Source organism: Corylus avellana, chromosome 6, assembly GCF_965113065.1.
Source record: "Corylus avellana chromosome 6, dhCorAvel1.hap1.2, whole genome shotgun sequence".
Classification (NCBI taxonomy): domain Eukaryota; kingdom Viridiplantae; phylum Streptophyta; class Magnoliopsida; order Fagales; family Betulaceae; genus Corylus; species Corylus avellana.
Genome location: NC_142495.1, coordinates 9,330,739 through 9,393,559, shown reverse-complemented (window position 1 = coordinate 9,393,559; position 62,821 = coordinate 9,330,739). Strand labels below are relative to the sequence as shown.

The following is a 62,821-nucleotide window of genomic DNA, read 5'->3' as shown; positions in this document are numbered from 1 at the left end:
CTCTTCAATTTTTTTATTTTTTAGATTTAATTTTTTAATTAAATTAATATTTTAAAGTAAGGTAGAAAAAAAATTGATGTGACAAAACGGTAAGTTTTGAGATTAAATGATGGACGTTAAACATTTTGAAGAAAATATAATGGAATGGCTTATGATGTCTTTTTTTTTTTTGACTCACGAAGTAAAAATTCAAAAAAAAAAAAAAAAAAAAAAGTTGAGGGAGTTTTTTGTTTTTACGCGTTGGCTCAAGAATTTATTAGAAACTTTTCAAAAAATATATAATTCTTTTAGATACTGAATTCAAAAAATATTTATCCAACGCAATTTATATGAAATTTCTGTCTCACGTATATTGGCGTGTTCCTTTAAATTGCTACGTGATCGACATGCACGTTGCACAGAACATATCAGATGGACCTTTGTAACAAAGGAACCCAAGGGTCCCACTATCAGATGAATTTTTTTTTTTTTAAAAAAAGGAACCCAAGAGGTTCATGTTTAACACGAAAAAATAATATTTTTTTTTAATAAAAAAAGTGGGGGCCAATTAAAAAAAAAAAAAAAAAGGTAAATGAGGGGGTTTTTTGGTTGGTGAGTGATAAAGAAGGTTCCATCCGGTGTTTCTATCATGCTAATGTGTCAATCTCTTATTGGAGGACACAAAAAACCTAATTGATAGTAAGTTCTTATAGGAATTATTCTTATTGGACTATCCAAAATATAAAAAGACCCAGTGGGCCCAATGACTCAAAGGAAAACCTGATCTAGGCCTAAGAACCGGGCTCACCAAGTGGTGCGCATCCGAGAACCACTTCCCTTGCACACACCCAATCAATAATAAGTTTTAAGGTTAAGTACTTTTTTTGATCCATAGAGTTTTAACATTTTTTTTTTCTTTTCTTTAGAGTTTTATTTTTATCGGTACCTGTGATTTTTATAAAAACTAAAATAGTACTTCCGTTCAAATTTCGTCCAAAACTTAATGAAACGTCACGTCAGCACCAATCAAATGTTGCTACCTGTCATATAATTAATTTTAAAAAAATAAAAATTAAAAGATTAAAAGTTATATTTAAAAAAAAAAAAAAAAATTGGCCACCCCCATCTCTCAGCTCCTATCATTCTACACTCATTAGATTCCCTAACGCCATCATTTCTCCTCCAAAGCTTAAACTTCAAGCACTTGGAAAAACCAGAGCCACACTGCATTCTGCTAAAAAAGCTGCTGGGTAAGTTGTAAGAGATGTTCTGTTTGGTTGCCGTGAAAATAGAATTCAAGAAAATGAAAAAAGAAAACTGGGTTTTACTTGCTGAACTCTCTCTCAATCTTTTTCTTGGGCTCCTTGGTGGGTGGCTATCCACCGCTAAACGGGCCAGACGGCCCCAATTTTTTTCTTTTTTGAAAAAATATAATTTTTTATTTATATATATATTTTTAAAGTAATTATAGGACACGTGACGGCATTTTATTGGTGCTAACGTGGCGTCCGTTAAGTTTTTGACGAAATTTTAACGAATGTACTATTTTAAAGTCTGGTTGTGATTGCGTTTGAGAAATAAAGCTTTAAATAAAAAATAGCTTTTGGACAAAAACTTTATTTTTAAGCTTTGTCAAAAGTGCGTTTTGGCTATTTTTAAGTTTTTTTGGACCCTTAAAAGCGCTTTTAATTTTTTACCAAACGAGTACTTTTTTCTTTAAACGGATTTTTTAAGTGTTGAAAACATTTTTATGCTCCTCAAAGTCAAAAGCAAATATAGTATTTAAAACCCAGGGACAAAAGATTATTTATGTAGTTTTTATGAAAACTACAAATACCTCATGTGATAAAAATAAAACTTTAAGAGTTAAAAAATAAAGTATTTAAAACCTAGGGACAAAAGATTATTTAATCCTAAATTTTAAAAGAAACAGAATCCACGTAACTATTGGCTTGCCAATAAAAAATTTACATAAAAGGAAAAAGAGTCATTGATGATATTCTCTTCAAGGAAAGCATGATATGGGCTTTAAAATGGATGCTACAAACAAGTTCATTTTGTATCACTTCAAGAATAAAATTGTTATTAAAATCACTATTAAATTTGTAATTGATTATTATTAAATTTTAATCTAATAGTAATTTTTAAAATTATATTATTTTTGGAGGGACACAAAAGAAATTTCTAGAATTACTGGAAGAATCTCATTCCCTTCTTTAATTTTGAAAGGACAAAAATTTCTTTCAAATCAGTCGGAATGAGATCTTCTCAAACCCATTTAAAATAGTACAAAGTGTTTATAAACATTTAAAAGACACATTAAATTTAGTCTAAGTTAGCGATGAGGTTAAAAATTTAATGTGTTTTTTAAATGTTTATAGACACTATTTTAAATGGAACATGATCATTTCCATTTCATTTTAGACTGGAGAATATCCAGTTAATAGTTAAAATCTCTTTAAAAAGATCTTGAGGCCATAAATGAAATACTTGTTTATTAGAAATAATAATAAAAAATTGGGAACACTTCACTAAGAACCCTCAAATTTTCATCCGTTTTGAAATACTCCCTGAACTTCAAAATCCCTCAATTTAGTCTCATGAACTTTCAATTGCTTTCAATTTGAACCCTCCGTCATATTTTAAACGTCACATGACATTTATACCCCTGACTTTTGTATAAAATTCTAACTTTTAAAACGTTTTTTTATTTTTAAAAAACAAAAATCATGGATATTTTGGTCTTTTTTAAATTTTTAACGGCTAAAATTAACAGAAGTGTCCTAATTGAGAGCAATTGAAAGTTTAGGAGACTAACTTGAGAGATTTTGAAGTTAAGGGAAGTATTTCAAAACGGGTAGAAGTTTAAGAGTCCTTAATGAAATTTATCATAAAAAATTTAAAAAAACTAAGGGGTGGCCAGCCGATTTATTATTTTCCACCTAATTTTGTTTTTTTTTTATTAAAAAAAAAAGAAACACTGTTCAAAAGATTCTCGCCTTTATGGATCTTATGGTTCGGAGTCGGACGACAGTAATGGAAACAACGAGAATGCTTTCGGAAACCCGACTCAGTACAAGTCTCACCCGAAAACAAACAAACAAAAGAGCCCTAAAAGCCCAGGCCGAAACGAATCCCACTTTCGCTGCCTAATTATATAAATAATAATTAAAAAAAATCCCAAAAAATAGTAATGAAATAGAATTAAAATTAATAAAATAAAAGTCAGTCCGATCTGCGGCGGGGACCTAAACCTTGCATGTCCAATTTTTCCACCTAACCAAACAAAGGCGTGCCTTTGTATTTCACCCACCCCGTTCTTCTCATTGCTAGCCGATATTTTCGCACAACTTTTTTTTTTTTTTTTTTGAATAATTTGGTCCGAGATACGGAAAATGGCTTACGCATCTCATATTATCAATCACTCCAAAAAGGTTCACCATCTATTTTCTCTCTCTCTCTCTGCCTCTCAATTTTCCTTTTGTATGTATGTATATTTTGTTTTGTTTGATTATGATTGTATATGAGGGTGATTTTCAATTGTTTTTTTTTTTTTGTTTTTTTTTGTTTCTTAATTTTGATCTGAGTTTATTAGTTTCGAATCCTAAAACCAATTCATTTTCTGGGTGATTTAATATTGGTTGTAGTTTAGTGATATAGCTTTATAGTTTTGAGTTGTAGGCCTTAGTTTTTTGTATGTGATGATCTCATTCAAAAGTGTAATTGTGTAAATGGGGTTTCAGAGGATTCTCTATCATTAAGTGCTCCGATTTTTAAATCGTGGTGTCGGTTTTGTTTTCTGGGTAACTAAATGTTGATATTAATCGTGGTGGCATCGCCTTTGTTTTCATAGATTACTTCACTTATTGACTTAATTCATTTGTGGGTGATTAAGGGATACTGTGTTTGTGTTGTGCTCGGTGTGGATTGGACTCTAGTTTAGAGTCCGTTTGGCCCTGCGATTTCGCAAGCCACACGAGTGTTTTTAAATAAAATCATGGAAATTGTATTGTTTAAAATCAAATTACAGTTTAGAGTTCAATGTTCATTGAATCGACCCATATGACTTAAAAGCCTATTCAAGCATTAACTTTAGAGTTCTATGTTCGTTGGTGCTATGCTGTTTTCTTTTGCTTTATTTGACCCTATATCATTTTTTTTTTCAGTTAAGAAATGCTCCAAACTTTCTGTGGCATGAGCACACCATTTTCATTCGTTGGTTTTCAAATCATGCTCAGCCCTCCATTGGTAAAAGAGATGGTACGTTGCTTATCTTGATTCTATGGGGTCTACTTTCTTATTTATTACTGGGCAAGTGTCAACTAGCATCCTCTACCATTCCTCATTTTTTGGTATCTACAAACAAATCATGTCCATGAGTTTACTTAACGTTTTAAAATCCTTGTCTTGCATGTTGAGGCATTTGCATGTTCTTAGCTGATGAAGTAAAATTGAATTGGTGGTGGTGTTGTCACTAGATTTATGAAGTCGATCCTATATTGTTTAATTTTTATTTTTGGAAATTATGATACATCCCAGCCCCGTACAATTGCATTTGATGCATTGATTGTGTATATTGTAGAACTTGCATTCTTGGCGAATTCCATATGTCAATGCTTCTTTATGTATATGTCTGAATGCCAATGATCCGTACATGTACATGGATGTGTCTATACATCCAAGAAATTTTTCATTGAATGCAGTTCATGGAAAATATTTCTTCCCTACCACAACTGTCATGCTTTTTGGTTTGTTTATGAAATGGTGAGCATGGCAGATCAGATGACTATAGAGGTTTATAAGTGTGAGATTTTTGAACTCTTGAATGTAAACAAGAGGTTGCTTGAGATGAATAGTTGTTATGACTGTTTCTGTACATGTTCTGTCTTTTGTTCCTTCCCCCTTAAAGATTTTAATCTTGTGGAACGTTACTTCTTTCTAGTGGTTTCTTGTTATATTATTCTTATTTTCACAGCTTACTTATGTATTATGCAGAAAAAAGGCTACAAGGTGTTTTTTTAGGTAACCAAACATTCAAAAATCCTCACCGCTAATTGTTGATCAATGTCGCTTAAGTTCGAGCCAGATCTATAACAAAATTACCTTTTGCTGTACTGTCTTTGAACCTTCATCTATGCATGCCTGACCTTGACTGGGATTTTATCTTAAACATATCTTCTAAGTTGTCTTTAATGTTGAAAAGGACTCAAGAAAATATTTTTTGCTGATCTTATCTTGAACATATCTTCTAAGTCTTACAAGAAAATTTTATCTTTTGCTGAGAAATGGGATTTTTTAAGCTGTACTGTCTTTGAACCTTCCTCTATGCATGCCTGACCTTGACTGGGGTTTTATCTTAAAGTTATCTTCTAAGCTGTCTTTGATGTTGAAAGTACTCAAGAATTTTTTGTGTGCTGGTTTTTGTTGTCTACTATGGAGAGAAACTATCATTGCACATGATCTGAGTAACTTGGTGATAATGCAATATCAACTGGAAGTCCATGCCATGGTTTTGTGTATAAGATATAAGGCATCTCCTCTTATGGTGGTTCCAATAGAAGTCTTAGAAAACATTGTTCCTATTGTTCTAAGCAAATTAGATTTTTTTTCTCAGATACTTGGAAGATCCGTCGTCATTGTCATGTGCCTTCAGAAAGAGAGACAGTTTCCAGGTCTGCCACCAGTGGCACGGTGAGTACAGCCAGTTTCTGTTGCATTAATGAACAATAAATGATGACATCATTGCATTTGCTTGCAATCATTCTGTGTCCTTTTTTACACTTGATCTTTTGGTTTGCCTCTGCTATGGCTTTATAATTTCCTTTCATAACTCATTCATTTATTTCTTTTTCTCGACTAAACTTGGAGTCTAGTTTAAAATGTTAACTGTCACTCATCATGTTCTGTAGATGTCAATGTTCGGTATACAGAAGAGAAATATCTCAATGACGACAATGAAAGTGAGAGATCCAAGTGTGGGATTGGCACACAATCAAGGGTTTTCATGGTACCCCTTTTTTTTGGAATTTTTTTCTTTTTTTTGGGGGGGGGGGGGGGGGGGGGGTAGTGGGCTTTAGGTGATCAGATCTTTTCTTGATGGTTAGAGTTGCCTGATTTTATTTTTCTTTGGTTTTCCACTCTCAGTTCACAGGTATACACGAGGAGAGGTTTTTCATCTGATTCAGGTAAATTTCAAGGTTTTCTTGTTCTCCTAAATTTTGCAGAACCCTTTTCAATCTTATTTTTAGTAAATCTTTCCCATAGTTTTCCTGCTTTTTGATGACCGAAAAAATATATGCATTCTTTTCGAAATTAAGAGAATCTATTAAAAACATGCCAAGGGACACCACTTAAAGACAGAAGGGTATGAGAGAGTAGAACTATGGTATAAATCCAAAAAAAAAAAAAGAAGCTACTTCTATTGTATGGATCCTTTACTAAAATATATGTAGCATGTGATGTCTCTTCACCCCTCTGTTGAGTGCATCTCGAACAATGTCTTGCTGTTGTTTAGAGATATACAAGTCCAGTTTTTTTTTTTTTTTTTCTCCAGCAATACCTTACCACTGAGGCTATTTATGTTGGTTTATGCACTCATCTGTTAGTGTCCTTACAGTATTCATGCTAGAGTTATTTTGCATATATTGTATACTCCCAGTGTACTTTGGGTCGCCTTTCACTTTTAATAAGACTGGTTATTACTTATGAAAAAAACATATATTGATAGTTGTTAGCTCAAGATATCTGTGAGACCTGAAAACTAAATGCACTAAATATGCATGGCAGAGCTGTAACTGCAAAATGCGTCTGCTACTAGGGGTGGGCAGATTAACCGGTTACCGATTACCTGCCGTGTATCGGTTTCGACCTAACCGATTTAACCGTCACCGATATATCGATATCCTTATTGGTTAAATTTTTTTTATACCGGTATGCTTATCGGTTCGGTTCGGTTAGAAATTTCATATTGGTTAACCGTTTAACCGATATAAACCATTAAGTAGGGTTGCCAAAACGACGTAGTTTTTGGATTATATATATACCTATGTAACCTTATATTAATTTGGGTTTGAGTAGGTTTGATTTTTTTTTTAGTGATGGCATTGAATGGGATTTCTTTGCCTTTGGTGAAAGCATTTTTCATTAACTAGTTTTGTTAGTCTAATTAGTATTCATTATGTTAATTAGTTCATTTGCTTTGGAAAAATGTATTTTATAATATAAAAAAAAGTTGCAGTGGATCAATATAAAAAAGCTTCATTTTTTAGCTCCAAAAAAAATATTTGGGTCCAACAAAAAGTATTTGGGCCCTAAAACAACTCATTTTTAATAAGTTATTTTAGCCCAACAAAAAGTATTTGGGCTCTCAAAAGTAAAAAAAACTCATTTTTGGCCCAATAAAATAAATCAATATAAAGCCCACGGTTAACCGAACCGTTTAACCGTGTACCGTTATAACCAATAATTTCGGTTAAAATTCTTATTGGTTCGGTATCGGTTAGTAAATCGTTTAATCGAAAATTATCGGTAAATAACCAATAAGAGCCAAAATCGGACCGTTTTAACCGATACCCAGGCCTATCTACTACAATTTCTTCAGCCATGTACTGGCATGTCCAGAAGAATGAGAGAAGTGCATGTATAGTTTTTGTTGGAGTTTCTTTAAATTTTTCTTTTGTTGTTTTTATGTTTACATGGTTATTTTATATGAGTGACACCATCTTGTTATTCCTACACGTTGTTTTATATAGGACATGTTTTGATGTATAACCATGCCTTAAACTCTTTAGATTTGATTGTTGGCAATGACTATTTTGTTACATGTTCATGACATACCTTTATTTATTTTTTTGGAAAAACCAAAATGGAGCTTCATCTATTAAATAGCATGATCCATATGAAATTTATGATTAGATCTGGCTTATGGGTTACATCTGAAATTAAAAATGTATACAATCCTTTGATATAAAGCTCCATTGTCCTTTATCTGACCTTTGCTAATTTAACCATCTGAGGCCCTTGATTTTGAAAGTTTTAAACTTGCTTTTTTGTTGCCATAGTTCATCTGTGATGTCTAGGCTTGAAGATTACTTGGATATCGTTGTCCAGTGAGTGGGGTTTAAACTGGAATATATTATTTTTATTGTCTCTTATATAGCTTGCCCTTAAATTAGCTTTGAAAACATGGTTGTTGTCATTTTGGTTAATGTTTTTATTTAATTTTGCTATGTTTATGTCATCTTTCTGGTTCTTTTTTTTTTTTTCCTTTGATATCTTGCTTCATTATGGCAAAATTGTACAATATGATTAATAAAGCAACACATATATTGTTTGCTGTTGGGCATCATGTTTTCTGGACTTCATTCTAGAATGATAGTAATAGTGCTTTGCTTCTATGGAAATTTGATGATCAACCTGTCATCTATGGCTTCAGTTTGCTCGTCTTTGAAATTATGCGCATTTGTGTGCTCTTTTGACTTATAATGGATTCTGCACAATCTCTCAGGCCTTCCTCCACATCAAGAGATTGGGATGCCTTCTCTGTCACCTACAATGTCAGAGGTATGTGCCTATTTGATATGGAAACATCACAATAATCTAGATCTACTGTTTTCTGCTTAGTGATTCTTTAATGGTGTGCAGGGTAATATTGCAAGGTGGGTGAAGAAAGAGGGTGATAAAGTTTCTACTGGTGAAGTGCTCTGTGAAGTTGAAACAGTAGGGCCCTTGTACTGTCTGCTTGTTACGTCCCCTGGTTAATTGATATTTTGGTTATGTTCTTTACCGATAATGGAATATTGACATTTTTCTTTTTACATACATTTGATATGCAAAGGATAAAGCAACAGTTGAGCTGGAATGCATGGAGGAAGGGTATCTTGCCAAGATCGTACATGGAGATGGGTCAAAAGAAATTAAAGTTGGTGAGGTAAGGGGCTCTTGCAACTTTAGTGCATATCTCTGGTCATTTTTCTCTTTGCATGGGTGTGTGGTTCTCAGAAGGAAAGTGAAGTAGGACAAGAAGAGGAAATACTCATGGTCATCAGGCCATGGTATCCTACTAATATTCTTCATCGATTTGTTCACTTTGGAAGGCAATTCATGTGGAGTTTTCTATTGAATATTAGTTATTTGTATATGCTCTTGTCAGGTGATTGCTATAACTGTTGAAGATGAGGAGGATATTGCAAAATTTAAAGGTTATGAACCTTCAACATCAGGTGCTGGCGCTGTTAAAGAGTCACCTGCTCCACCAAAAAAAGAGGTAGTTGAACAACCTGTGAGTTCACCGGAGCCAAAGACATCCAAGCCTACTGCAGCACCTCCTGCTGAAGATCGCATTTTCTCTAGCCCTCTTGCCAGAAAATTGGCTGAAGAACAAGATGTTAGTTGTCATACATGCATTGACTGAAATTTGTCTGGTCATAGGATACATTTAATATTGAGCTGTTTCTATGATGCGTTGTTTGACCTTTTTTTCTCACTGATTTAGGTGCCTCTCTCAAGTATTAAAGGAACTGGTCTTGATGGACGCATTGTAAAGGCGGATATTGAAGATTACTTGGGTATATATCTTTTTTAATCTATGATGGGGGTCTAGTGCAATTTTTGTGTTGTTTTCTACTGTTTGAAAGTTTATGGTGCTCTATCGTTTATGATGTGAATATTGTTTTTCTCTTTCAGCAAATTTTCTTTTAGATAGTTCACTGAGTTGATGACTAAATAATATTTTTCTGTTTATTATACAGCCTCTCGTGGGAAGGAAGTTTCGGCAACGGCCTCTAAGGCTAAGGCTGCTACTCCTGCAGCATTAGATTACGCTGACATCCCTCATTCTCAGATAAGGAAGGTAATATATTGAATAAGCTATTATTTTCTTTGGCATCATCATGTTCCAAGCCTTGATAATATAACTTCCAGGCTTTTCAATGCACAAAGTTGATTCTAATCCACTCTATTTAAGCCCGTAATGTTCTCTTTACGTTTTCAAATTGCATGATAATATAACTTTTTGGGTTTTCAATGCACAAAGTTGATTCTATATCCACTCTATTTAAAATTATATTTAAAATTTTTACGTTTTCAAATTGTATGTTTGTAATGTTCTCAGCTCATCCCAACCTAACAAAACGTGGGAGTCCCAATATTGGGATCTGGTACTAGAATCAAATTTGGTCATATAACCCCAGTAGTTTGAACCCATATGGAAACTCCATCATCTTACAAATGCGAAATTGGTCTATGTGGTTGGCCTAAATTACAAATCACTTCTTGTGGTATAACAAATAATTTATAGGTCCCTGTAGTTGACCTAAATTACAAATCACTCTCTGTGGTTTAAAAAATAATTTATAAGTTTTCAGGGTAGGCAAAAATAACGGTTTACTCCCTAAAATCAATTTTCGTTAAGTAACTTAATAGAATCTGTTACTTTGTCACATTATACTGCTACATTAAATTAACCTAATCTGTTCTATTCCCAAAATTTTACTCCATGCCTAACCCTCCCTCATTTTCATCTTTCTCGTCACGATTTGAGAGCATTTTGTGAGAATTTTACGGTCACATTTTGTGAAGCGGCTGAGAAAAATGAAGATGGAGGGTTACACACATGGTAAAATTTTGATAATATAAAAGATTAGGTTAATTTACTGTAACAATATGATGTGTAATCTTAGTTGACGTTGTAAAATGATGTGAAAAATCCTAATTGTCATTTTTGAAAGTCATAGATTAATAACACGTGTTTTTATTGGGTATGACGTGGCAAAGTGACAGATTTTGTTAATTTACTTAACGAAAATTGATTTTAGAGAGTAAATTATTATTTTAGCATACATTGAGAACGCATAAATTATTTTTTATACCACAAGGAGTGATTTATAATTTAGGCCAACTATAGGGACCTATAAATTATTTTTTATATTACATGGAGTGATTTGTAATTTAGGCCAACCACAATGACCAATTTTGCATTTATCCTCCCTTTTTAAATTTTTTTTTTTTTTTTGTCTTATGGCATATCCTTTGTTATTATTATATTTGTTGCTCTGCAAGAACACCTTTTAAGATAATATTTGGTCATCATGTGCTTCATTGCATCACTTATAGTTATAAGTGATCTTATTCACATACAGCTTTTGGTACAATTTTTTCTTCCTAAAGCTTATTCCTGGTGCTCTTGACAGATCACAGCTTCGCGCTTATTATTCTCTAAGCAAACTATTCCCCATTATTATCTGACAGTAGATACATGTGTTGACAAACTCATGGAGTGAGTATTAGTTCCTGCCTTCTCCTAAAAAGTGAGCAATTGCTTAATATTTTTTGTTGATGTAACTGTTACTTTTTGGCAGTTTGCGGAGCCAGCTCAATTCATTACAAGAAGCATCTGGTGGAAAGCGGATATCTGTTAATGATCTTGTTATTAAGGTATTACATCCATCTTCCACAGACATAGTTTGAACATTGGAATGTGTAATTTTTATTGGTCTGCTGGTCTGCTTTAAAGACCACTAAATTACTTACTAGGTAAAATTTCGGGCCATTTTAGAAAAATCCCAAAGGCCAGGGACTCCATCCCAATACTTCAAAGTAGCCTTTTTTCAGATTATCTGGTACCCAATTGAGAATTGCTCGAGTCTCGTGTGTTTGAGAATTTTAAACCTGAGCATGATCTGCACATTTTCTTATCTGCAATTACAATCTAAATTAAAGTCATGTTTTAGTTGGGTTGCTCAGAAGCTAGTGCGGGTTCTTTCTTTCCCAATTAAACTGTATGTACTGTTGCACATAATTTGAGCATCTTGAGTTTTTAGATGTTTTGGTGATTGGTTTGGACATCAAACTACTCACTCTATAGACTCAAATGCAAACACTACGCAATGCAAACAAACACATTGGGTTTGGAACAAGGGGGGTAGGGGTTTAGATGTCAAATGGGTAGGAAGAACGTGAGATCCGTACACAAGCCTTTAGTATCTCGCTGATGAGGCTTTTACAATCTAGGCTAGGTGGCATCTTCCTTTTGCCTTTGATTGAATATAACCATTACTGCAGGCTGCTGCTTTGGCTCTTCGTAAAGTTCCTCAGTGCAATAGCTCATGGACAGATGAGTACATCCGGCAGTAAGTATATAATAATTGACATTGTAATTAAGTTTTTATATTCGATTCAATTTTCAACTCTATGGTACTGCTTTGGCCTCTGATGCAGGTATCACAATGTGAACATTAATGTTGCCGTGCAGACGGATAATGGACTCTTCGTCCCTGTCATCAGGGTGAGTGGTTGCTACTGTCTATGTGCGGTTGATATATATTCTCACTAGATTTCAAATTATAGGTCATCTCACGTGAATCCATGTGTAAAATTTGCAGGATGCAGACAAGAAAGGTCTATCCAGGATAGGTGAAGAGGTCAAGCAATTAGCCCAGAAAGCCAAAGAGAACAGTTTAAAACCAGAAGATTATGAGGTCAGAATAGTGGTTTTGTGTTCGTTACTGCTCATGGATGGATTATTGCCTCATGGTATTGGTTGTTGAATACTGCGTTTACTCTCTTTGCAGGGAGGTACATTTACAGTGTCAAATTTGGGAGGGCCTTTTGGAATCAAGCAATTTTGCGCCATCATTAATCCTCCTCAATCAGGCATTCTTGCAGTTGGGTCTGGTAAGACACTTCGGGTGATGTCTTTTTGAACAAGTTTGTCATCCTTTTCATCTTCATTATCACCATTGTGATCATTTGACCTTGTCTTGAGCAGCTGAGAAAAGGGTTGTACCAAGTTCAGGCCCCGAACAATTCGAGTTTGCTTCTTTCATGTCTGTAACATTGAGCTGTGATCATCGTGTTATTGATGGTTAGTAGCTCTGATACAAACCTTAGAATATGAGATCAATTTAAGCCAGCTTTATTTGAAACCCTAATGGTATGATTTCTTCTAAATGTTTAGGTGCCATTGGTGCCGAATGGCTGAAAGCATTCAAAGGCTACATCGAGAATCCCGAGTCAATGTTGCTCTAGAGTGATGACTTGCTTCTTTCTCTTCATGTAATTTTCCCCCTCGCTGTAATCAGCTAAGAAGCGGAACTTGACTGCAATTTCAGCTGTTCCGATTTGACTTTGATAATTGTACCATTGAGCAGGTTTCTTCCCTTGTAGTGTTAATTCACTGAAACAATGTTTGCATAAATATTTTTGGGAATAAAGGGGTGGATCAGGCATGAGTGATGCACTGAATTTTGGTAATGTAAACCGATTTTGTTTTGTCAGATTAGTGCGTATACTTTTGAAAGAATTTGTTAATGGCTTACAAATTATGTTTCAGTTCTGCCTTTATTTCTACTTGAAAGCTGGCAGAAGGTTACATCAAAAGCTTAGATAATTTGTTCAGGACTGGAATTCTGCTTTTCTCTCTTAATACCATGATTACCGATCTCATTAGTTGCCATCTTTTGAATGTTCATGTTCATGTTCCTTTTTGTTTATTTGGTTATGTAAATTTTGCGGGGACCAGGATCTTGGTTCTTGGGCCTGGAAGGGGTAGTCAAATTCTGATATCCGGTCGATTCAAACTCATATGACTTAAAAGCCAACATATGAGTTCTCAAGGGTAGCTTAATCAGTTGGAGGTCATTAGCTCGAATCTCTATATTTCATTTTCCTCCCTTTGTACGGATATGTTAGAAGAAAAGAAAAGAAAAGGGACACATGAACTGATGTTATGGCCTTTTTGGTGAATGAATTGTATAAACAAATTATAGGCGGTAGGAGCCTAAAACCTCCAAGCATTGCTCTCAATTTGGGCCAACTGTTGTGACCCATTATGTAATAACCCATTATTCACTTGACCCACGATCCGCACATCAACACTCGACCAACTAACTGACATACGTTAAAGGATCCGGCTTACTTGCTATTATTTTAATAACAGCATGTATGCTGTACTTGAATCAACGGTCAAGATTGAATTTTAAAGTTAATTTACTTTTAGAAGCATTTAATAGGAGAGAGAAAATGAAAAGAGATTTTGAAAAATTCAATCTTAACCGTTGATTAAACTACAACATACATGCTGTTATTTTAATAACAACATGTAAGTCAAATCCTACATGAATTAAACATTCAATGCTTCACGTGACTTATTTGACAAACACGATAAACAAAATGACACACGTTAATCGAAATAAAAACACGTTGCTCTTTTGTTGTTGCTTGCGTGGTTTTAGTTGTATTTTGCTCATAAAAGAAAGTAGTAACTGTCTTCAAGAGGTAGCTTAATTGGCCAGAGACCAAAAACGGAGCTAGAAACTATAAGAGGTAGCTTAATCGGCCAGAGACCAAAGACGGAGCTAGAAACTATTATGGGCTGGGGCCGAGGGTTAAAAAATTTTGTTGCTAGGGGCCAATATATATATATATATATATATATATATATATATTTTAACTTACCTTTAAAATTTTTTGCTCTTAAAATTTCATGGGGGGCCATGGCCTATGCCAGTCCCCCCTCCCTCCGTTCCTGCTAGAGGCAACGACTCATGAAACGGTAGTTACTAGTTTAAATCTCCCTCTTTCCTCTTAAAAAATAGGGAAGAGGTAGCGCTATAAACAAATCTTAAGAATATCTTACGGTTAGCAGTTAGCGGTTGGTTTACGAGTAGTTGCATATCTTACGAATTTATTTTTCACTCTCATTTAAAGCCATTTTCAAAGAACGCAATCAAAATGAATGCGCCAAATGATAGAAATGGGCTGACACAAATCATATGCCTAAACTTATTCTATGCTTTGTTTGCACAGTCAAAACTATGCACAGTCTGACAGTCATCCTGAATTTGCAGTCATCCTGCCTATTGAACAAGTGTTTAGTAAATTTAATTAATCTTATAAATTGTTCTTTGTATTTTATATTGAAGCCTATTGAAGGCTTGGCTTTTTTATTGAGAAAATATATGAAGGATAAATTGTTGTGTTTTATATTGACATTTTTTAGGTGTGTTTTATATATATACTTTGGGATTTTGTCAAGCATCAACGAGTTTCAGTAGATTATTGCCAATCTCAAGTATTTTATTTGTTTTGGATAAAGAATCGCTTAAGCGATGCCGAGTTGGAGGAGTTTTTGACAGAATTTGATGAGTTAGGTAAATGTTTATAAATTAGTTATTTGCAACTTCATTTAGTTTTCATTATTTATTACTTTATTCTAATTATTTATTCATAGATGTGACTCAACCTTCAAGTTCAAGTGTTGCTTCATCTTTTGCCTAGAGGTTTGTTAGTAACGAAGGTTATCATTTTTTGAATTGTCATAATATTTTAATTACAATACAATTATATTAAACACGTTTTGACATGTGTACACGCTTGTGCCTTAATATTATTATGTTTAAGTTTATAACTTTTCTTCTTTTGATGTCTACAGGATTTACTAGAGGACCAAATGAGAAAATTGATGAAGTTTTAATGTTTTATTTGTATCATTTAATGTTTTATTTAAACTTATTTTATATGCTTTGTGTTGAACTTTTTTTATATGTTATGACAGTTGTCTGAATTCTGAATTTTTTTTCTTTTATATGTTGTGTTGAATTTTTTTTTTTAAAAAAGTTAACCGGTTATGATTTAATATTTAAGGAAATTTTTTTAAAGTACAAGTAAATGTAAATTTTGGATAAAATATTTTTTATTTTTTAATATGAACTCTTTTTATAGCAATTGGGCTCAAGAAGACACTAAAAATACCAAAAAAAAAAAAAAAAAAAGGTTAAAAAAAGCCCAAAAAGCCCAAAAAAGGAAGCCCAAAAAGGCCTAAAGAAAGCCCAAAAAAGCCCAAGAAAAGCCTAATTTTGAAAAAGCGGTTAGCAGACGATTATCTATTTCATTAACCGTTAGGCGGTTAGCAGTTGTGGTTAGTGAAATTTACTAACCGCTAAGGCGGTTATAGTTAGCGGTTATTACCAATAACCGCCAACCGTAATTGGCTTGACACCCCTAAAAAATACCAATGTCTAACAAAGAATGATAGATGTCACTTTTATGTCTACTTAAAATTGATGTAACTTTTAAAAATTACAATTGAATCAAAATAAATAATGCTCCATTACAAATTTAATGATAATTTTAAGTCAATATTTGCTTATGATAATATGATATCCTAGCAAGGTTCTGCAATTATTACGGGTAAGCCAAAGTTGACAATCGCCCATTTAAAATTTAATAGAATATGCCACCAGGACACCATTCTTCCCAATACAAACATCTTAATTTGTATGGTGGCCAATGTTGGTCATAAGCACCTTAAAATAAAAGACTTCCTTGACATGCCAACCCATCATTTGTCGTCATTTCACAAGCCGTCTGTTCATCTCTTTAAAGCACCGCCACATCTTCCATTGCTTACTTTTTGCCCAAGTAATGCTGTAAAATACACACTTCGATGTCCTTCATAAATTCCATACTAGTCAATAAATTTATGCCCACCAGACTTCATAAGAAAAAGTAAGCACTCTTTGTATATATTAGATTAGCCTCCCACCCCATATGCAACCTTAATAGCAAATAAAAAGTTATCTTCCTTTTCACTGACAGAAATTACTCGTCAAAAATCTTCACATACAGAACCATCCCAACATGGCATGAGTCACCACCATCCATGGTAATCCTAACCAAATATTTGCAGGCCATCTATACAAGTATACTAACCAGCAATAGAAGATTGTGTTTTACAATAAAAACACCTCACTAGTTCACAGACTCTTCTTTAGCATCAGTCACCAAATGACTTTTGAGTAACAAAATCACCAAACAATACCATAAACTACTCGGATAATGCATTCCAAAAACTATAAATCCTAAGATCTTGACTGAAATGACACTGCCATCCTCTAAAATTCAAGATGAGCAAATACATTACCTACAATATTTGATCAAACATCCAAAAATGACAATTCCATTTGTGTGGAAGTGAAAAATTATTTAGCATCATGTTATATCCAAGTCCAAGTCAATTCCAATTACTCATGATCTAAAAAATCGAGTATAAGAAAATGAAGCATATTTCTCCTCATACCGAATTACTCTTTCTTTCAGTAGTTCTGACCATCGCATTCACAAAATCCAAATTCCTAACATACTATTATTTGTTTAAAAGCAAACAAGAAAAAAATCACAAAACAAAACCCACTCATATCATACATACACTTTAGCAATAGCCACTCAGCTTTCTTAAGAGCTAGATTATCTTCAATAAAAGCTCAAGCAGTGGCCAGTCAGCTTTATTATAACGAAAGGTTACCCTTGATAATGGTCGACTAATGGTTGATACCCATTCAAGAACAACACAAATCTGTATGTAATACACTGCAACAAGAAGAACTTCAACAATAACAGAAAACTCAACTCATACAACTCTGCTATTGATTTGAAAGTGAAAGCAGAAATCAACACCAAGTTATTCATAAAGCCATATAGATTCTATTAAATTGTCACCAGCCCATTGAACAAATTAAAGAGAAAATGAGGTGCATATATATACCCTTTCTTTAGAACGATTGCCCTGTAATTTTTTTTCCAGCCTTAGTGCATGTATATCTTATTCTCGGTCAGGTTATAAATCCAATAGCTATTATGGTCCATGTTTAAACGAATCAATAGATAATTAGCCTAATCGGTAAAGGAAGACGATAAAAAACTGAGTGAACTTCACGAAAAACTAAACTAAGATGCAGAATATAATTTTTACATCAAAGCCCCACCATTTCATTAACAGAAGCCACAATTTGAATGATCAAATAACAGATGACCTACACACATAAAACAAAGCTCTTTAAACATATACATTAATCAATAAGTAAATTAGCATCATCATCTTGTCCCACGCAACCAATACATGAATTTTAGATTCAAAATGAAGCAAAACCAACACAAGCAACAGCCAACCCAAAACCCAATATAAATTCACACACATAATTAACCAAACCAAACCATTCACATAAAACATAAAAAGTTATTCACTTTCACATGATATTCAAGTTCATCATTCATCCTGATTCTTATTCATTAGCCGAATATTTGACAAATTATATTAGAAGAAAAATAAAACATAACAAAACAAAAAACACTACCGTCGCATGTCTCTCCCATGCCTCAACTATTCATTAATCAAATGAAATTCCACATATCGTCACATATCAGCTATCAAAATTTCCAATATTTGAAGCAGAAAAAAGCATACCAACAAATTATAAGACTCAAACCGAAAGAGCAACCAGAACCAGAACTCTCATATCGGCACATATCGCTTCATAACCTGCTTCCCGGTGACGGCCAGACCGACTAGAACGCCCCCGACGGCGCCGGCCACGGCCGCCGACCTCACCCCACGCGCCGCCCGATACACCGCGCCGGTGCCGAGCCCTGCGGCCACGCTGTTCCAGACATCGTCGGTGTCCCTGAGGGCCACGATACCGCTCTCCATGCCGGCGTAGATGAGTCCGATGATGCCGATCCGGTTACCCCAGGCCCGTCCGGCGTGCCCCGACGCGTTGAGCACCCGGTTGAGCCGGAGCTTAGAGGTGTCGCCGGGCTCGAAGGACCTGACGCCGGAAACGAGTCCCGAGGCGCCGCCGCAGAGCGCCCCGGAGAGGTATCCACAGCCGGTAAAGAAGGTGATGTTGTCGCTCCAGCCGCGGCGTTGCCGGCGCGCCTCCTCGTCAAAGAGGTACTGCGGAGTCGTCGGCAGCTGGTAGACGTTCCGAGCCGGGATCGGGACCTGGAGTCCCTGGTACGGGTCGTAGAGACGGGCCTGCGTTGACCGGTCGGACCCTTGATCGCGATCCGACATGGTGTGAGCCATCACTTTTTTTTTTCCCCTCCCTTTCTTTTAGGGTTGTTAGGGTTTGGTTGTTTTTTTGTAAGTCAGAGAGAGAGAGAGAGGAGAGAGAGGGTTTTTCTTTTCTGGCGACTAGAGCCTAGAGGTGTTGTGGAGTCTTTTAACAGAAGTAGCAACGGTGTCGTTTTCAGGGGATTCTGGAAATTTGTGTCTATGTGGACTCCTCCTCATACGTGGCAGAGGATTACTCGCCCGGAACTGATTTTATATATATTTTTATGAAAGTTTACATGCCGTTAAAAATATAAAAAAAGCCTCATAAACTAATAGTTGTTTACGATATAGCTTTATAATGTTTAAAATATATTAAATTAGCCAATTAAATTATCAAAATGTATCAAAAATATCACTTTTTTTTAAAAAAATTTATATAATACCCCTATTCTTTTAACAAATAAAAATTATAAAATAATTATAAAAAAAATACAAAACAATTTTTTAAAATTAAAAAAAATTCAATGGGCGAATAAAAATAAATTGTTAATGGAATTTGACTCCAGTGACTAAATTATTTTTTTGGGAATATCTTAAGAATCTTAGATTTTACTTTCATACGACATGAAGCAATTTGTAATTTAGGCCAACTATAGTGACTAATTATTTATTTTTTTCAATTATTTATTTATTTTTTGTATTTATTCTCCCATTAGTTTTTTTTTTTTTTTTTTTTTTTTGTATTTAAAAATAAAATTGGTTTTTTTTTTTTTGTACAATTATTTTATTATTTTATTTGTTAAAAGAATATGGATATAATAGGAATATAAAAGAATAAGTGGCATTTTTCATACATTTTGCTAGTTTGAATAGTTTGATGGCTACTTTAGTACCTTTTGATTTTTGAACATTGTGGGGCTCTATAACAAACAACTGTTAGTTTGTGGGGTTTTTTTTTTTTTTTTTTTTTTTCCCTTAAATAAATTATAATTGTAAATTTTACTAAATTATGAAAAATTATTAATATATTTTAAACTTAAATTATAATATTTTAATTCTTAATTTATGTACTACTTTGTGTTATTCAACCAGAGAATAACTTCTATACGGTTTTGAAGTAAACCAAAACCTTTGTGCCATCCAATGAGGGCTTGACAAATCAGCATGGAACACCTTAAGCAAAATAAATAAAAACACTAGATTTTGATAATAACTTTTATGAGAAGTGCTAGAGAGCGAAAGAAAATTATCCATAATTTTTTTCAAACTGAAGTGGCAGAATTTTAAAATGAAAATTTAAGGGATGGCTGGAATTCTGCCACGTCAGTTTGAAAAAAATTTTGGACAATTTTTTTTGACTCTCTAGTACTTCTCAACTTCTATAAGGTCTTAGCGCAAACCCAAACTTTTGTGCCCTCCAATGAAAGCTTGACAAATTAGTGTGGTACACCTTGAGCAAAATAAACAAAAACACTAAATTTTTTATATTCATATTCCTCATATGGGTTAAAAGTATAAACCTAAAACACTTATTTCCCATTTTTCCTATTTATCTACCCAAGGTTGCCGCTAGCCACCGCTTGACATGATACCGATTAGCCAGACAATGCCGGCCACGACACTCCTCCACGATGTTAATCTCTCTCTCACCGAGAGTGGAGCATATTGCAAAAAAAAAAAAAAAAGACAAAATTTTCTTCTTTTTATTATTATTATTTTTTTTTAATGTTAATGATTTTATTACTTTCCTCTCCTCAACACAGAGGTGCCTGCGATTTTGTTTAAAATTTCAAGCTTGTGCTTAAAGGCACCATCTTTGTTGTGGCAAAAGATTTTTCTTGCTGGGCAGCCAAAAGATTTTATTTTATTTTATTTTTTTGTAATATGCTATGCTAGAGATTACCGGCATGGAGGAGCGTTGTATGCAGCGTTGCGACTGTCCAGTGTCTTAGGTTGACTAACGGAGGTGGCGGCAAGTTTGGGTAGATGAATAGGAAAAGTGAGAAATAGGTTTTTTACTTTTAATCCATATTGTTAGAGTATATTTGAATAACCCTAAAGTTAGGGATTTGATGAAAATTAGATTAGCCTAATTTAGGGATTTGATTATGATTTGATTACTCTAAATTAGGGACTTGATTAAGATTGCATTTATGTGTAAACTCTATAAATAGAGCATTTTGTATGGGAAACAAATCAATTCAATAATAGCTTTATCTGTGGATGTAAGTCGTTGATCGAGCCACGTAAAATATTTTGTGTCTATTTGTGTCTTATTTATGTTTTTATCTTATTTTTGCATTTGTTTATGAATTCTATCATATATGAGTTATATGAATATAAAAATCTAGTGTTTTTGTTTATTTTGTTTAAGGTGTTCATTTGTCAAGCCTTCATTGGAGGACACAAAGGTTTTGGTTTGCTCCAAAACTTTATAGAAGTTATTCTCAAATAAAAAATAAAAAATGAAATGCTCTTAAAGTATGTTATTAAGTGATTTTCTTTGAGAAATTATTTATTTCCATCAATCATGACGAATTATGTATTGGATTACAATAAATATTTTTTCATGATATAATGGAACCGAAAAATCCTTTGTAGTTTCACAAAACGCAACCAAGCTTGAACACCCTCGGAGACAGAAGGTTTTGAGAGAGACAAAAGATGGTATGCAATGGACTCTTTACACTACCGGCCATTAGATTTAATGTTCGTACATTACCTGACAATGACATTACTTAATCTCAACTATTAGACAATTCACATTACTATGAGTCACGTAAATCCAAGTGTGGATCTACTTAGAGGCATCGTACAAGCTAGATCAAGGTGCCACTACAACCCACTGCCACGTACAAAAATGTGTATGAAAGCATACACACAAGTCTATATACTCAAACATTGTTAGCTTTAAAGCAATTGCTTTATTTATATATATATATATATATATAAAGCTTTATAAATACCAACTTGAATTTCTCTTTTTCTCATGTGAACTCTCTTCTTCGAAAAACTCTTTAAAACATTTCAGGTAAGATGTTTCCAAACCACCACTACAAAAAATTGAAATTTTATTGGCCACCTAATAGTGACGTGTTAAGCTTGTTGACACGTCACTAATGTTTAGTGACATGTCAGTAGTGATGTATGTGGTAGGTAAAAAATTAAGGTGTCACTACTGAGACTTTAGTGACGTGTGAATTTTTAATACATCACCTTGTGGTGATGTGCCAAGTATGCCACATCACCAAATGGTGACGCGTCAATATTGGCATGTCACCAAAATTACCAGATTTGACACGTCACTAAATGGGTGATGTCTAAAAAATTCACGGCACTAAAGTCTAAAAAATTATTAAAAAATAATAATATATTTTTTTTTATCAAAATTTTTTACCGAAATTTTTTTTTCAATTAATTATTATTATTTTTTTCCCTCAAATGTAAACAAAATCAAAAGTTTTGAAATTGGAATCTGATTTTACTACTCATTTGGAGAGTATCCAAAATCAGGAACCTATAACAGCAAAGAACGTTAGAAAGCCTAAGACAAATGACAGAAAAATCAGAAAAATTACCCATTAGAGTAGAGGATATCTGTTCCCCAAGTGAATTCAACCTGAAAAATCAAACCAAACCAATTAGAAAAATCAGGCTCAGAAAAATTTCAAAAACCCAACCCAACAGCAAAAAAAAAAAAAATAAAAAAAAAAATAAAAATCCCAAACCCAGCAGAAAAAAAGAAAAAAGAAAAAAGAAGATAATCTTCTCTTCTCTTTTTCTTCTTCTTCTTCTCCTCCTCCTCCTCTCCTTTTCTTTTTCTTCTTCCCATTTGAGAGAAGAGGGAGCTGGGGGGTACTGGGCGTGAGAACGCAGAGCGAAGAGGGAGATTGAGAGAGCATATGAGAGAGGAGAGAGAGAGTGTGTGGGGGACGAAATAAAAGAAGGAAAAGGTTGAATTAAGAGAGAAGCTGAACTGTGTGCGGGAGGAGCTAGAAGAAAGAAAAAAAAAAAGAAGAGAAAAAGAAGGAATAAAAGGTGAAGAATAAAGAAAAAGCCAGCTAGTTGTACGTTGTGCGCCTTCCCAATGCCCATTAATGACGTATTCACAAGTGGCACGTCACCAATGGGGTGACGTGCCAGAGGTGACACGTCACCAAAAGTGGTGACCTGTCACCTCTGGCACGTTATCATATATATATATATATATATATATATATAAATAAAAAAATAAACAAAACAAAACTAGCTCTTATTTCGTTCACTTAGTTGTTAGAAATATTCTATACTTATGAATAGGAGAACACCTAATTTATCCTTTTATATATATATATATATATATATAGGATTTGGTGCTAGGAAATTGGAAACGGATTAACAAAGTACTGATATGTTTTTTTTTTCAATAGATATCCCACTAAAAATATTAAATATTCCTATTAATTTTTTATATTATAATTTATGTATTCTTCTTAGCATTTTTTTTTTTGAATACTTTCATTTTAAATCTTATATACTTATACGAACCGAAAAACACTTAACAAGTTTAAATATCACAATTTATATGAAATTAACGGATATTTAAAACTAAGCAAACAATCACCAAAATATGAATAATTACACACAAGGATTTTGATGACGAAGAGTAAACCTTTTAGAAAACGCTCTAAAAGTAAAACCTTTTAGGGGCAGCTAAACCCAGGAAATCACTATCAAAACATTATCTAGAGATTACAGACACTAGAAACACTTACAACTGTTTGCAAGACCTTGGTTCTATAAGATTGACAAGCCTCCAACTCATCTCCTTGCTCACAATCTTCTTCAACGTAATTCTCCTTTATCGGATTCTTCCGATAAACTTCTCAATGAAGCTCAATGAAACTAACAATAATCCTCAAAGAGGAATAATCAAGCTTACACAGATTTATTCTCTAAGCACAGCCTCTCACGAAACTTGTGGTAAAATTTCGTACCACTCTCTCTATAAAGATGTATATATACCCTTAACAAAATCCTAGACCTAGCACACTTAAAATCACATTTTTGGGCGTAAAACTTACGGAGTGTCCGAACAGGTTAATGGGCTGTCTGGAAAGGGCCTTGCGGAGCAAAAACTGAGTTTCTGGAACTGCTGTCCGGACAGGGGGAAGGCATGTCCGAACAAGGCCTGTTGAGAGTGAAAATCGCATTTTGGAACTTCTGTCAGACCTTGATCAACAACTCCAATCGATGAACATTTGTGGTCCGATTGAGCTGAAACTTTGCAGTTATGTTCATGACATGTGAATCTTCATTGTGAACGGTAGAGATATGATTATGAGAATTCTATCAATGTTTGAGCCCGTGGACAGTAGCATTTGCATTTTGGAACCGAATTAAGCCAACAAAAATACTAACACGAACAAAGAATTAAACATGTTTTAATGTATACCAATTAAACTAAAATAAAGGCTTTTATGTTTTACGTGATTTTTTTGTTTTGTTGATGTGATTTAGTCGATTTTCAACCATTTTTGAAAGTGTTTTTATGCTTTTGAACGTAAAACAAGGCAAACATTTATTTGATTAATAAGCATAAGTCGAACATAAATACTTTCGAAACACCAAAGAAATATTAAGCATTGCACCTTATGTGAGGATTGATTTGATTGTGTGAAAGGTTTAGTGAAAGATTTTGTTTTATTTTGTATTCATAAAAAAATAATTTGTTTAGTTTGCTTTGTATTTTTTTAGAATGTTTAGAATTATATGAATTTTAATTTTCATTGAAATATAATAGGTATAAGGCCAATAATATTAAAAACTAATGCTTTGATGTTCAAATTCCACATGTAATTTTCTTCTTGCTATTATTTTCAATTTAAACTACTCACATGATAACAAATATTTTAACATTTGTTAATTTAGATGGAATAAATTAAAATTTAGAGTCTTATTTTTTAATTCGTTTGAATGGTTTTATTTTTTATTTTTTATGGGATATCTAGTTAGGACTATGATAACAACTAGCATTTCCATATATATATATATATATATATATATATATGGAATTGAAAGAGAGAGAGTGAGAGAATATTAATTTTTTTTTTTTTTTTTTTGAATTGGTTTTCATAAAAGGCCAGAAACAGATTATACAATATCAGGACTTGGCTCCTGCACATTAAACGGAAAGTCCTCCTTCCACTCTCTGCCCTCCCCATACATAAAAGCGGCTTTTGCTATGCAGTGCGCTGCCCCATTGCCTGTTCTGCTAACATGCTGAACCACCCAGCCCGTGTGTTGGGCAATCTCTGCTTTAGCAGCATTCACAATCTGCCCATAAGTTGTCCAGCAATCACCTTCTTTGTTTAGAGCTCTAACTATCTCCAGCGCATCCCCCTCAAATACTACATTGTGGTAGTCCAGACGCCGAGCATAACTTACCGCAGTCCACGCACCGATCGCCTCAGCCGTGGGAGCATCAGTGATGGAGCCCTTCGTAGCACACTGTATTGCCAAAACCTTCCCTGTGTGGTCACGTACGATCACTCCGACCCCCATTTGATTTCGATTTTGTTTGATCGAAGAGTCCCAATTGATCTTGACATATCCCACTGGAGGTGGAACCCAGGAGGCGCTGGAACTGAGAGGGGAAGCCACGGCCATGCTAATGCTTCGTTGTGAAGCACTATTAAAAGCCGCCACTTGCTCCTTTGCCTTTCGAATCAGAAACGACGGCCCCACCATATCACCTCCATGCACTAGTGAGTTCCTTCTGAACCAGATTTGTCTCGCCACGGTAGCCACTAGTTGCATCTGATCCTCATTCAGTCTGTCCATCAATTTTTCCAGAATATTGATGAACTCAGTTTCATCACTTGTACATTTCTGAATCCGGGAGTCACACTCCAGCCACACATCTTTGGCTGACAAACAGGTCCACAGAATATGTCCTACAGTTTCGGTCTCCCTACCACATATCGGGCATAGAGGGTCGGAGGAGACATGCCGTGTGAACAGCAGCTCCTTGGTGGGCAAGATATTGTTACATGCTTGCCAGAGGAAGGTTTTAACCACTCGAGCCCCTTTGATCCTCCAGATTCTCTTCCAGACTTCAGCTAGCTGGTGGAGGTTTGAGCTGCTGCCCTCCTCGCTAAGGCTATTCTCCTTTCCCAAGTGATATGCACTCCGGACAGTGTATTCGCCATGCTTCGTCGCCCCCCAAACAATCTGGTCCATTCTGCTTCTGGGGCATACAGCTATGCTACAAATTTGTCGTGCTTCCTCCTCGCCAAAGATTTCATTAACCAAGGCCGTATTCCACCAATTCGTCTCCAAGTCAAGTAGCTCACATACTTTCGCTTCCGGTGCCAGAATTTTCACAGGTGATTGGACTAAATGTGTCATCGTCGTTGGGAGCCATTTGTCTTCCCAAATCCTTATGGATGCTCCATTCCCTACTCTCCATACAATACCGTCTTTGAGAAGAGGTTTTGCATTCCAAATTCTGCGCCAAACATACGACGGCTTCCGGCCTAAATTGGAGTCCATGAACGTTCCATTCGGGTAATACTTTTCTCGGAAAATTTTTGCCGCCAAAGTATCCGTTCTTTGTATCAATCGCCACCCTTGCTTCCCAAGGAGGGCCATATTAAACATCTCAAGGTCTCGAAAGCCCAATCCTCCTCGCTCCTTTGCCCTCCCCATTTTGCCCCAACTCATCCAAGCTATTCGAGCATCATTCCCCTTATGCCCCCACCAAAACTTGGACATCATTGAGCTAATTTCTTGACAAAGCGTTTTGGGCAGCTGGAACACGCTCATCGTGTAAGTTGGAATAGCCTGTACCACCGCCTTCAAGAGTACTTCCTTCCCTGCCTGTGAAAGGAATTTTTCTTTCCATCCATTCATACGTTCCCAAATTCGGCCTTTTAAAGAGGAGAATGAGCTCACCTTTGCTTTTCCAACCAAAGCTGGGAGGCCTAGGTATTTCTCATATCTAGTGGTAGAGGATACCCCTGCTGCCGACAAAATGAGTTCTTTCGCTTCTCTCTTCGTGTTTTTACTAAAGAAGATGGACGTTTTGGCCCGATTAATTTTCTGCCCGGAAGCTCTCTCATAAATCTCCAGAACCTCTTGGATTTTAACCCACTCCAGAATGCTAGCTCTACAAAACAGCAAGCTATCATCCGCAAAAAACAAATGGTTGATTTTTGTACCTCCCCTGGCGATGGGTAAACCTGTTATTCTCCCTTCTTGTTCGGCCCTCCTCATTAGATTGCTAAGCCCTTCCGCACATAAAATAAATAGATAGGGAGATAGCGGGTCTCCTTGTCTGATTCCCCTTGATGGCACAATGTTTCCATGCGGTTGACCATTAACCAAAATAGAAAAGGAAACAGTGCGAACACATACCATCACCTTGTCTACCCAGTTTCTTGCGAATCCCAGCTTCACCATTATGGCTTCCAAGAAATCCCACTCAACTCGATCATAAGCCTTGCTCATGTCGAGTTTGAGTGCCATGAACCCCTTTTTCCCCTTCATTCTCACGTCCATCGTATGTAGGGCCTCAAATGCTACCATAATGTTGTCAGTTATTAGACGTCCCGGGATGAACGCACTTTGATTGGCCGAAACAATGTGGGGAAGAACCTTTTTCAGTCTGTTGGCTAGCACCTTGGCGATTAATTTGTAAATTACATTGCAGAGGCTGATTGGCCTGTATTCAGTAATTCTAGAAGGGGACTTAACTTTTGGGATCAGAGTAATATACGTTGCATTAATAGACTCATCAAAAGCTCCGTTATTCAAAAAATCAAGAATAGCCGTACATACCTCATCCCGCACCAAAGCCCATGAATTTTGATAAAAGCATGCTGACATCCCGTCAGGCCCGGGGGACTTCAACGGGTGCATCTGCTTCAGTGCCTCGTCTACTTCCGCCACGGAAAAAGCTTTGAGCAGTTGACAGTTCATTTCTTCCGTTACCCGACCCTCCAGCCCCATCAGACATTCATTCAAATCAGTCACACCGCCCGTCGTGAATAGTGTTTGATAGAATTCGATGAATGCCTTTCCGACTTCCTCTGGCGTGTTCCATTCTCGTCCGGCCTCATCTTGAATTTTTTGAATGGAATTAATTTTCCTCCGGTGGTTAGCCCATGCGTGAAAGAAGGGGGTGTTTCTATCACCATTACGATACCAGTTTTGCTTGGCTCTTTGTTTCCATCTCATGTCTTCTTGTTCTAACAAAAAGTCAATGTCGTGTTGTAACTGTTTGATCGCTGGACCTTCCAATTCTGTCTCGTTCCGCTGCAGAATTTCTAGTTGCTTCGTTTTCTCTTTTATAGCTGCCTCGAAAGTGCCATGTTTTTGCCTACTCCACCGCTTCAAAGCAACTTTACATGCCTCAAGCTTCTGTTGCACCATCTGAATGCTTGTTCCCCCATCTACATCGTCACACCAAGATTCCTTAATCACCTCTGTGGCTTCCTCATCTAAGAGCCACTTAGCTTCAAATTTTGTACCCCGCTTAACATGTGTGTGCTCTCTTTCCTTTGCTGAAAAAATAAGAAAAAGAGGTTTATGATCCGATGTCCGGGCAGCCAGAATCTGCACTTCCATTCTCGGAAATAGTGTATTCCATCCACTATTCGCAACCGCCCGATCCAACCGTTCTTTTATAAACTCGCCATCATGTCGACTGTTTGTCCACGTAAATTTAGAGCCCGTATACCCTAAATCACTTAAGTAACAGTCTTCCAATGCCTCTCTAAACTGGGCCATTTGAGCTTCCCTCCGTAGTACCTCTCCCGTCTTTTCAGCTTGATTCGTTATTTCGTTGAAATCGCCCACACATAGCCATGGCAGCGGATTATAGCATTTCAGATGGCGAAGTAACGCCCAAGATTCATGTCGTTTGGCCCACTCCGGATGACCATAGAAGCCAGTAAATTTCCATGAACACCCCAGTACTTCTTCCGTCACAATGGCATTGATATGTCGTCTAGAATAATTTTGAATTTCCAGCCGACTAATATCCTTCCATAGCAAAGCCAATCCGCCACTCTTCCCTACGGGGTCTACCACAAACAAGCCTTCAAACCCCAGTTTCACCCGAACCATCTCCATTTTATTCTTCCGACATTTTGTCTCCATAAGAAACAAAATGGTGGGCTGCTTCTCCTTTGTCAGTTGACAAAGGTCTCAAACTGCCTGAGGGTTCCCAAGCCCTCGGCAGTTCCAGCTTAATAGACTCATTGGTGATGGCGGGGCTGAATTTCAGCCACCGCCGTCACTTGGTTATTATGATGCCCTTCCACACCTGACAGTCTCCCCCTTTTACCTCCCCGTTCGAGGCCTTCTTCGTCACCATGTGCCTGCCCCTTACGCTTTTTCTTTAATCTGCGTCCCACCCCATCTGCAGAATCACTGGTCTGCCTCTCCCGGGCTCTACGTTTCCACATACGTAAATTGTTTCCTTTGTCCGACATCTCCAATTGTACAGGAGAGGTTACGTCCATTTGAGTAGACATGGGAATAGCTTCCTGGTCCAGCAGCCCACCTTCTAGAACTAGGCCCATATCCTCCCTCAAGCCCATTTGACCCTTCCCAGTCGACCCACTTACATTGACTTGTGCACCACTCACCTCATCCGCCACCTCGTCATGCTTGGTATCTTCCTCATTAAAGCTTGTATTTGCCGAGAATCCCTGATTTGTTGCACCCTGTCCAGCGTTTTCCTCAGAGTCCTCCTTTCCTTTCCTTCGCGATTCTCCTACCTTCCCATTATGGTAAGATGAAGATTCTCCACTCTTAGTGCTGTGATTGTGGCAAGATTTTTGGCAAGGGTTTCCAGAAAATCCGGATGGCACAAAATCCATGTGTTTCCGAGACAGCTCAGCGCCGTCATCACTCCAGCCGCCCTCCGGACTCGATGCTCCTCCGCCTACTCCGGACGCCAGGCCACCACCTCCTCTTTTTCGCCCATCGTCCGCCCGGAGCCACACGCCCCACTCTTTCCCTTCCGCCTTTGAATTCAATTTTGTGCTCCGTTGAACAGGACACCCTTTCTCTCCATGGATTATCCTGCCACAATCAAAGCAAACCATGGGCAGCTTCTCATATCTGCATGTGACCCAATGGGACTTTCCTTCCAGCATGAGGGCACGGCCCCTTTCCAGTGGTTTGGACAAATCAATGATCACTCGAAGACGTAAACAACGTCCCCAACCTACCCCATTTCCTGCCAAATCGATATCTTCTAAGTGCCCCATCGATTCACCTATCTTGGTTCCAACACCTTTGGTCATGCATAATAATGGCATGTCATGTATTTGTACCCAAAAGGGGGAATGCTTGAAAACCATCTGTGATGGGGGTGTGCTACCATCAAACTCTTTGATAACAAGAATGTGCCGATCAAATGACCATGGCCGGCCCTCCAAAACTCTTTTCATATCCTCCTCGTCTTCAAACTCAAAGAGCCAAAGGTTGTCATCCAACTCCTTGAAGATTACGCCTCCCAGTGTGCGCCAGATTCTTGAAAGTACTGTCTTGAAAGCCTCCTTGTTCACCCTTTTCCCCAGCCAAAGCTTCCCAATCAAACAACGTCCACCTTGCACTCGAGCCTCCTCAATCTCCCCCTCAGTGATGGCTATCCCAACTTTCTCCCCTTCCGTAAGAGAGAGAGTTTCACATAGCCTTTCCAACGAGCTTGCCATCGTCCAGTCGTTGAGGTACTCAAAATGTTCCTGACCAACCCTCCACTGCCGCCGACCGGTAGGAGGTGCAACCCTCACCTCTAGCCGTTTCTCAGAGAAACCCTAGGGAGGACTTATGAAATATGAGAGAATATTAATTAATACTAAAAACCAAAATTTTATTTTATAATTATCCTACAATGAAAAGGTGATAATTATCATTTTTTTTAAAAAATAAATTACATATTATATTGGTACTTATAATCATAGATAGAAATATTATATATTGTATACCAATTAATTATTGTTAATTACTTAATTTTTTTTTGACAAATACTTAATAATTAATATACATCGACTATTGTTAATTAGTTACTTAATAAATAATAAGTAATGATATTTTTATTAAATTATTATATATACATATTTATTAATTAATATGTATATATAATAAATATATACGAGTCGCGCTAATGTTCGCAAATGTTAAACGAATGAGACGAAATTTATACAGGTATGTATTGTTTAATAATTAAATTTAGTTTTGCGTCCATAAGCGGATAATTTAATAATCGAGTCGAGCATGAGCTAGCCGAGCCTGAGCGAGCTCACGGGTAGTTTTGTTCGTTTACATCCTTTCTATTTTTCAAATTATTATTAAAATGCATTTAGGAATTAATTAATTAATTAATTGCATATAGTGATGTGTCACTATTGGCACGTCACAACTTTAGTGACGTGTCAAAGTAACACATCACAATTTATTTTAATTCATTTATTTTTTTTAATTTTTTCCTTTTCCAAAATATTTTTTAATTGTTTTTGAATTGGTGATGTGTCAGAAATTGACAGTCACCAATTGGTGACGTGTGAAAAGGAAAATGCACTGTAGACACGTCACTAATTCCTTTTTTTTTTTTTTTTTTTGGGAAAAATCCATTTTACCCCCTGAAGTTTAAGGAGTTTTTCAATTTGAACCCCAAAGTTTAAAAATTAAAGTGGCAATGTACCCCCAATGTTTAAAAAATTTTCAATTTAAACCTTCCGTTAATAATTTCCGTTAAATTTGACGGAAATCTCTAAAATTACATAATTATCCTCAGGCTTTTTTTAAAAAAATTTCCATCCAGTTTAACGGAAATTGTAACGGAAGGTTTAAATTGAAAATTTTTGAAACATTGGGGGTACATTGCCACTTTTTAAACTTTGGGGTTCAAATTGAAAAACTCCTGAAACTTCAGAGGGGTAAAGTAGATTTTCCCCTTTTTTTTTTTAGTGCACAAACTATATATACATACTAATTTTGGAAACTGTTTTAACATTTAGCACTCCAAGCAAAAGCACAAAATGCAAGAACTATATGTTCCTTAGTGGAGTATTTTTTGCAGACCAACTTACAAAGAACCAAACTTGTTGGTTTCTGGTTTTCCAACATGTTTCCCGCTAGGTGGCAACACTTTGGCTCCTTCTCCTGCTACGTGAAAGGAAATTGTTTTTTCCTAAACCATGTCTTGAGCTCCATATATTTTGGTCAAGAACTCTGCCTTCTTCTCACACTGATCTACTTTCGGGGGCTATTTCCTCATTAGAATCGTGTGGTCCCTCCTGCATAATCAAAAACATACTTGAGAGAACATGCAAATGCAAAATATTATATATATATATATATATATATATATCTTAGTGACTCCAAAAAGAAACTTACTTGATCCACAGTGGATACAACTTCGGGACTAGAATTATAAGGGCGTTGAACTTCGAGAATCTTGGGAATCTTTGTTGTCCCATGAACCAATCCAACATCCCTTAATCGGTTAAGCGCTGGTAACAAATCTGTGGCAAGATTTGGTCTATCTCTCTTCCTTAACTCACAGCACTTGAGAGCAATTTTAGCAAGTGACAAAGCCTCTTCGACAGGCCAATCAATCACCGTTGGATCAAGAATCTTTGCAAAAGTTCCTTCCTTGATGGCCTCCTCAACATGGTGGGATAATCCAATTGGAGGCCTTGCTGTAATGATTTGTAGCAGCATTACACCCAATGAATAAATATCTGATTTCACACCCAATAATCCCGTTTGCTGATACTCGGGGTCAATGTAGCAGAAGGTGCCGGCTGCTGCAGTCATGTGATATTGAGTGACACTATCGGCTAAAGACGGCGGAACCAGCCTGGCTAAACCGACGTCGCTGATCTTGCTCAGGTACATTTGGTCTAATAGAATGTTTGCTGGCTTTAAATCGCGGTGCACGAGGGGCTCTGGTTTTGTTTGGTGGAGAAAAAGAAGAGCAGTGGCTATTTCAGCAGCTATTCTGAAACGGGATTCCCATGGCATTGGAGGAGTGTTGTCTTTCCGGAAGAGCCGGTCTTCTAAACTGCCGTTGTCCATGAACTCATACACAAGGCAGCCGTACTCTGGGCAGGCGCCTAGAAGCAAAACCATGTGAGGGTGTCTCATGGAACTTAGAACTTCAACCTGAATGTAGAGAAGATGACAAGAAAAACAAAACTTCATATTGGTTGAAAGTTATCATGCCATTGTTAATGTTAATAGTCGTATATCTTCTTTTATAAGTTTAAGTTTTTGGAATAAGCGGTAATTTAACATGGTATTAGAGCAAATGCCCTGAGTTCAAATTTTGTTTTTGTCGTTCACCTCATAATTCAATTAAATATTGAGCTTCACATGTTAAGGAAATTAAATTAATTGCTTTTTATAAGCTTACGTTTTTAGAATAAGTGGTGATTCGATAGAAAGTGATATCGGAGCATGTGATCGAAAGGGCTTGTGAGTTTCACTCTTCCAATTTTAGAAAAGTTAGTTCACAAAACAAAAATCACTTGTTTGCTGCTCCTTATTTTTGCCAAAACAAACAAAAAATATAATTACCTCCTGTTGGAATTGTTTCTGCCCCTGTGATAAGTCTGGCCTCAAGATCTTGATGGCGACAGGAGTATGACCAAGGAAGCCTTTATAGACAGGTCCATATCCACCTTCACCAATCTTGAGCAAAGTATTGAAATGATCGGTTGCAACTTCAATCTCTTCGATAGTGTATCTTCTATATTTGATAAGGCCGCGTGACAGTGCTTCCATTGCTTTCTTCTTCTCTTTTGCCTCCTGTATGGCCTTTATTTCTGCGCTTTTTCTCTTTTGTGACTCCATTTCTGCCAGTCGTTGTTGCATCTGGGCTGCTTCCATGGCAGTCTTCGTCTTATGCCTTTCCACTTCTGCTAAAGCCAATGCAGCCTCTTCAGCAAGCTTGGCTTGCTCGAATTTACGTTCTTCTTCTGTCTTCCATTGTTGAAGTTCTCTTGTCTGCATACAGAAACAGTGTTCTTCCAGGTTTTGCCTTACAATGGACTACTAAAACATCATCGTATGAAAAAAAAAAAATGTTTGATATAGTTGAAGTTATAGTATGATCTTACTCTGTGTCTGGCTGAAATAGCCTCTTTGCAAGCTGAGTTATACATGTCCATAGTCTGCTTCAATTCAAGCCTTAGTCTCCTCATCTCAGCCTCTAGAACTCTCTGCTAAGTAAGTCATAATAGGTGAAATGATTAAGAGAATATTGTTGACAAGTCAATTGTTGTTACCGTGCACAACAATGATGAATAATATGAAATCGAAAAGAGAGAGATTAAGAGAGTTGAGACACAGATTTACGTGGTTCAGCAATGTGTCTACATTTACAGAGAGTGCGACTATATTTTGCTATTAATGATTTAGGGTTATAACATAACATATGTATAGAAAAACTCTAATTGTAATGACGTATTTTAGAAATATAGCCAAAATTATAGTACTTCTGTGAATCATTAATAGCAAAATATAGCTGCACTCTCCGTGAACATCCCTTCGCTCCGCTCCATCTACTCGGTCAACTAATAGTGTTCTGATACGAGTCACTTGTTTCAACAATCACTACTAATTAAATTGACCGATTATAGATTTCAACGTAAGTTTATAAAAAAATTGCAGTAAAAATTGTACTACTACTAGAACTCTAAAATTTTTGTACTTACTGAGGCATGTGAGGAGCCAGAGCTCCTGGGACTATCCATGACGGATTCTAAATTTTCGGAGGAGTTTGATCGGAAGCTAGAATCACTATTTCCTTGGGATGAATTCCCTGATATGAAACTGTCAAACGATAGCGCCGGTGAATTAGCCCTGCTGGTAGAGCCGAAGTTGTTGAGTGGCGTCATCTGCAAGGCATCACTACTTCTTTCAGAGCCCATGCTTCTCCAACCCCCACGGACAACAGAAGTTCTGCATTAGTAAGCAAAAGTCAAAAACCAATCAACATATAACTTGTGGGTTCAGAGGATTGCTAAGATTATCAGGTAATTAATGAATCACCATGTCCTTCTGTTAGCATCAATGATGGGAATAATATGTTTTTATTTTTATATATTTGAATAAAGGGTCATGCTCCTTTAACATTTTTTTCGCCCTAGATATTGAGACAAAAGTTACAATAACTCAAGAGACAAAGAACTCAAGAGTTAAGAGTTACTCAAGACATAATAGTTACAAATAATAAATTAACTTTATCGTTGTTAATATAAAAGTAGAAAAGACTTGTAACGTTCATATTTTTTTCCCTATAAATAGAGTATTGTACACAATCAAAGATATCAAGAAAAAATGTAAAGAGATTCCGTGTCTTTTTATTTTATTTTATTTTTTTATTGATTAATCATGGCCGCAAGCCACGAGAAAAAACTTTTTCATCCAATTCCACAACCTCTCTTTCTTGCCATTATGCCTGATACATATCCAACATTATTTGCAGAATATCTTTTTTTTTTTCTCCATATCTGTAAACCAATAAACATCTACCCCTGCCCCCATGATAGTATTTTATTCACTGAAATCCAACAAGAATTAAAACCACCTTCCTCTTTAAAGTCTATATATATACTGTGTAGATTGGTAGAATATTAGTTAAATGATTAAGTCAACAATTTCCTATCGATTTAAACTTTTAAGGATACGTAATACGGTGCTATTAGAGCAAAGATTGTAAGTTCAAGCCATCATTTATTAAGGAAGAGTTTGAACCCACAACTGATAAGGTGTGTTATATAATGATAGGATTGAGATTTTTAGTTGAATGTTCATTGTATTACCTGCCAAGAAAATATATATAACTGGGTTGTTTCTAATTTCCAAAAATACCTGTTTGGATCTTCAGGGTCATGAATAGGACGAAGAGTATGAGCAAGTCCCTTCTGGGAACGGTGCCCCGAACTAGCTGCTACTGCACCAATAGGTGTTTGAGGTGGACCTGCTGGACGAATGGTCTGAACTTTTCCTTTTGATATGACATATACCGCACAAGATTCTGGTGCAAATTTGAGTAAGCTAGATGCAATATCTGTATTTCTGAATTTTCTGTATAGAGACGATTGCCAACAACTTTTTCTTAGAGGGGAGCCAAAAAAAAATGCTTTATTGATGTTAGAGAGAGAGAGAGAGAGAAATTAAGAAACCTTGTAAGAGCATTTCGGCTGGAAGCACCAACAACAATGTTGCTGATGGAGTTGGTAGCAGTAAAATCAATAATTGCACTTGGAACATCGATGTCATGGAGGATCACCTCCTTTGCTTCAATCTGAAATATTTGCTCAATTGTTCATGAAAATATACCATGTGAAATGTTTTTGAAAAAATATGTTCTATTTGTGTTATCTCTGGCATGCTCTTTAACACAATTTCAGCTTCAAAAAGATATTTTAATTAAATATTTCACGTGTTAGGTCTTGTTGGAATTTGTGGCTCATATTAATTATAGTGGACATAATATGTCTGTACAAGTAGAGTTCGTAGTTTTTCTTATATATATGTTATAATGTAACTCTAATCATTAAGAGTAAAATACAGCCTATTAACTATAAGGGACCTAACTAGTGTCGGTATGGACAGATTGTGAGGGATATTCATGAGGTCCTACGGGGATTCTAGAGATGGGATGCTGGACATGTCATGAGAGAGGCGGATAATGCAGCACATGGCTTAGCAAAAGCAGCAGTCAAGGAAGTCTTAGATAGAATATGGATGGAGGAGATCCCAAACTTCATTTATGATGTAGTATCCTTAGAGCAGTTTGCTCTATCTTTATAGAGTTTTATTGTGCTTTTTCTCTTTTTTGAGATGAATGAAAGTTTAATCTTTATTAAAAAAAAAAGTAAAATAAAGTTGCTTCTCGATGGACGTAGGCACATTGTTAAATCTGTGTTTCGACTCTCTATGTTAATATCTTTTTTATTTTTTGATTCTATAGTACTCATTAATTATTGTGCACGATAACAACATGTCTCATGACTAATAAAATGGTTGTTTACTCACCCCTCTTCGAGCACAGAATCCACGATAGGGAAGGAAGAACTGTTGCAACTCAGATTCAGTTGGTGGGCGACCCTCCTTAGGGGAAACCTCCGAATCTCCTGCAAAAAAATACCATTGTGTGATGGTGATAATAATGGTGATGCTGACGATGAATGCTGATGAAAGAGAAGGGTACCTACTAGGATGCAAGCACTGGCTCCGAACATGGATGAGAATGCAATTATGACTGTCGCTCAAAAGGTTGTCGACTGCCCATTTCACAGCATATTGGCTGTTCTTATCTTTATCAATGGCAATCATCGTGGTGCTCACGTCTTCTTCCACCAATGATGCTGCTCGAGAGAGATCCATTGTAGCACGATGGAAGCTTGAGAGCCAAGAACGAAAGGAGACATTAAACAAAAGATATCCCCTAGCCTTCGGTTGGTTGTTACTCATTTCACTATATTTAGCGTTCAAAACAAATCCCTGGTCTCCTCTTTTCTTTGACTAATTGGAAGATGCTAGACTTGGTATTTCAACACTAGCTTAATTTGACCCCTTTTCGCTCTAAACATCGTGGAGATTGAGTAATATTAGGTGTATTTTAAATTAATTATATGATTATTTACAGCCCTCAAATTCATAAAGAGAATGGATATACATAATATATTGGTTTGGAGCTAAAAGTGTAGTCAAACATGTACAAATTCCTATTTTTGTAAAAGATCTAGTATATTTTTGTAAAAGATCTTGTAAATTAAGCATTCATCATGTCATTTGTCTTCATTTTTTTATTTTTATTCCATACATAACAAGTAATTTTCTCCTTCCGGATAGTTGGACTAATTCCTAGTAGATGGGTCAATTAATTTTGACCTCAAAAGAATTTATGGCTTTTGTGGCCTCTTTGGACTTGTTCGAATTCATTCAAAACTATGTATTCCCTATCATTAGCCATAATGATATATGAAAATCAATTTAAGATTTTTGAGTAGCTACATTATTAGGTTCATAGGGTAGTGGAGGTTGAAGATTTTGTATATATAGATACATCTCCTATTCTTTCTTAAAATTTTAATAATTTAATTTAATCAACCATTATTTATTATAATTTGATTAAAATAAGTCATTAGTTATGAGCACCAGATCTCAATATGAACTCATTATCTATGACATCTTTAGGAAGATGAATGCTAATCGTCGATCCGGAGATTGGGTAGGGACACAAAGGTGAACGAATTGACAGATGCAGATACGGGGTGGTGGAATGTGCTTTGGTGATAGAGATTTTTAGTGTAGATGAGGCTGAAAAAAATATGTAGTTTGTCCATTAGTCGTAATGGCTAGGCTGACAAATCAATTTGGAGTGGTATGGCTAATGAAAATTTATTTGTCAAAAGTGCGTATCATTTGGAAAAAAAAAAAAAGTAGAGTAGAGTCTTATTTGTGATAACTCTAGGAAGACTTTACTCCTCTTTATATATTACTCTCATGGACAAGCAAACTTTCACAAAGAAAAAAAGACATCATATTCTTTTTCATTTTGAACTCAAAAGGTGGGTTTGGGTTGATTTTGTTGAGACACTGTTAAATAACTAAAAAGAAATGTTAAGTTCATATGCAAGACGGAAGGTGAGACTTGTAATTTGATTTGATTTGGGATTTAACTCCTCATATTTTTAGTTTTATTTTTCACATTGAACAAGAAGGGGCACGCAATTATTGATGCACCTTTCGTTTTTTTAATAATGCTCCACTTACTCCTATTTTTTTACACAATTTTTTCACACTTATAAGTGACTTTTAAAACCACTATTAGATCTTTATTGGATGCCCTGATTGGACCGAGTTGAACCGCTCGTTCAAGAACCACTGAGCTGGTGAAACCGAAACACCAATCATTTGTCTCATTCTTTCTCTATTAAGATCTCATCTTAGTATTGTCTCCCCACACAACAAAATTGAAAGAATCCAATATATTAATAGATATTGTCTCTCTCTATATATATAGATAGATAGATATTCAAATGATGAAACGAAATCACACTTTGGGTGAAATAAAAAAGAACTCACATTATTTGGATTATGATATGCATCATCATCCTGAAATGTCAAATGGGGCATATATATCTATGTGATTATACTAAGTGGAGCGAATCAAAGCATGGCTAAAGTGATTTTAATAATCATTGTAAGTTGAAACCTAATATGACTCCAAACAACATTTAGAAAGGGGTTGAATATGTGTATGCAAATAATATGCGGAATTAAAAAATTAATCAATCACAATCAATCGTTCACCAACATATGTAAAACAATAAATCAAAGAGACACATATATTTTGGTTACAAGGAGGAAACCATTTAGAGAACTCTCTAAAGTGTAAAACCGCTCCTATGCATTCAAACTCAAGAAATCACTAAATCAGTACAATAATGAGAAATTACACAATTTCGAAGACTAACACTACCTATACACTTGACACTCTTGTGTACTAGACAAGCGACCCATTTGTTTGCTACCACAGTAGTTCTTCCAAAACCTTTGGACTGTTCCTTCTGCATGATCTTCATTCACTGGAACTCCGGTTGGCTTCAATTGCTTTGTCACCGAGGACGATCAAATGATCCTTACTCTAAGGGAGAGAATTGCTTTATAACCAAAACTCTCTTAGCACAAATCTTCCGAACTCTAGATGTAGAATTTGTAGTTATACAGAACTGTAGAGATTCATATATATAGACTAAAGACCCCTAGTCTAATCGACACAAAATCTATATGAAAATAGACTTAAATTACACGGGGCATCTGGATGGCTTGCAGACGAGATTGCAGATGAGGCTCTTGGGTTTTCTTGTTCAGCCATCTCGTCCAGATACCTTTGCAGACGAGTCTTCAAACGAGCCATTCTGGAATTCAGCTTCAGCCTTCTCGTCTATACATAGTGCAATCGAGGCTTCAAACGAAGTTCTATGTGATTCTTCTGTTTCACTTTATTCCACACACTGCACACTTAAAACGAAACATGTTAAGCACATGTATTTTGTTCACACGAATCCAGCCAATTAAAAATAAAGACTAACATAAGTTATATAAGAAACCCACAAATCCATGAATTCTTGTGACCACCATATAGGGGTGCAAAGGCGGTTACGGTTAGCGGTTAGTGGCAATAACCGCTAACCGTAACCGCCTTAGCGGTTAGTAGATTTCACTAACCGCAACCGCTAACCGCTTAGCGGTTAACGGTTAGCGGTTAACCGCCGGTTAGCGGTTAGTGAAATAGATAACCGCCCGCTAACCGCTTTTTTAAAATTGGGCTTTTTTTTTTTTGCTTTCTTTAGGGCTTTTTGGGCTTATTTTTTGGGGCTTTTTTTTACCCTCATTTTTTTTTCTTGTATTTTTAATATCTTCTTGGGCCCAATTGCTATAAAAAGAGCCTATATTGAAAAATCAAAAATATTTGACCCAAAATTTACATTTACTTGTACTTTTAAAAAAATTTCCTTAAATATTAAATCATAATCGGTTAACTTTTTTTTAAACAAAAAAAAAAATAAAAAATAAAAAATAAAAATTCAACACAACATACAAAAAAAAGTTCAGAATTTAGACAACTGTCACAACATATAAAAAAAGTTCAACAGAAAGCATATAAAATAAGTTCAAATAAAACATTAAATGATACAAATACATTTATACTTCAATTGTGATTATAAGTAACACATTGTTAAATCTAATGTCAATTACTTAATTTGATATTATATAATTATATAGTCTCATTAAATTATACCATATGATTCATATGATTAATTATTTAAATTCTTATCATATTTACTTATAATCTTTTTTCTTTGAATTGAACTTAATATCTAATGGTAAATGGTAATGTTCAAACTCCTAAATCCTAAATTCCTAAAGTATTTAATAATGCTTTAATTAAATTGTAGACTTGTAGTTATAAGTAATATATTGTTTAATTCAATTGAATCAATTGTGATTATCATTGTACATGAATCATATGATTAACTTGTAGACTTATGAGTTATGTCATATTATATATGTATTATTTATTATTATATAATCATATGATTTAATGATCAAGTCATCATGTGATATAATCATATCAATTATAGTGATAATATATAAATTACTAAAATTATAATGATAATACATTAATACTTAAATTGTGTTTATAAGTAACACATTGGTCATTGTTTAATCCAATGTCAATTACTTAATTTGATATTATACGAATCATATCATCATTGTACATTAATAATATGATTCACTTGAAGTCTTTAATAAAGTATTTGGATTATCATTGAATCATATGATTAAGTATTGATATTATACATTTATATTATTCATATACATATGTAGACTTATAAGTTTATAACATACATTGGAAATAAGTCTCTAGATATTTAATTGTTGTATTAGTATGAATTGGTATACTTATGAGTTATGTTATATTATATATGTATAATTTGTTATTATATAATCAAATGATTTAATGATCAATCTCATGTGATATAATCAAATAAATTATAGTGATAATATATTAATACTTAAATTGTGATTTAATTATTTTTTTAAAAAAATTGTGATTTAATGATCAAGTGATTATATGATATAATCATATAAATTATAGTGATAATATATTAATACTCAAATTGTGATTTAATGATCAAGTGATTATGTTATATGTATAAATATTTTTATAATTATAATTATAAAAATATATTATATAAAAAGGCGGTTAGCGGTTAGCGGTTACGGTTAGTAGACCCAATAACCGCTAACCGCTAACCGCTAGGCGGTTATAGCGGTTAGGCGGTTAGCGGTTAATGCGGTTAGGCGGTTATGCGGTTAGGCGGTTGGCGGTTATAACGGTTAGCGGTTAGCGGGCGGTTAAAAACCGCCCGCCTTTGCACCCCTACCACCATATGGCTAGTAATAAACTGAGGTTATACTAAGTGAGGCCTAGGATTTGGATTTGGCTTCTCTTATATATCATAATCTCCCAATTTCCCAACGAAGAATTTGATACATGTCGCATCATTAGCTTTTGGATTTGGTAATTGATGCAAGGTAGTTTTACTCATTTTGGTTAAATTCGCACATGATGAGTTTTATTAAAAATGTTATATCTCAAGTTTCGGATATTGGATTTGAGCAAACTTGGTGTCGTTGGAAAGCTAATTCAAAAATATACAAAGTCATGTTTAACGAGTTTTGGCTAATTCCGATGTTTACTAGGTAAAAACGTGCAGCAAAGTGAAGATTGGAAAGCTGGACTAAAATAAAGGCAAGAATCAAAGAAGGGAAGGCTTGATTACTCTATTGGGGACTTTAATGAATATTTTACTCCAGCAAATCAAATAACTTAGCAATCAAATATATTTTATTTTATTTAAATTAGGATTTTATTTAATTATAAGATTTTCCTTTATTATTCCAGAAATTTCCATAATAAACTTAGGTTTACTTTTGCTACAAGTTTGCTTATTGTTATAAATTCAGCATACCTAATATGTAAGAGGCATATTTTTGGTATTTTGATCAATTTATCAATATGAAACAGTGACTTTTTATCATTTTTTGCCTTGATTGTTTAATAGAATTTTGGTTTAAGAAGAGTTGTGATTCTATTGTTGTTTGCTATTGCGAACCCACTACGCACACCCTGCATCAGTAATGGATGTATTAGACACATAATTAACCTCGACCTACTATGTACTGCAGATTCTAAGCCGAGGAAGAATGACTCAATCGGACTCACGCTTAAATGAGAGTGTGACTAGTAAAAAGTAAGAGCAGAATAATCTTACCGCACCACATTTGAATGCAATTGCAATTAGGGGATTTCAAAAGGCCATGTTGCATCTCATTTGAATGGAATTGCGATCGGTCATCCCTGGAGTCTTGGGTAGAATCAACTGGTTGCACTCTCGTTTGAATGGGACTTGGATCGCGACAAATATATATATTTTGAAAGGATCGGGATAAATATAAATGCATAGGAATGTAAAAAATCAAGCAATCGACCAAAACGGAATGTTTGAAAATCCCAACAAACAATATTGTTTGAAAATCCCGCCAGCGGTTATTAACCGGCCGCTAGCCACATTAACCACTAACCATACTAATCGCTAATCACTTTTGAAGACGGTTAGAAAAAATTGTTAACCATATAGGTGGTTATGATTAGCGGTTTTAGGTTTTTTCAAAACCGCTAAAAAAACCGCTAACCGTAACCGCCTATGTATATTATATGATATTTATTATATTCATATATATATATAAATATATAAAAATACATGAAACAATGTCTTTTTGTGTTTAAAATTTTAAATATATATAAAAATGTATAAAAATCTAGAAACGATAGTATGATATTATTGTATTACCATTAAAATGACATCGTTTTGTTTTTTTATTATTATTTTTTAAAAAAATTTTCTTTTAAAAAGCTGTTATGAGAGTTACTAACCGCTAACCATCAGTTAACCACTTAGGTAATTAAAAAATTTTACTAACCGTATAGGAAGTTATGGTTAACGGTTTTAGCCAATAACCGCTAACTGTAACCGCCTTTTCACCGCTAATTGCATCTCAGCTTTGAAAATGAATGAAGTATTGAAATTGAAGTAAACAAATTTGGTTTATTTGTTTTTTTTAATCGGGGATATCTTCCGTTCGGTCATGGCATAAATGGCCTAATTTACGCCAACCAACCAGGTGATGACACATCAGCTTCTTTTAACTTACAAAATGTAATTACCCACACTAGAATATACCACCCCTCTTAAAATCAATCCATCGTTGCAAAGTGAAATAAAAAAACGCAGCCCCTGCTTGTTGCCCACCGAGGTGCCCACCGGCTGCCCACTGCCCACCGCCCCGCCCAGCAGGCCGTTCCCACCGCCCCCGCCCAGCAGTCTGACCACCGCTCCCACCCAACAGGCCGTTCCCCAGACCAGCAAGCCGTTCCCCTGCACCCACGCCCAGGCCGATCCCATGTCCAGCCGTCTGCCCACCACCCAGCAGCCCACTGTTGGAAGTCGAAATAGCCTGAAATTGCTTGAAATCGGCTTCGAAATCACCTGAAATCAACTTCGAAAATCCAACGCCCCCAGCAGGCCGATCCCCCGTCGATCTGGCTGCCCACCGCCTAGCACCAGCAGGCTGCCCAGCCCACCAGCCTGAAATCGCTTGTTTGATCCCCTGTTGGAAGGCTCTTGGCTGAAATCGCTTGCCTGAAATCGCTTCTCAAATTTTTTTTTTTTTCCTGGTTATTTAGTTGCTTTTACATCAACTTGTAGTGCATGTGATGGAATTTGTGTAGTTGCAGTGGATTGATGTTGTGGATTGATTTGTTGAGTGATTATAGGTAGCAAATCCACAGTTTTCTCATATTTTTAGTCTGGGTTATTTTGTTGTTTTTACATCAATTTGTGGTGCAAAAATGTGATGAATTTGTATAGTTGCAGTGGATTGATGTTGGCTTTGCAGTGGGTTGATTTGTTCAGTGGATTGATGTTGGCTTTGCAGTGGATTGTTTTGTGGATGAATTTGCAGTGGATGAATTTGTATGTAGTTTGAAAGAAATTGCAATTGTAAAATTGCCAAAAACGTCAGCCAAAAATGTAACTGACACAATACAACCATACACATCATATATATATACATATATTTGAAGAAAAGAAACGATTTTCATTGAATCAAATCAGAAAAGAGCAGGAAGCTCTTTAGTTACAACATGACAGATGCTCAAGTAGCATCCCCATTCCAAAATTTGGGAAAGCAAAAGTTCAAGGCCTCCCTAGCTAAAATATGAGCAGCCTGATTAGCCCTCCTACACACTTAGCCACAATTTCACCATACACATCATATTGCCAAAAATGTAACTGCCAGTACAACCATTCAGCTACAAAAAAAATCACACTACAGAGAATGTAACTGCCAGTACAATCATTTAGCTACAAAAAAAATCACATTATAGACACTACCACTACAACTTCAAGGAGGTGATGTTGTCTGCACCAATGTCAATAGTAGATGAATCCACAAGATCTTGAGACATGGCAAACTCAGTTGCATAGGGATACTCCATAGTTGGCAAAATGTCCTATAAATGATTCACAAAAAATGAGAATTATATAATGAACCATAATTACTTTGATAGAGGATATGATATAATAAAATTTACCTCTACTAAACTTTGATGATCCATCACCCTTAAGTTAGCTGCCCTCATATTGTCCTCTCTTTTTCTTTTTGATAAGGTAGCTGCCCTCACAATATTCCTAAAGAAAATAAAAATTTAATGTGAACTAAATCAAAATGCATTTTAATGTAAATTATTGTAAATCTCAAAATACAAATAGAATACCTTGCTTGCTTATGGGAAGGACAATTGGTTCTCACATGCCCTGTTTGCTTGCAAATGGTACATGTTCTTTTCTTGTTTTCTTTTGGATTTTTTTGTCGCAAAGATTTTGGTTTTCCTCTACAACGAACATGTACAGGATCTTGCAAAGTGAATGTAAGGTTTGATAGTACTTAACTGCTCAACACATTACCCTCGACGCTACCTACATCATCATCCTTTTTATCTTTATCACAATCACCATCCATTGTGAGAAGATCTTGATGAAGCTTTTGTAAACCAATGCGAAGATGTTCAGATTTTCTTTTTGATTTGCACCCTGCTTCTACAACTTCATAACATTGCATCATTAAGGTATTTCTCATCAATGTGGAATAATCTGGTTTTCCTACTTGATTATCATCAATAGAAATGCCATGTATAATGCGACTCTTAGCATTGATCGTCCATCTTTCTAAAACATAATGTTGGGGAATGGTGTCCACCAAAGATTTCTTCAAAAAAATTTGAAGAATGTGCCTACACAGAATTCCAACAAATTCAAACTTATGACATGTACAAATAGCTTTCTGCTCAAGAACTTCAAATGCAACTTCATAAAATGGACTTTGTCTCCCATGTAAGGCCACCCTATATATCTTCATCCCTCCTTCTTCCCGATGTTTAGATGAGTAGTAATTTTGACTATTAAATAACTCTTCTTGAAACATAAAAAAAGACTCTCTTGTGTAAACCTTTGCCGCCTCTACTTCCATCTTGTAACATATTTTCAAAATCGGTCTAGAAGATTTTGTCTTGACATCTCTTTCTCTCTCTTTAAAGTAACGTGCATCCAGGGCTTTTTCATATTGATAGACAAACTCACTCACCATTGTGCTTGAACGTACATAATCTTTAAAAAATTTATTCATACTTTCACTCCTTTGAGTAGTAGACATGCCGACACAAAATGTGGTTCGCAAGTAAGCCGGAATCCACTTTTCATGTCGACTATAAATATTTTGCAACCAATCATTCTCTCCCAAGCCATACTTACATATAAGTTCACTCCATTCCATCTCAAACTCTTCAATTGTGATTGTACTATGAATACAATGCTGAAAATCTCCTTGGAAAGATGGATACTTATTATATATATGAGCCAAATGTTCAGGAACTTTCTGTAAAATATGCCACAAACACAATCTATGAGTGGTATTCGGCAATACCTCTGCAATTGCCTTACCCATAGCTTTGTCATCATCTGTAATGATTGTAGAAGGAGCACGTCCAAGCATTGCCTCAAGCCATGTTTTCAATAGCCAAATGTAAGATTCAGCGGTTTCATTTATGAGCAAAGCACATCCAAACATCATAGATTGGTGATGATGGTTAACTCCAGTGAAAGGAACAAAAGGCATCTTATAACAATTTGTCAAGTAAGTAGCATCAAAAGTAACAACATCTCCAAAATATTGATATGCAGCTCGTGATCTAGCATCTGCCCAAAAGCAATTGCCCATGCATCCATTTTCATCCACTTGGATTGCATAAACAAAACTCGGGTTTTTGATTTGTTTCTCAAGAAAATAATTATACAATTTTTGTGCATCTCCCTCTCCAAAAATAAGTCTTCTTTTATTGCTCAAGTAATTTTGAACATCTTTAGCAATACAACCAACATTATGATCACCACCAGATTCTTTACTCAACACCGACATTATTTTCCTTGGAGCTACACCGGACTCATTGAGTTTATCTATAAGACACTTTTGGGCAATTGTTACCACTCTATGTCCACGAAGCAAACTTGTACTTCTAGGAGAAAGGAGGTCATGGTTATGTTTAATTACAAGCTTACATACAATCCATTTTGACTCCACTTTCTTCAAACCCATAAGTGCTTTACATCCTACCCTTGTTTCTGCGGGCTCCGACTTTGTATAAATTTTATTTTGACAATTTTTATGACGAAACCCTTCCCTTGAACAAACATATTCCAACGCAATTAATGACTTATCCTTCGATAGTCGAGTATGATTTTTGCGAATGCTAAAACCTACTCGCCTTGCATAAGCATTATAACATGCATGAGCATCTTCTAATTCATCAAATTCCATACCAAGACATGATTCCACAGGACCATTACACAAAGGTTGCTTCAAATTACTTTGGTCTTCTACCACAACTTGTTCATCTTCAATAATCTCATCACCACATGAGATTATCTCAAATTCTTTACTATTAGCACTCATTCTAGTGACCCTGCAAGAGGATAAAAACCTACTTTAACATAAAAAAAAAAACAAAAACACAATCACAACCACAACCACAAACACAAACACAAACATAACATTTATTTATTGTAAAACTCCAACAATCAGTGAAAAGGGAACCTTTAACAGCATCCTAATTGATATCCTTAAAGTTACACAAAAACCATTTTACACTTCCATACTCTACATGACAATAATACAAAATCATTTTTGAAACAGGGGAATACTACACACAAAAAATTGGCACTAAGGGCACAAAAAAAAGTGACACTAATACTACACAAAACATTTTTCAAACTAAAGTTACAACCCAAACTCAAAACACATGTAGTAGTAATCACAAAATTTCTCAGAACTCACGGGCGGAGGACTGATTTTTTCAAATTCCCTCGGGGCCGGAGCAGTGGTGGTGAATCGTCGGAGTAGTCTGGCGGCGTGGGCTTGGTGGAGCTGGGCGTGGGCGGAGCTGGGTGGTTGGTTGGTGCCAAGCTGAGCGGCGTGGGCTTCGCGGGGAGGGGGCAGCGTGAAACCAACGTGAAACCAAGCTTCTCGGTGAAGCTTGGTGTTTGGGTCTTTTTCTTTTTTTTTTAGCAGCAGCTATGTGGGTTATTATCATGTAAAACCAAGTTTATTTTATATGTTGAAACAAAATGAGGTGGCAGCATTTGAGTGGAAGGCAGAAAACATGAGTTTTCTGCCTTGACCGTATAGCAGCAGCACTCTTTTTAATCTATTTGTTAGCGCTTTTTTTTTTTTATTATTATTATTATTTTTTATCTTTCTCACTTATAAGGATAGAAATTTTTTGAGATTAATAAAGATGATTACCCTAAACTTTGAGATTTGAAGATGATTTGATGAGATTGAATCATCCTAAATTAAGGGATTTGATTAGGATTATATTGGATTCAAATCATTTGTAAGTTTTATAAATTGCGTCATTTGTATTGTGAACTTATCAAAAAAAGATGTAGCTAAAAAGACTTTAACTTGTGGACTTATGTCATAAGTTGAAGGAAAATGATAAATGTTCTCCTGATCTTAAGTATATATTATTTTATAAAATATTGAGATCAAGCCTTGCGAAAGGATCATCTTTTTAGAAGGATCACTATAACTAACTGGATATTCTCTAGTTTATTTTTTTAATTCGGTAAGGCTCTTTTAATAAAAAATTTGATATCCTTAACATTTCTCTTTCAAATAAAATGAAGAAGATCTTATCTCAAGCCGGACCTCTTTACCCAATCAAGACGTACATATGTTTTAAAGTCTCAACCCTCTTCGAAAAATAGGAAAATAAAAAAAATAAATAAAGAAAAAAGAAAAAAGAAAAAGAAAAAGAGAATGTGGCACCAAAAAGAGGCCCATAAATCGTAATAAATAGCTTCCTTCTTGAAATGGACTGCACATCTTGGGCATAAATCCCATTAGAGACAACCTGGGTGAACAATGCACATAGACATTATTGCTCTCTGGTCGCTTTTAAGTCCACAGACACGTGTCCTTCCTCAAAGTTTGTCTCATGAAAAATCCACTAGTTGTCCTCATGTGGGCACCCCAAGTGTTCTCTCTGTTAAACCACTTTTTAATATTCAATACTCCGTTTGTTTGGTAGCGAAAAAGATTTTTACCAATTTTCCTGGATGATATAAATGTACAATCAATACAAATTTTATTAAAAAAAAAATTATTTCAAACCTACTTTAATATGAGGCGGCATACCGTTTGGCGAAGATGGCTATCTTAAATGCCAGCGATAAAGTATGGAGAGAGAAAATTCTAGATTATATCAGTGATATTGTGTTGAAGGAGCAATTAATTCTATCTTCTTGATTGTTGTTGGACTTTTTCTCCATCTTCTGATCTTTTATCAATAATAACGCAACAAGTTTTTTTTTTTTAAAAAAGTGACAAGTATTATTTAATATTTTTAAGTTTTTAAAAAATTAATGTAGAATGACAAATAACTGTTAAAGGATTCGAAAATAACAGCATGTATGCTGTAGTTTAATCAACGGTTAAAGATTAAATTTTTTAAAATCTCTTTTCATTTTCTCTCTCTTATTAAAAGCTTCTAAAAGTAAGTCAACTTTAATATTTAATCTTGACCGTTGATTAAACTATAGCGTATATATTATATTTTAATAACAGCATGTAAGCCAGATCCACTGTTAAATTATTAAAAAAAACATGTAAGAGATGATTCTTGCCACATATTATACTAGGTTGAAGGACATTTTTTCAAAGCCAATTAAAAGAAAATTTGTGTCTATGTACAATTTTCTCTTATTCCTCCAATTTTCGATATTATTTTGTATTAGCAAATACAAAAAAAAAAAAAAAAATTCTCATCATTATTATTTTATTATTATTATTATTAATGAACATATTAAGGGGTTCTAAAAATATAAGACCACAACAACAAAAAATTAGACATTGGTTAAAAAAAAAACAAGAAATTAAAAAAAAAACAATTAGACATTGAAAAAAAGATTTTTTTATTTTATCTAATAAATAAAAATATAAGAAATGATTGGTAGCTTCTTTTATTTTTCTTCTGAATTAAACAAAGAATTGACGTCAATATTTTTGGGTCCTCTCCCTTTCCCACCCTTCCTACGTTTTCTATTCTTCCGTTTTTCCTCGCCAGCGCAGTCTAAAAAGCTTTCAATGATGTAAGAGAATCATGATCACATGTATACGTGTCCCCGAAAGGAGTGCATGGTAAAAAGCATCTGCACACCCAACTCTCTCTCTCTCTCTCTTCGCAGCCTAATCCACACCCGGAAACAAAGGGAGAAAAAAATCTAGGAAAGAGGCTCTCAGTGGCCAGATTTTCAGGTTCCGAACTGGTACGCACCCTCAATTATGTTTTCCTAGTTCATATGTGATTTTTTCCTTTGTTAGGAGGGAATCAGATCATGTTGTAGCATACCCAGATAATTGTTTAATTCTATATGTGAGTTTGATGGTTATTGATGATTTGGGGCTGGGTGTGTTAATTGGAAGAAGAAGAAGAAGAAAGGTTAAAAAAAACCCATATTTCAAGAGAGGCTGAGATGGGTTGCCTTAGATCCAGGAAACCCAAGTTTTATGAGTACAAGGGATCACCTTTTTAGGGTATTCCTGTGATTATCCGGGGTGGTTTCCTTTTTCCTAGGTTGTTTCCCCTGAACTGTTTGCCTTTTTCTTCTTGGTTTTTTAGATAAAGATCGGATTTTGGTCATTTTCATGTGCGTGTTATTTAGGGGTCGGTGGTCTGGATAGGATTGATGAATTCTGTGGCCAGTTGTGTGCCAGAACGAAAAGAATTTGGTAAGCTTTAGAGTCTTTGAGACGCTCAAAGTGCTTGTGAATGGTTGGAGTATTTAAAATATGAAGATTAGATCCATTGCTCCCCAACAGATCTGATAATCCTGTTTTATTCTGCACATGTTAGCCCATACCCATAATTAAGTTTGTCTTGGTGGTGTGATTTGTGTTCTCAATATAACTGTAGCTGTAAAAAGTCTCGTGGTCATTGAATTCATATGAAAGAGGTACTTCTTGATACATTCAAACCTTGTCCCAAGTTGGTTTGTTGAAGGAGATAGATATAGGGGATGAAAAGTAACAAGTTATGCGAGTGCGTAGAGATTGAAAGGTAACTAGTACGCACACAGAGAGAGTTGATGGAAGAGATGTCTCAGGCAGTTTCCCTGACTGTTAGTTTAGGTAATTCTATGTGTGATAGTTCTGGAGTGGCAACCCATGTAGAAATTACACGGCTCAAGCTGGTAACAGACACAACAAATTTGTTGTCGGATCCTTCTAAGGTGGTGTGTGCAGAGTCTGTTTCTAGTGGCTATGGGTGTTGCAACGATGCTAAGAGCGAAGTTAACATGGTAACCATGTCAGCACCAGAAGGCAATAGTGAAGGGGGAGCTGACTTGTTGGGGATGTTTCCCAAAAATGGAAACAGTTCAATTGCTAACGATGCTGTTATGCTGGAAAGTGAGGAAGATGAAATCTTGTCTGTTGCAGATGGTACTAATAGGATTATTAGTGGGGAGTTGTTAACTTTGGATGTAGGGTCTGAAATAAGCTTGCCAGATATTGCGGATGGTCATGCTCAGATTGTTGCTAAGGCTATTATCTTGGTGGAATCAAGTATAGGGCAGGTGCCTTCTGGTGAACTCATTGTGGCCGCTGTGAGCCCAGACTCAGAGATATCTAGTAAATCTGAGTTAAAGGCCTCTACAGTGGTTTTCCAGTCACATGTGGAGAAGAGTGTCAGTAAAGGAGGCGGCCGGAGTGTTTTTGAGCTGGACTGTATTCCCCTTTGGGGTTCTGTATCTATTTGTGGAAAAAGACCAGAAATGGAAGATGCCATTGCAGCTGTTCCTCGATTTATGAAAATTCCAATCAAAATGCTTATTGGAGATCGTGTGATAGATGGAATGAACCAGAGTTTGACCCACGTAACTAGTCATTTTTTTGCTGTTTATGATGGCCACGGGGGCTCTCAGGTACATCTTTATTCCCAAATGTTTATTGTTTCCTTCGTGTTGGTTTGTATTTTGTTTGCTCAATGGGATGTGTGATCATTCTGACCCAACTCTCGGAAACAGGATTATTTATTGATTCTTACATATAACGTTATTTATGTAGCCCGATTTTATACTTTAGAGTCAAGATCTAGAAGTTGTTGATTTTGCAAAAGTTTCCTCTTTGTATGTTTGTACTTAAAGCTGTTATAAACGAAACTAATGACAACAAATGCTTCTTTTTCTGTTGGGTGAGCAATTCTTGGATTAAGAATATGTTAGCTTCATTGGAAGGGTTCTACTTGTGCAGGTTGCAAACTATTGTCGTGAGCGCATCCATTTGGCTTTGGCTGAGGTGATTGGAGTCACTAAAGACAATTTAAATAATGGAAGAATGGAGGCAAATCAGCAGCTGCAGTGGGAGAAAGCCTTCACTAGTTGCTTTCACAAGGTTGATGATGAGGTTGGAGGAAATGTTGGTAGAAGCGATAATGAAAGCAATGGGGATGCTTCTGAGCCTGTTGCACCAGAAACTGTTGGGTCAACAGCTGTGGTTGCATTAATCTGTTCATCCCATATTATAGTTTCAAACTGTGGTGATTCAAGAGCAGTCCTATGTCGTGGCAAAGAAGCCATGGCATTATCAATTGATCATAAAGTAGGGCATGTGTTTTTATTCGGTTATCTGTACACGTTTATGGAAAGCTCTCTCCCATGGAAACTAATCTTCTTTCATACTTTTATTTTATTTTTCCCAGCCAAACAGAGAAGATGAGTACGCAAGGATTGAAGCATCTGGAGGCAAGGTCATCCAGTGGAATGGTCACCGTGTTCTTGGAGTTCTTGCAATGTCAAGGTCCATTGGTATGTCTACCTTTTACGTGCCCTTATCACCTTTGTATGTATCATGTGTTTTCTAAATATGAAGCGTCCCCAACACAAACACAAAAAAAAAGTGTTAATGTTGATAAGTGTTTTTGGATGTCTAAAATCCTAATGATTTGAACCCTACCCGGGAACTTCATTTCTTAACTAGTTAATTTGCAAAGTTGTATATTAGTTGCGTTTAAAAGAAACAGACATTTCACGATATCGATATCGATATGGTTTTGTTTTGTTTGTTATTTTGTGGATGACTTAATATTGAGCTCCTAACCAAATTGTGTATTCAAAAGCTCTACAACTTAATGGTTTGATCATTTCCATTGGACATCGAAATATCCCCCTGGGATTTTATTTAGTGTATTGCCCTGGCTTTTGTGATTCTATGGTCATAGACAATGAATAAGTACAAAATGTACTTAATCTTGATTAATTTGTCAAAACAAGATGAGTTGTGATCGGTTGAGTACCATACTTTGAAATGACTCTGAAAATGAAATGAACAAAAAGCTAAAATCTTTACTTTCTTTTCTCTGTAACGTACAGGTGATAGATATTTGAAACCATGGATTATTCCAGAACCAGAAGTCATGTTTCTTCCACGAGCAAGAGATGATGAATGCCTTATTCTAGCCAGCGATGGGTTGTGGGATGTGATGTCGAATGAGGAAGCTTGTGAAGTGGCTCGAAGGCGGATTTTGCTTTGGCACAAAAAGAATGGGGTTGCATCTCTTGTGGAAAGAGGCACAGGAATTGATCCTGCAGCGCAAGCAGCAGCAGATTACCTTTCAATGCTTGCCCTCCAGAAGGGAAGCAAGGATAACATCTCTGTGATTGTGGTGGACTTGAAAGCTCAAAGGAAGTTTAAGAGCAAGCCTTAGTAGAGAAGCTTCACCATGGATCCTGCCAAGTGTATTCCCAATGTATTAGAGAGACTACATCTTAATAGATAGCACGGTCCATTCGTTTTTTTATCTTATGGGCTTAATGTGTGTACAAGTAAAGAAATTTGTATGTACTATATAGCAACTATTATGGAATGTCACATCTATGTCGTAGTATGCATCTCGTCGTCAAGTAGCGCATCTTTTCGAGTAGTTTTAGTTACGGAAATAAACTTGAGCGAGCGGCTGCAGCTGTTTGTGTAGAGGGAGAAATATACAGTTTTCTCACTGCCCAAAAGGTTGGTTCTGGGAGGATAACTGTGAGGACTTATCTTTTACCACTTATGGTGTGCTAAATATCATATGGGGCTTTTGGGTCTTCAATTGGCGGTCCAAGGAAATTAAGGTTTGACTTTGTGGGATTATTGTTGAAGGAACTCAGCCGACCAACTCTATTTTTAGGGAATTTATTAGTAGCCTGAAAACGAGGCTAAGAGGTAGGAATCGTGGATAGGTTGGCTGATGACACAGCATGTTGTGAGTTGGTATTGTAATTTGTGTCAACCATTTTAACGGTGGATTTAGCACTTCCCAATTTTTTAAACAATCTTCATCATCGTTTTGCTACAATAATAAGCCATTGTCACCAATGCATACGGTACCACTAATAATAACAAAGGTAATGAAGGTCAATAGGATGATTATAATTATACCAAGGAAAAAATGTTCTCCCAAACTATCACTTTTGATCAAATTAATTGCTTTGTGAGCATTCTTAGACTCTTAGAGCCTGTTTGAGATTACATTTGAGAAATAAAGCTTTTAAGTCAAAAAAATATTTTTTTGGTAAAAATATTATTTTTAAACTTTTGTCAAAAATGTGTTTCGACCATTTTTAGAGAAAAAAAATCAAAAGTACTTTTGAAATTTTTTACTAAACATGACAAGTTTTGTTTGACACGATTTTTTAAGTACTAAAAATACTTTTTAAACTCTCTAACGCAAACCCTAGCTCAAACCCAAACGGGTCCTTAGTAGACTCAATAAATTTTACTAGCAAAATAGCCAAAAAACTATTTTTCTCTATTTTAGTTATCAAACATGAATAAAATCTAAAAACCTTATTCTTGAAATTGTTAACTCCAAAATTACTAAATCAGAAGAAAGCATAAGGGCCAAATATGATCCCCTCCCTTATTTTTTTTGCAAGTGCTTTGTGAGAAAAGTTGTTTGTTAACGTTTTAACTTTTACGAAAAAAAAAAAAAAAAAAAAAAAAGGTGTGAGAAATAGTTTGCAAACAAGCCCTTAGGTCCTCACAGCCTAGCTCGAGGGCCCAATATGGTGACTTGTGTTGTCCAAAAATCATCATTATTCATTAGTAATATTAGGAGTGCATGTCATTTTTTACTATCTAAGGCCTTGTTTGGTAAACAACAAGCCTTTTACAATGCATTGTTCATGATTGGTGAGAAAAAAATGAGTGTAATAATTAGTATAGAAAATTGAAAAAGCTGTATTGAAAAATGAAAAAATTTTGTTTTATAGTGATTTTTTTATTTAAATAGTAGTAAAAAAATAAATGATGTGATATAAAAAATGAATAATGTGATAAAAAAATTAGAATGTTTTAATATTGATTTTTTTTGAAAAATGAGATGAATAATGTGGTTGTGTTTGATGTTGTTTGCCAAACACCAACTAAGTCTCTCATGTCATTGCTTTTTAACACACAAGTGCTATTGTGGTAATGCCTAGATAAATAACCACAATTGGTCGCTACCCTTTTTTTAATAGAAAAAAAAAATGTAACACCCTAATCAAGGACAATAAAAAATGAGAACATCTCAACTTTTGAATCATGCAATTATTATTATTTTATTTTCACATGTTCATACGAAGAGAGAAAAAATAGAAAATAAAATTTGAATTAATAATTTCCACTTCATGATACGTAATTCTCAACCGATGAAAATGATACGTAATTCTCAACCGATGAAACTATTCCTGTATCTTAATCGTGCAATTTGGTTGTTTCTTAAGATCAAGCTTCTGTATATCACGTCATGAAAGATTGTCTTTTGGCATATGTGCTTAATAATGCTTTATATAATATGTGCTGGAAATTGTGGAAGGAACTTTTATGAAAAAAAGCTAATAAAGAAGTACGTATTAAAAGTTCAATCCCAACGTACACACTCGCCAATGTATAGACAGTGACCTTGACTTTGATTTCCAATACTGAAAAAATTCACATTCTCCAATTCCGATGGTTCCTTTCCTTTGTCAAAACTTTTTTCTTTCTCTCTACTGGAAGAAGCAGATTCCGATGAAGATTTCTTGAGCTAATTTAAATAAAACTACTAGCTAGTATTGTACAATGAGGATGAGAGGAAATGAGAGAGAGCTGCAGCCTGCAGGTATAATTGAGCTTCATGGACTGTAAAAGGAAGGACCACATTTGCATTTCCAACCCTCAGGCTCATAGTTTGCATACTGGATCCCCAGATGGCTGTGCATGCTGGTGGTGGGCACTTGAATGGCTTCACATGGAACACACCCATAACACTTGTGCTCACAGTTTGGTGGACTTGACCCTATTTTGCTTACTCCTTTCTGCATTGCTTCTCTGTTCGTCTTTTCTCTCACCCTTTTCAAACCCTTTAAGAAAACAGAGGAAATGATCCATAAATAAAATGTCCCGCAGGGAGATAGAGAGAAGGAAAAAGAGTGAGGCTGAGAGAGATACCTCCTCTGTATTCAAGGCTACTGTTAATGACTCTGAGCTCTGACCTGGCCCTGAGCAAGCAGCAGAGATGCTTATTATGAAGCTATTGAAAAGTAAGAGAGAGAACAATGCTAATAAGTTAAAACAGAAACAGAAAAGGCTTCCATTGGAAAGTTGGAAGGAGAATGGCTATCAGAAGCTTGCAATTAAGGAGGAGCAACTTTCTCTGTTTTGTTGGAAGCTAAAGCCAAAAAAAATGTTGTGATATTTTTAAGACAACTTGTAACTGTCATAATGGGGATCATCAATCATGTTGAAAATTATTTTATGTAGGAAAGGGTTTTCCTTTCTGTAGAAAAAACAAATGGAGCTATGGAGCTAAACCAAATAGATATGATCATTGCAATAAAAAAGTGGACTTGTAAGCTGTTGACTGAAGAGGGAGTATTTAAGGAAGCTCACCTGGTTGATGAGCACCAAGGCTATCATTTGGTGGAAAAGGCCTGCTTGTTGCAGAAGCCCAACTCACTATTTGCAGAGCTATAATAAAACAACAACAAAATCTGCCCTTCATTCTTCAAAGCACAAGTGATGATGATGGTGATTATGATAGCAATCAGAGAGAGAGAGAGAGAGATTTGAATCACCCAACTACTTTAGGAGGCCATGCATGATTGTTGGAATATAAGAAGGTGAGAAAAGGCAACCAAACAAATTTCCATTTCCCAAAAAACAAGCCAGAGCCTTTTTTCTTTCTTGGGTTTCTCTTTACTATGTAGCGTTGGTAGAGAGATTTTGCTTCACAAGCAAGTGATTCTCTTTGACAACACACTTGAAAATCTTATCCGTAAATCTGTTTCATATCTCTCTCATCCTCTTCTCCCTGATATATCTTACCCTTCAACGCAAGCCAGCCCCTTTCACACACTCTCTCTCTCTCTCTCTCAAATCAATCTAATAGAGTGCTATATGAGGTGTCCTACCAGCCAGAATAACAGCTCCCTTCTTGGGTTCTGAAAATCCTGCAAGACCCCTATGATCGCTGATGATCAGCAGAAATCGTAGCTGCCTAGACTGCAGAGCCCTCTCACTCTCTCTCTCTCTCTCTCTTATAATCTCATTCCTATAAAAGGAAGAGAAAAATACAAGAGGCAGAGAACCATTTATATGTAGAAAGAAAAAAGCATCAATGTCTGAGACGATACAGAAGTGAAGAAAAATTGAATGAGTTAGTTAAAAGATTTAAATACTGTTCTTTGAGTCAACTTTTGTGCAGATTGGTGGTTGGGGAACACAACAAGGAAATGTACCTGCGTCCAATCTGAGCCGTCCATTTTGGCCATCTGTAGTATGTCAATTAAGATTTTGGGTGGTCCAGGTAAAGCTTCTGGGTACCGCCAGAAGAGCATCTTCAATGAGTAATAGTTTTGTCTTTGTTTTCTTTTCTTGTAATTTGTGATGGTGTAAATATTTATAAATATCTGCTGATCGTTTTTTATTTTTCAAGAACTCGATCCATATGTTTATGAATAATACTAGATATCTCAATATTTTTGTTTTTTAATGATTTGATCTATTTAATAAATAAATAAATTTATATTATTATTTTTTAAAATGAATGTAAAATTCAAATCATTTAAAAAATAAAAGTGTTGAAATGTCGAACAACACTCTATGGTTATATTTTAATACATATTTATTGTATCAGTTTGATATGTTCAATATATATAGATATATCCTTTTGGTAGGTAGAGTGATTGAAGAAAAAAAGCATATTTTTTGAACAAGCACCAATAAAAGCAACTAAAGATTGATGTGAAGAAGCTGTAAGCTGTGAAAGTAACCTCGGGAAGCAGGCTCAAGATAAGAAGACCTTGATTGCACCATCCAGTGCTCTCTCTCTATCTCTAGGCTATATAGCTGGTAATGTAGGGAGGTAGGCAACGCTGCACTGTGCTGGTGGCCAATTTGGTGTAAACAGCACTATCATTTGGCATGTAAATATTGTGAAAGTTTTTACTCAATGAGGGAATTTGGTGAGATCAGGGACTTTTATAAAAAGACAAGTCAATAAATATCATGAATGGGAGTAAAAGGGCAGCAGCAGCAGCAGGCACAGGCAAATACACAAATGCACCCATTTCTCTGGAATTGGAACTTTCCCATTGAGACTTGTGAGGGGACTTGAGTGATTTGATCAATCAATGTGCTGCACTGCCTCAAATCAGCCTGCATCTCTCTTCCACCAACAAACTTATATATAATAGAGAGCATTTGCTCCATTTCTTTATTCTTTTGGTCCTTTCAAAAGGATTTAGGATATAGCTGGAGAACATGAAAAAAGAAAAGAAAAAGGAAAGAGAACTTCTGCTTACCCCATGCTTCTTTTATAGAATTCAATACACCAGTGCAATGAAAGGTAAAAGCACAGTCATGTATGGAAAACAAAATAGTGTTCAAAGATTAGAAGATTCCACTCTATTCTCAATTCAAAATCTGTCTGACTACTCTGTGTACTAGCAGTCTAGCACATATTCTAGAGGGGTTGTTTGTTAAACAACACCCCACCACATCCCACTGTTTATAAAAAAAAAAATAATAATGATTGATATAAAAAAATAAAAAAATAGTATTAAAATATGAAAAATTTTGTTTTATAATGATTTTTTTATTAAAATAGTAATAAAAAATAAATGATATAATATAAAAAGTGAATGATTTGATATAAAAGTAAGAATTTTGTTTTGAAAAAAATGAAGTGAATAATGTAGTGTAATGTGGGGGGTTTAACAAACAACCCCTTTGATTTGAGGAGCAGAAAATAGCTGAAAGAAAGAAAAAAGACAAACACAAATACATTTTATTATTTGTTTTGTTATTGAACAATCCCCAGGATAAATTGCCTACTTCTCTGTGGCAATGCCAAAACGTCTAAATTTGACATCACGTAAGTTCTAAAGCATGTATTGATCAAATTTGTCCTTAGGGAAGCGTATTAAAATAATAAAATGACTTAGGACATGTTTGAAATTGCGTTTAAGAGTCCTAAAATTACTTTTAACACTCAAAAAGTCTGTTTTTTTTTAAAAAAAAATACTCGTTTGGTAAAAAAATTAAAAGCATTTTTAAGGGTTCAAAAAACCTAAAAATTGCCAAAACGTATTTTTTGCAAAAGTTTCATTTGGAAGCTTTTGCCCAAAAGTGTTTTTTGAACTAAAAATTCTATTTCTCAAATGCAATCCCAAATAAGCTTTTAATATAAGAGTTTAGTTGGAAAATACATCAACTGGAACATACTAGTTTTCAGAAATACCCTCAACATAGACAAACATCAATTCTATTTTCCACACACCTAATTCTTCTTCCTCAATACTTCCGTGCTCCTAAAAAAGAGAGTACTTACCCGCAGCTTCAGTCTAGATACAAAGCCACGATCATCCTATGTTTTAACTTTGTAGCACTATCAACTAGGTGGTAGTCAAGCAATGGCATCTTTGGATAATTGAAGACATAAGATAATGCATCCTTCATATAGAGCATTTAAAGGCCAAACTCTATCATCTAGACAGAACTCATCAAAGGAGATGCCCAACATAAATAACAGTAAAATTAACTGAGAGCAATCCATTTTACGATACACAAAAATGCCAGTATTTTGAGCAAGTTCCAAGAAAGACCAATTCTCATTCAACTGGTTGAGAAATCCAAATGTTTCATTACTATACCCAATCTGAACTAAGTACAGACAATTATATTATTAGGTCCTGGTGACTTACGACATATGATAAGAGACTGAAGACATCAGATGAAGGGAATTATATGGCATTACCCAACAATGACTTAGCCCTCTATATGAAATCAGTCACTGCGGGTTTAGTATCTGACAAGCTTCAAGTTACTAGTTATATAAGTAAATCTCAGCTGCCAAGGATAACACATTGCATAAAGGAGTCGGTCTGCATTGTGTAATCAAACACAAACCCAGATTGATGATTCCAACTAATTTATTTATCTGACTAAGGTGAATAAAAGCAACAAAGGTAGTATATCAAACCAACCCCTTCCTGCTTCTCCTATACCACAAGAATGATACCAAACTAGTATCAGCATATAACACTAATCCTAGCTGGCTACTGCAACGTGAAACATATTATGACGCAACTACGGTGAGGTTGTCAATGGGTTTTATAATTTGGCAAGCTTTAAAAATGTGTTACTTATCTCAATGTGTAAAATTCTAAACCAAAGATCGTAAACAATAGAATCACATGCCAAATAATATGATAATCGTATGAGGAATTATGGAATACTTTTCACATATGGTTTCTCCCCACTGAGAGAATTACCACCATGATAGAAAGGGAAATAAATAATTTCAGTAGTCAATAAGAACAATGGAATAACTGAACAAAATTCAGTCACGATTGATATCATCTGGATGGTAAAATTGCAACAAACGTACAAATCAAAGAAACCAAGCATCAGTTATGATACAATATTAAATCCTCTTTTCTAATCCAAATCGAGAGAAAAATTTCTCAAACCTTCTTATTACAGAGGCTCAGTTAACCCACCCCTCTCACTTCTAAGGCTCTTGACTTTTGGATTCTTTCTTTGGATGAATTGCTTCAACAATGGCCTCAATCTCCTCCTTCACTCGTTCAAACACACTCGGCCCCTTGACTTCATCTATCGGGGTGTTCTCGTCAATGTCATCACTCCTTCCATGCGTTTCTTTGTGATGCTCTGGTGATTTTTCAGTGTGAGTTATTGCATCAATCTCTTCCTTAGCTCTCTCAATTATATTCGGTGCTTTGACATCTTTTTCGTCTTGGAAAAAACAAAGAGAAAAAGGATAACACTCAATTATTTTTAACTCCAGAGGTTACATGCATGAAATTTAATTGCTATAAGATTCTCAGCATAGAAACACTAAACTTAAAACTCCATTTACCCAATGGACACTACCCGCAAGAAGCTTTGGGCAAATATATTTACCATGTTTGATGTTTCCTTAGATGACGTCAGGAAAATATCTATTCACAGAATTCTTTCTCTTCTTTTTATTTTCCCAGTTTTTCCCCTTAGGAGAGAAACTATTCATTGAAACAAATGAAGAACATGATGCCAAACTATTTAACTAACAAATCTTTTGGATACAAATTCAACTAACATTGAATAAAAAAAAAAAGAAAACGAACAACAGGAAACCAGAGAAAACTGATCAATTATGAAAGAATAACAATTGACAGTTGCTTAAAAAGGGTCATACATGCAAGTAAACAGTTTTACACAAAACCCAATTGCCAGAGCTAAGATTGATACAAACTAAACATATTAAAAAACCCAAAGCACTCTCAATGAATAGGATCGCAAATAGAACTCATTTGCACAAAGCCCATCCCTATGATCAACTGTTCAAATAGATTTAAAGTGTAGTCTCGCAAAATTAAAAGCAACAAGTACATACAATGAAGATTTGTAATTAAAAAGAACATATACATACATATGGGAGTGCACAAAATTGAGATTCTAAATGTTTATATACCTTTTGGAGATACTGTTGGCTCTGGGTTTGGCTCCGCCATTGGAGTTTCAATGAGAAATTTTGTGGGTCTGCTTCAGTCAGCGCGTGATCTCTGTCTCTCTCTCTCCAACTTACTGGACCACTACAGTTGCATCTCTGCCCTTTATGTCGGGACTCCGAATCTGATGGGCCGTAACATTATGTGGACGGTTCAGATGCAAGCTCAAATTATTTATTTATTTATTTTCGTTTCGTTTAATAGGCTAAAGCAATTTCTTGGCCTAGTCATCATGGGTGGGCCTTCTTTGGTTTTTCTTTTTCTTTTTCTGCATTTTGGGCTTTGGCCCAACCTTGTACTCCCTTAAAAAATATCTATTTTGTTTTGAAGGCTTGGGATAGATGCTTTAATAAAATCTAGAATATCTACTACTAACATGCATACAATGGATTGTTTTAGATGGTCAGAAAAAATTGATAGAGATTTGAGATAAATTAAAGAAAGAAGTGAGAAATTATATTTTTATCGTATAATTATTTCACAATGTTAACGTGACAGTCTCAATCAACATTTAAATCATTCATCGTTAAAAAAAAAAAAAAAAAAAAAATTCAAGGTTAATGCTAAAAAATTCATATTATTGCCAATAATATGAAGCTAGTTATACAGTAATTCGAAATTATTGAAAAGAAGAAAAATGACATTTAGGTGGTCTATTTGACCAACAATTCCATAGCTACAAGAAATCTTACCATCATGTCTAAAGCACATGATGTCTTGTCTTCTG

General features: G+C 35.4%; 6 protein-coding genes and 1 pseudogene across 7 annotated transcripts; 2 read left to right on the top strand and 5 right to left on the bottom strand.

The window, feature by feature from the left end:
• Nucleotides 1–3,068: 3,068 nt before the first annotated feature.
• LOC132187568 (dihydrolipoyllysine-residue acetyltransferase component 2 of pyruvate dehydrogenase complex, mitochondrial) lies at nt 3,069–13,420 on the top strand. The gene is made up of 19 exons (XM_059601918.2): nt 3,069–3,413; nt 4,146–4,239; nt 5,594–5,670; nt 5,889–5,986; nt 6,124–6,164; nt 8,486–8,541; nt 8,623–8,697; nt 8,816–8,908; nt 9,131–9,364; nt 9,473–9,545; nt 9,729–9,829; nt 11,169–11,254; nt 11,337–11,412; nt 12,040–12,107; nt 12,196–12,262; nt 12,360–12,455; nt 12,549–12,651; nt 12,746–12,841; nt 12,935–13,420. The coding sequence occupies exons 1-19, from the start codon at nt 3,375–3,377 to the stop codon at nt 13,003–13,005; spliced, it is 1,644 nt and encodes a 547-aa protein (XP_059457901.2). The 5' UTR covers nt 3,069–3,374; the 3' UTR covers nt 13,006–13,420.
• A 4,592-nt stretch (nt 13,421–18,012) lies between these two features.
• On the bottom strand, nt 18,013–18,955 carry LOC132187664 (mitochondrial import inner membrane translocase subunit TIM23-1). The gene has a single exon (XM_059602054.2). It carries the CDS (start codon nt 18,839–18,841, stop codon nt 18,269–18,271), a length of 573 nt encoding a protein of 190 aa, XP_059458037.1. The 5' UTR covers nt 18,842–18,955; the 3' UTR covers nt 18,013–18,268.
• A 13,094-nt stretch (nt 18,956–32,049) lies between these two features.
• On the bottom strand, nt 32,050–37,207 carry LOC132187847 (U-box domain-containing protein 35-like). Its single transcript, XM_059602281.2, has 9 exons — nt 37,036–37,207; nt 36,857–36,954; nt 36,001–36,122; nt 35,687–35,902; nt 34,528–34,774; nt 33,931–34,032; nt 33,389–33,817; nt 32,204–32,974; nt 32,050–32,103 (listed from the first exon to the last, which is right to left on the bottom strand). The coding sequence occupies exons 1-9, from the start codon at nt 37,205–37,207 to the stop codon at nt 32,050–32,052; spliced, it is 2,211 nt and encodes a 736-aa protein (XP_059458264.2).
• A 6,423-nt stretch (nt 37,208–43,630) lies between these two features.
• Nucleotides 43,631–47,347, bottom strand: LOC148584841 (protein FAR1-RELATED SEQUENCE 5-like; annotated as a pseudogene).
• A 2,809-nt stretch (nt 47,348–50,156) lies between these two features.
• LOC132186399 (protein phosphatase 2C 16) lies at nt 50,157–53,960 on the top strand. Its single transcript, XM_059600361.2, has 4 exons — nt 50,157–51,999; nt 52,328–52,675; nt 52,776–52,881; nt 53,446–53,960. The coding sequence occupies exons 1-4, from the start codon at nt 51,163–51,165 to the stop codon at nt 53,778–53,780; spliced, it is 1,626 nt and encodes a 541-aa protein (XP_059456344.1). The 5' UTR covers nt 50,157–51,162; the 3' UTR covers nt 53,781–53,960.
• Nucleotides 53,961–55,920: 1,960 nt separating this feature from the next.
• LOC132188309 (EPIDERMAL PATTERNING FACTOR-like protein) lies at nt 55,921–57,701 on the bottom strand. Of its 2 annotated transcripts, none has more exons than XM_059602732.2 (3): nt 56,972–57,701; nt 56,531–56,580; nt 55,921–56,442 (listed from the first exon to the last, which is right to left on the bottom strand). In XM_059602732.2, exons 1-3 carry the CDS (start codon nt 57,081–57,083, stop codon nt 56,215–56,217), a joined length of 390 nt encoding a protein of 129 aa, XP_059458715.1. In that variant the 5' UTR covers nt 57,084–57,701; the 3' UTR covers nt 55,921–56,214. The 2 variants fall into 2 exon arrangements, with proteins under 2 accessions (XP_059458715.1, XP_059458716.1); XM_059602733.2 differs by having other exon boundaries at nt 56,531–56,574.
• A 3,196-nt stretch (nt 57,702–60,897) lies between these two features.
• On the bottom strand, nt 60,898–62,186 carry LOC132187768 (uncharacterized). Its single transcript, XM_059602189.2, has 2 exons — nt 62,058–62,186; nt 60,898–61,339 (listed from the first exon to the last, which is right to left on the bottom strand). The coding sequence occupies exons 1-2, from the start codon at nt 62,095–62,097 to the stop codon at nt 61,095–61,097; spliced, it is 285 nt and encodes a 94-aa protein (XP_059458172.1). The 5' UTR covers nt 62,098–62,186; the 3' UTR covers nt 60,898–61,094.
• Nucleotides 62,187–62,821: the final 635 nt, after the last annotated feature.

Bases quoted from the DNA above. Each gene is read 5' to 3' on its own strand.
- LOC132187664 (XM_059602054.2), bottom strand. From the start codon at position 18,841: ATGGCTCACACCATGTCGGATCGCGATCAAGGGTCCGACCGGTCAACG.
- LOC132188309 (XM_059602732.2), bottom strand. From the start codon at position 57,083: ATGAAGGGCAGATTTTGTTGTTGTTTTATTATAGCTCTGCAAATAGTG. The intron at 56,581-56,971 runs GTGAGCTTCCTT...CTGCTTGCTCAG, and splicing joins CCTTGGTGCTCATCAACCAG to GGCCAGGTCAGAGCTCAGAG. The intron at 56,443-56,530 runs GTATCTCTCTCA...GTTTTCTTAAAG, and splicing joins TAGCCTTGAATACAGAGGAG to GGTTTGAAAAGGGTGAGAGA.
- LOC132187768 (XM_059602189.2), bottom strand. From the start codon at position 62,097: ATGGCGGAGCCAAACCCAGAGCCAACAGTATCTCCAAAAG. The intron at 61,340-62,057 runs GTATATAAACAT...GTTTTTTCCAAG, and splicing joins GCCAACAGTATCTCCAAAAG to ACGAAAAAGATGTCAAAGCA.
- LOC132186399 (XM_059600361.2), top strand. From the start codon at position 51,163: ATGGAAGAGATGTCTCAGGCAGTTTCCCTGACTGTTAGTTTAGGTAAT. The intron at 52,000-52,327 runs GTACATCTTTAT...CTACTTGTGCAG, and splicing joins ATGGCCACGGGGGCTCTCAG to GTTGCAAACTATTGTCGTGA. The intron at 52,882-53,445 runs GTATGTCTACCT...TGTAACGTACAG, and splicing joins TGCAATGTCAAGGTCCATTG to GTGATAGATATTTGAAACCA.
- LOC132187847 (XM_059602281.2), bottom strand. From the start codon at position 37,207: ATGGATCTCTCTCGAGCAGCATCATTGGTGGAAGAAGACGTGAGCACC. The intron at 35,903-36,000 runs GTTTCTTAATTT...GTCTCTATACAG, and splicing joins AGCCGAAATGCTCTTACAAG to AAAATTCAGAAATACAGATA. The intron at 32,975-33,388 runs GTAATTATATTT...CTCTACATTCAG, and splicing joins AGAAACAATTCCAACAGGAG to GTTGAAGTTCTAAGTTCCAT.
- LOC132187568 (XM_059601918.2), top strand. From the start codon at position 3,375: ATGGCTTACGCATCTCATATTATCAATCACTCCAAAAAG. The intron at 3,414-4,145 runs GTTCACCATCTA...TTTTTTTTTCAG, and splicing joins TTATCAATCACTCCAAAAAG to TTAAGAAATGCTCCAAACTT. The intron at 4,240-5,593 runs GTACGTTGCTTA...TTTTTTTCTCAG, and splicing joins CTCCATTGGTAAAAGAGATG to ATACTTGGAAGATCCGTCGT.